Raw genomic sequence first — 72,089 nt, forward strand, 5'->3', positions numbered from 1 at the left:
CTTTTCTGTGTGACTTATTTCACTTAGAATCGTCGTACCTAAATCCACTCATCATGCTGCTACTAGCCTTATGACATTGATTTCATGGCTGAGTGATATTCCATTGTATATAAGGACCACAACTCCTTTATCCATTTTTCTCTTTCCTGGGATATTGAAGGTGGAATGAAGTGGAGGTCCTTGTCAACAGGGCAGCCCTAAACTTTGGGGTGCTTGTGTCTTGCTGATTTTTAATTTTCCCAATGTATACCCCCATGAGTGGAAGTGCCCTATGCTCACTAAGCTGTGTTGTTTAGATGTTTCAGGACACACCGTACACTTCTCCAGAGTGGCTGTTGGCAATTTACATCCCGCCCATCAGTGTAGCAAGGCTCCCATTTCTCCATGGCCTGTCCTGCATTTCTGGTTTTGACACTTTTTTCAGCATGGCCCTTTTGACCGATGGGAAGCGAGTCTTCTTTGTAGCGCTGATTTGCCTTTCCAGGTTGCTTGGTTGGCCAAAAAGTGCGTATGCGTTTTTTCCTGAATATATTCAGGAAAAAACGCATACGCCCTTTTTGGCCAAGGGCATCATTGTCAACGTTTTGCCGCTTTTCATGTGCTTTAAAGGCGATTCGAATCTACCTCCTGAAATCTGTTTCCTGCAATTCTGCCTTGATTTCAAATCCTCTTCTTTGCCTTCCCTCAATATATTTGTGGACGAGAGTTATCATTTATAACTCTGCAGGTTTGTGAATTGCAGTGCCCTGAAGCTCCATTTTACAACTCGCTTTTTAGGGAGCTGGCCGCCAAAGCGCAGGATGGCTTCAGGCCCTGTTCTGGTTCCGGGGGGCAGGCTGAGCCTGTGGTTAATTCTTCTTCCTGATGGGAAAATAGAGTGACCTGTGCCTGTCCCTATACCAAGAGCTAGTCTCTCATTGGTTCCAAGTCTTCCCGTTCATCCTCAGGACAAATTGCAATCTGTACGGAACAGGAGGTTAAAGGTGCTGATGCTCCAAGTAGGGAGATTGCTAGTAAAGTGGCTGGAATGGCAAACCCGAGCACAAGGAGATGAGAAATGAGGTGCGTTTTAGAAACCTTTCCCCATCACACGGTGTACCATCTTCTGGGTTTCTCATACATGTTTTCGATGTAGCAAGTTGCCCTTGAACCTGGAGATTTGGGACCCATGCGATGGGTACCACGCAGTATTACTTTAAAGGGTCTGCGTTTGCTCACCCAACCTCACCAAACCTCTCAGCCCCAAGAGTGTCCACCCTTATGTCTCATCCAGCTGTGGGTCTAGATATGGTCAATCCAGGTTGCATCACAGCCGCTGAACGCATTGTGTAAGAATTTCGCTCTCTTTCACTGTCTTTGTTTCATGGGTTTTTCAAAGTAATTTATTTTTATAATGGGGTTTAGCTGCTTTTCACTGCTGTGTTTATGCCGCTTTACACCCACTTGACACACTAACAGAGAGATATCAATACATAGGTTTTAAGATTATTACTAGTCAGATATATTCTTGTGCGGTGAATAGGGCGTGTTGAGTCCAGTTCTCTGAGCAAGGAGTAGGTCTTGTCTATTACATATTGGGTTTATGGAACGGTATCTGAGCTAATTTGAAACCCTTGTTTTATGTATCACCCCACCTCACATTTCCCGTTAAGCAGCCATAGTGTGTTTTCTGCATGTGTGACTCCGTTCTGTTTTGTAATTCAGTTCAAGTGTAACGGTTTTTACATTCCCTCTATCAGTGATACCTTATGAGAAGTGTCCTTTTCTGTGTGACTTATTTCACTTAGAATCGTCGTACCTAAATCCACTCATCATGCTGCTACTAGCCTTATGACATTGATTTCATGGCTGAGTGATATTCCATTGTATATAAGGACCACAACTCCTTTATCCATTTTTCTCTTTCCTGGGATATTGAAGGTGGAATGAAGTGGAGGTCCTTGTCAACAGAGCAGCCCTAAACTTTGGGGTGCTTGTGTCTTGCTGATTTTTAATTTTCCCAATGTATACCCCCATGAGTGGAAGTGCCCTATGCTCTCTAAGCTGTGTTTTTTAGATGTTTCAGGACACACCGTACTCTTCTCCAGAGTGGCTGTTGGCAATTTACATCCCGCCCATCAGTGTAGCAAGGCTCCCATTTCTCCATGGCCTGTCCTGCATTTCTGGTTTTGACACTTTTTTCAGCATGGCCCTTTTGACCGATGCGAAGCGAGACTTCTTTGTAGCACTGATTTGCCTTTCCAGGTTGCTTGGTTGGCCAAAAAGGGCGTATGCGTTTTTTCCTGAATATATTCAGGAAAAAACGCATACGCCCTTTTTGGCCAAGGGCATCATTGTCAACGTTTTGCCGCTTTTCATGTGCTTTAAAGGCGATTCGAATCTACCTCCTGAAATCTGTTTCCTGCAATTCTGCCTTGATTTCAAATCCTCTTCTTTGCCTTCCCTCAATATATTTGTGGACGAGAGTTATCATTTATAACTCTGCAGGTTTGTGAATTGCAGTTCCCTGAACCTCCATTTTACAACTCGCCTTTTTGGGAGATGGCCGCAAAAGCGCAGGATGGCTTCAGGCCCTGTTCTGGTTCCGGGGGGCAGGATGAGCCTGTGGTTAATTCTTCTTCCTGATGGGAAAATAGAGTGACCTCTGCATGTCCCAACACCAAGAGCTAGTCTCTCATTGGTTCCATGTCTTCCCGTTCATCCTCAGGACAAATTGCAACCTGTACGGAACAGGAGGTTAAAGGTGCTGATGCTCCAAGTAGGGAGATTGCTAGTAAAGTGGCTGGAATGGCGAACCCGAGCACAAGGAGATGAGAAATGAGGTGCGTTTTAGAAACCTTTCCCCATCACACGGTGTACCATCTTCTGGGTTTCTCATGCATGTTTTCGATGTAGCAAGATGCCCTTGAACCTGGAGATTTGGGACCCATGCGATGGGTACCACGCAGTATTACTTTAAAGGGTCTGCGTTTGCTCACCCAACCTCACCAAACCTCTCAGCCCCAAGAGTGTCCACCCTTATGTCTCATCCAGCTGTGGGTCTAGATATGGTCAATCCAGGTTGCATCACAGCCCCTGAACGCATTGTGTAAGAATTTCGCTCTCTTTCACTGTCTTTGTTTCATGGGTTTTTCGAAGTAATTTATTTTTATAATGGGGTTTAGCTGCTTTTCATTGCTGTGTTTATGCCGCTTTACACCCACTTGACACACTAACAGAGAGATATCAATACATAGGTTTTAAGATTATTACTAGTCAGATATATTCTTGTGCGGTGAATAGGGCGTGTTGAGTCCAGTTCTCTGAGCAAGGAGTAGGTCTTGTCTATTACATATTGGTTTTATGGAACGGTATCTGAGCTAATTTGAAACCCTTGTTTTATGTATCACCCCACCTCACATTTCCCGTTAAGCAGCCATAGTGTGTTTTCTGCATGTGTGACTCCGTTCTGTTTTGTAATTCAGTTCAAGTGTAACGGTTTTTACATTCCCTCTATCAGTGATACCTTATGAGAAGTGTCCTTTTCTGTGTGACTTATTTCACTTAGAATCGTCGTACCTAAATCCACTCATCATGCTGCTACTAGCCTTATGACATTGATTTCATGGCTGAGTGATATTCCATTGTATATAAGGACCACAACTCCTTTATCCATTTTTCTCTTTCCTGGGATATTGAAGGTGGAATGAAGTGGAGGTCCTTGTCAACAGGGCAGCCCTAAACTTTGGGGTGCTTGTGTCTTGCTGATTTTTAATTTTCCCAATGTATACCCCCATGAGTGGAAGTGCCCTATGCTCACTAAGCTGTGTTGTTTAGATGTTTCAGGACACACCGTACACTTCTCCAGAGTGGCTGTTGGCAATTTACATCCCGCCCATCAGTGTAGCAAGGCTCCCATTTCTCCATGGCCTGTCCTGCATTTCTGGTTTTGACACTTTTTTCAGCATGGCCCTTTTGACCGATGGGAAGCGAGTCTTCTTTGTAGCGCTGATTTGCCTTTCCAGGTTGCTTGGTTGGCCAAAAAGGGCGTATGCGTTTTTTCCTGAATATATTCAGGAAAAAACGCATACGCCCTTTTTGGCCAAGGGCATCATTGTCAACGTTTTGCCGCTTTTCATGTGCTTTAAAGGCGATTCGAATCTACCTCCTGAAATCTGTTTCCTGCAATTCTGCCTTGATTTCAAATCCTCTTCTTTGCCTTCCCTCAATATATTTGTGGACGAGAGTTATCATTTATAACTCTGCAGGTTTGTGAATTGCAGTGCCCTGAAGCTCCATTTTACAACTCGCTTTTTAGGGAGCTGGCCGCCAAAGCGCAGGATGGCTTCAGGCCCTGTTCTGGTTCCGGGGGGCAGGCTGAGCCTGTGGTTAATTCTTCTTCCTGATGGGAAAATAGAGTGACCTGTGCCTGTCCCTATACCAAGAGCTAGTCTCTCATTGGTTCCAAGTCTTCCCGTTCATCCTCAGGACAAATTGCAATCTGTACGGAACAGGAGGTTAAAGGTGCTGATGCTCCAAGTAGGGAGATTGCTAGTAAAGTGGCTGGAATGGCAAACCCGAGCACAAGGAGATGAGAAATGAGGTGCGTTTTAGAAACCTTTCCCCATCACACGGTGTACCATCTTCTGGGTTTCTCATACATGTTTTCGATGTAGCAAGATGCCCTTGAACCTGGAGATTTGGGACCCATGCGATGGGTACCACGCAGTATTACTTTAAAGGGTCTGCGTTTGCTCACCCAACCTCACCAAACCTCTCAGCCACAAGAGTGTCCACCCTTATGTCTCATCCAGCTGTGGGTCTAGATATGGTCAATCCAGGTTGCATCACAACCCCTGAACGCATTGTGTAAGAATTTCGCTCTCTTTCACTGTCTTTGTTTCATGGGTTTTTCAAAGTAATTTATTTTTATAATGGGGTTTAGCTGCTTTTCACTGCTGTGTTTATGCCGCTTTACACCCACTTGACACACTAACAGAGAGATATCAATACATAGGTTTTAAGATTATTACTAGTCAGATATATTCTTGTGCGGTGAATAGGGCGTGTTGAGTCCAGTTCTCTGAGCAAGGAGTAGGTCTTGTCTATTACATATTGGTTTTATGGAACGGTATCTGAGCTAATTTGAAACCCTTGTTTTATGTATCACCCCACCTCACCTTTCCCGTTAAGCAGCCATAGTGTGTTTTCTGCATGTGTGACTCTGTTCTGTTTTGTAATTCAGTTCAAGTGTAACGGTTTTTACATTCCCTCTATAAGTGATACATTATGAGAAGTGTCCTTTTCTGTGTGACTTTTTTCACTTAGAATCGTCATACCTAAATCCACTCATCATGCTGCTACTAGCCTTATGACATTGATTTCATGGCTGAGTGATATTCCATTGTATATAAGGACCACAACTTCTTTATCCATTTTTCTCTTTCCTGGGATATTGAAGGTGGAATGAAGTGGAGGTCCTTGTCAAGAGAGCAGCCCTAAACTTTGGGGTGCTTGTGTCTTGCTGATTTTTAATTTTCCCAATGTATACCCCCATGAGTGGAAGTGCCCTATGCTCTCTAAGCTTTGCTTTTTAGACGTTTCAGGACTCACCGTACACTTCTCCAGAGTGGCTGTTGGCAATTTACATCCCGCCCATCAGTGTAGCAAGGCTCCCATTTCTCCATGGCCTGTCCTGCATTTCTGGTTTTGACACATTTTTCAGCATGGCCCTTTTGACCGATGGGAAGCGAGTCTTCTTTGTAGCGCTGATTTGCCTTTCCAGGTTGCTTGGTTGGCCAAAAAGGGCGTATGCGTTTTTTCCTGAATATATTCAGGAAAAAACGCATACGCCCTTTTTGGCCAAGGGCATCATTGTCAACGTTTTGCCGCTTTTCATGTGCTTTAAAGGCGATTCGAATCTACCTCCTGAAATCTGTTTCCTGCAATTCTGCCTTGATTTCAAATCCTCTTCTTTGCCTTCCCTCAATATATTTGTGGACGAGAGTTATCATTTATAACTCTGCAGGTTTGTGAATTGCAGTGCCCTGAAGCTCCATTTTACAACTCGCTTTTTAGGGAGCTGGCCGCCAAAGCGCAGGATGGCTTCAGGCCCTGTTCTGGTTCCGGGGGGCAGGCTGAGCCTGTGGTTAATTCTTCTTCCTGATGGGAAAATAGAGTGACCTGTGCCTGTCCCTATACCAAGAGCTAGTCTCTCATTGGTTCCAAGTCTTCCCGTTCATCCTCAGGACAAATTGCAATCTGTACGGAACAGGAGGTTAAAGGTGCTGATGCTCCAAGTAGGGAGATTGCTAGTAAAGTGGCTGGAATGGCAAACCCGAGCACAAGGAGATGAGAAATGAGGTGCGTTTTAGAAACCTTTCCCCATCACACGGTGTACCATCTTCTGGGTTTCTCATACATGTTTTCGATGTAGCAAGTTGCCCTTGAACCTGGAGATTTGGGACCCATGCGATGGGTACCACGCAGTATTACTTTAAAGGGTCTGCGTTTGCTCACCCAACCTCACCAAACCTCTCAGCCCCAAGAGTGTCCACCCTTATGTCTCATCCAGCTGTGGGTCTAGATATGGTCAATCCAGGTTGCATCACAGCCGCTAAACGCATTGTGTAAGAATTTCGCTCTCTTTCACTGTCTTTGTTTCATGGGTTTTTCAAAGTAATTTATTTTTATAATGGGGTTTAGCTGCTTTTCACTGCTGTGTTTATGCCGCTTTACACCCACTTGACACACTAACAGAGAGATATCAATACATAGGTTTTAAGATTATTACTAGTCAGATATATTCTTGTGCGGTGAATAGGGCGTGTTGAGTCCAGTTCTCTGAGCAAGTAGTAGGTCTTGTCTATTACATATTGGTTTTATGGAACGGTATCTGAGCTAATTTGAAACCCTTGTTTTATGTATCACCCCACCTCACCTTTCCCGTTAAGCAGCCATAGTGTGTTTTCTGCATGTGTGACTCTGTTCTGTTTTTTAATTCAGTTCAAGTGTAACGGTTTTTACATTCCCTCTATCAGTGATACCTTATGAGAAGTGTCCTTTTCTGTGTGACTTATTTCACTTAGAATCGTCGTACCTAAATCCACTCATCATGCTGCTACTAGCCTTATGACATTGATTTCATGGCTGAGTGATATTCCATTGTATATAAGGACCACAACTCCTTTATCCATTTTTCTCTTTCCTGGGATATTGAAGGTGGAATGAAGTGGAGGTCCTTGTCAACAGAGCAGCCCTAAACTTTGGGGTGCTTGTGTCTTGCTGATTTTTAATTTTCCCAATGTATACCCCCATGAGTGGAAGTGCCCTATGCTCTCTAAGCTGTGTTTTTTAGATGTTTCAGGACACACCGTACTCTTCTCCAGAGTGGCTGTTGGCAATTTACATCCCGCCCATCAGTGTAGCAAGGCTCCCATTTCTCCATGGCCTGTCCTGCATTTCTGGTTTTGACACTTTTTTCAGCATGGCCCTTTTGACCGATGCGAAGCGAGACTTCTTTGTAGCACTGATTTGCCTTTCCAGGTTGCTTGGTTGGCCAAAAAGGGCGTATGCGTTTTTTCCTGAATATATTCAGGAAAAAACGCATACGCCCTTTTTGGCCAAGGGCATCATTGTCAACGTTTTGCCGCTTTTCATGTGCTTTAAAGGCGATTCGAATCTACCTCCTGAAATCTGTTTCCTGCAATTCTGCCTTGATTTCAAATCCTCTTCTTTGCCTTCCCTCAATATATTTGTGGACGAGAGTTATCATTTATAACTCTGCAGGTTTGTGAATTGCAGTTCCCTGAACCTCCATTTTACAACTCGCCTTTTTGGGAGATGGCCGCAAAAGCGCAGGATGGCTTCAGGCCCTGTTCTGGTTCCGGGGGGCAGGATGAGCCTGTGGTTAATTCTTCTTCCTGATGGGAAAATAGAGTGACCTCTGCATGTCCCAACACCAAGAGCTAGTCTCTCATTGGTTCCATGTCTTCCCGTTCATCCTCAGGACAAATTGCAATCTGTACGGAACAGGAGGTTAAAGGTGCTGATGCTCCAAGTAGGGAGATTGCTAGTAAAGTGGCTGGAATGGCGAACCCGAGCACAAGGAGATGAGAAATGAGGTGCGTTTTAGAAACCTTTCCCCATCACACGGTGTACCATCTTCTGGGTTTCTCATGCATGTTTTCGATGTAGCAAGATGCCCTTGAACCTGGAGATTTGGGACCCATGCGATGGGTACCACGCAGTATTACTTTAAAGGGTCTGCGTTTGCTCACCCAACCTCACCAAACCTCTCAGCCCCAAGAGTGTCCACCCTTATGTCTCATCCAGCTGTGGGTCTAGATATGGTCAATCCAGGTTGCATCACAGCCCCTGAACGCATTGTGTAAGAATTTCGCTCTCTTTCACTGTCTTTGTTTCATGGGTTTTTCGAAGTAATTTATTTTTATAATGGGGTTTAGCTGCTTTTCATTGCTGTGTTTATGCCGCTTTACACCCACTTGACACACTAACAGAGAGATATCAATACATAGGTTTTAAGATTATTACTAGTCAGATATATTCTTGTGCGGTGAATAGGGCGTGTTGAGTCCAGTTCTCTGAGCAAGGAGTAGGTCTTGTCTATTACATATTGGTTTTATGGAACGGTATCTGAGCTAATTTGAAACCCTTGTTTTATGTATCACCCCACCTCACATTTCCCGTTAAGCAGCCATAGTGTGTTTTCTGCATGTGTGACTCCGTTCTGTTTTGTAATTCAGTTCAAGTGTAACGGTTTTTACATTCCCTCTATCAGTGATACCTTATGAGAAGTGTCCTTTTCTGTGTGACTTATTTCACTTAGAATCGTCGTACCTAAATCCACTCATCATGCTGCTACTAGCCTTATGACATTGATTTCATGGCTGAGTGATATTCCATTGTATATAAGGACCACAACTCCTTTATCCATTTTTCTCTTTCCTGGGATATTGAAGGTGGAATGAAGTGGAGGTCCTTGTCAACAGGGCAGCCCTAAACTTTGGGGTGCTTGTGTCTTGCTGATTTTTAATTTTCCCAATGTATACCCCCATGAGTGGAAGTGCCCTATGCTCACTAAGCTGTGTTGTTTAGATGTTTCAGGACACACCGTACACTTCTCCAGAGTGGCTGTTGGCAATTTACATCCCGCCCATCAGTGTAGCAAGGCTCCCATTTCTCCATGGCCTGTCCTGCATTTCTGGTTTTGACACTTTTTTCAGCATGGCCCTTTTGACCGATGGGAAGCGAGTCTTCTTTGTAGCGCTGATTTGCCTTTCCAGGTTGCTTGGTTGGCCAAAAAGGGCGTATGCGTTTTTTCCTGAATATATTCAGGAAAAAACGCATACGCCCTTTTTGGCCAAGGGCATCATTGTCAACGTTTTGCCGCTTTTCATGTGCTTTAAAGGCGATTCGAATCTACCTCCTGAAATCTGTTTCCTGCAATTCTGCCTTGATTTCAAATCCTCTTCTTTGCCTTCCCTCAATATATTTGTGGACGAGAGTTATCATTTATAACTCTGCAGGTTTGTGAATTGCAGTGCCCTGAAGCTCCATTTTACAACTCGCTTTTTAGGGAGCTGGCCGCCAAAGCGCAGGATGGCTTCAGGCCCTGTTCTGGTTCCGGGGGGCAGGCTGAGCCTGTGGTTAATTCTTCTTCCTGATGGGAAAATAGAGTGACCTGTGCCTGTCCCTATACCAAGAGCTAGTCTCTCATTGGTTCCAAGTCTTCCCGTTCATCCTCAGGACAAATTGCAATCTGTACGGAACAGGAGGTTAAAGGTGCTGATGCTCCAAGTAGGGAGATTGCTAGTAAAGTGGCTGGAATGGCAAACCCGAGCACAAGGAGATGAGAAATGAGGTGCGTTTTAGAAACCTTTCCCCATCACACGGTGTACCATCTTCTGGGTTTCTCATACATGTTTTCGATGTAGCAAGATGCCCTTGAACCTGGAGATTTGGGACCCATGCGATGGGTACCACGCAGTATTACTTTAAAGGGTCTGCGTTTGCTCACCCAACCTCACCAAACCTCTCAGCCACAAGAGTGTCCACCCTTATGTCTCATCCAGCTGTGGGTCTAGATATGGTCAATCCAGGTTGCATCACAGCCCCTGAACGCATTGTGTAAGAATTTCGCTCTCTTTCACTGTCTTTGTTTCATGGGTTTTTCAAAGTAATTTATTTTTATAATGGGGTTTAGCTGCTTTTCACTGCTGTGTTTATGCCGCTTTACACCCACTTGACACACTAAGAGAGAGATATCAATACATAGGTTTTAAGATTATTACTAGTCAGATATATTCTTGTGCGGTGAATAGGGCGTGTTGAGTCCAGTTCTCTGAGCAAGGAGTAGGTGTTGTCTATTACATATTGGTTTTATGGAACGGTATCTGAGCTAATTTGAAACCCTTGTTTTATGTATCACCCCACCTCACCTTTCCCGTTAAGCAGCCATAGTGTGTTTTCTGCATGTGTGACTCTGTTCTGTTTTGTAATTCAGTTCAAGTGTAACGGTTTTTACATACCCTCTATAAGTGATACATTATGAGAAGTGTCCTTTTCTGTGTGACTTATTTCACTTAGAATCGTCATACCTAAATCCACTCATCATGCTGCTACTAGCCTTATGACATTGATTTCATGGCTGAGTGATATTCCATTGTATATAAGGACCACAACTTCTTTATCCATTTTTCTCTTTCCTGGGATATTGAAGGTGGAATGAAGTGGAGGTCCTTGTCAAGAGAGCAGCCCTAAACTTTGGGGTGCTTGTGTCTTGCTGATTTTTAATTTTCCCAATGTATACCCCCATGAGTGGAAGTGCCCTATGCTCTCTAAGCTTTGCTTTTTAGACGTTTCAGGACTCACCGTACACTTCTCCAGAGTGGCTGTTGGCAATTTACATCCCGCCCATCAGTGTAGCAAGGCTCCCATTTCTCCATGGCCTGTCCTGCATTTCTGGTTTTGACACTTTTTTCAGCATGGCCCTTTTAACCGATGGGAAGCGAGTCTTCTTTGTAACGCTGATTTGCCTTTCCAGGTTGCTTGGTTGGCCAAAAAGGGCGTATGCGTTTTTTCCTGAATATATTCAGGAAAAAACGCATACGCCCTTTTTGGCCAAGGGCATCATTGTCAACGTTTTGCCGCTTTTCATGTGCTTTAAAGGCGATTCGAATCTACCTCCTGAAATCTGTTTCCTGCAATTCTGCCTTGATTTCAAATCCTCTTCTTTGCCTTCCCTCAATATATTTGTGGACGAGAGTTATCATTTATAACTCTGCAGGTTTGTGAATTGCAGTGCCCTGAAGCTCCATTTTACAACTCGCTTTTTAGGGAGCTGGCCGCCAAAGCGCAGGATGGCTTCAGGCCCTGTTCTGGTTCCGGGGGGCAGGCTGAGCCTGTGGTTAATTCTTCTTCCTGATGGGAAAATAGAGTGACCTGTGCCTGTCCCTATACCAAGAGCTAGTCTCTCATTGGTTCCAAGTCTTCCCGTTCATCCTCAGGACAAATTGCAATCTGTACGGAACAGGAGGTTAAAGGTGCTGATGCTCCAAGTAGGGAGATTGCTAGTAAAGTGGCTGGAATGGCAAACCCGAGCACAAGGAGATGAGAAATGAGGTGCGTTTTAGAAACCTTTCCCCATCACACGGTGTACCATCTTCTGGGTTTCTCATACATGTTTTCGATGTAGCAAGATGCCCTTGAACCTGGAGATTTGGGACCCATGCGATGGGTACCACGCAGTATTACTTTAAAGGGTCTGCGTTTGCTCACCCAACCTCACCAAACCTCTCAGCCACAAGAGTGTCCACCCTTATGTCTCATCCAGCTGTGGGTCTAGATATGGTCAATCCAGGTTGCATCACAGCCCCTGAACGCATTGTGTAAGAATTTCGCTCTCTTTCACTGTCTTTGTTTCATGGGTTTTTCAAAGTAATTTATTTTTATAATGGGGTTTAGCTGCTTTTCACTGCTGTGTTTATGCCGCTTTACACCCACTTGACACACTAAGAGAGAGATATCAATACATAGGTTTTAAGATTATTACTAGTCAGATATATTCTTGTGCGGTGAATAGGGCGTGTTGAGTCCAGTTCTCTGAGCAAGGAGTAGGTCTTGTCTATTACATATTGGTTTTATGGAACGGTATCTGAGCTAATTTGAAACCCTTGTTTTATGTATCACCCCACCTCACCTTTCCCGTTAAGCAGCCATAGTGTGTTTTCTGCATGTGTGACTCTGTTCTGTTTTGTAATTCAGTTCAAGTGTAACGGTTTTTACATTCCCTCTATAAGTGATACATTATGAGAAGTGTCCTTTTCTGTGTGACTTATTTCACTTAGAATCGTCATACCTAAATCCACTCATCATGCTGCTACTAGCCTTATGACATTGATTTCATGGCTGAGTGATATTCCATTGTATATAAGGACCACAACTTCTTTATCCATTTTTCTCTTTCCTGGGATATTGAAGGTGGAATGAAGTGGAGGTCCTTGTCAAGAGAGCAGCCCTAAACTTTGGGGTGCTTGTGTCTTGCTGATTTTTAATTTTCCCAATGTATACCCCCATGAGTGGAAGTGCCCTATGCTCTCTAAGCTTTGCTTTTTAGACGTTTCAGGACTCACCGTACACTTCTCCAGAGTGGCTGTTGGCAATTTACATCCCACCCATCAGTGTAGCACGGCTCCCATTTCTCCATGGCCTTTCCTGTATTTCTGGTTTTGACACTTTTTTCAGCATGGCCCTTTTAACCGATGGGAAGCGAGACTTCTTTGTAGCGCTGATTTGCCTTTCCAGGTTGCTTGGTTGGCCAAAAAGGGCGTATGCGTTTTTTCCTGAATATATTCAGGAAAAAGCGCATACGCCCTTTTTGGCCAAGGGCATCATTGTCAACGTTTTGCCGCTTTTCATGTGCTTTAAAGGCGATTCGAATCTACCTCCTGAAATCTGTTTCCTGCAATTCTGCCTTGATTTCAAATCCTCTTCTTTGCCTTCCCTCAATATATTTGTGGACGAGAGTTATCATTTATAACTCTGCAGGTTTGTGAATTTCAGTGCCCTGAAGCTCCATTTTACAACTCGCTTTTTAGGGAGCTGGCCGCAAAAGCGCAGGATGGCTTCAGGCCCTGTTCTGGTTCCGGGGGGCAGGCTGAGCCTGTGGTTAATTCTTCTTCCTGATGGGAAAATAGAGTGACCTGTGCCTGTCCCTAAACCAGGAGCTAGTCTCTCATTGGTTCCAAGTCTTCCCGTTCATCCTCAGGACAAATTGCAACCTGTACGGAACAGGAGGTTAAAGGTGCTGATGCTCCAAGTAGGGAGATTGCTAGTAAAGTGGCTGGAATGGCGAACCCGAGCACAAGGAGATGAGAAATGAGGTGCGTTTCAGAAACCTTTCCCCATCACACGGTGTACCATCTTCTGGGTTTCTCATGCATGTTTTCGATGTAGCAAGTTGCCCTTGAACCTGGAGATTTGGGACCCATGCGATGGGTACCACGCAGTATTACTTTAAAGGGTCTGCGTTTGCTCACCCAACCTCACCAAACCTCTCACCCCCAAGAGTGTCCACCCTTATGTCTCATCCAGCTGTGGGTCTAGATATGGTCAATCCAGGTTGCATCACAGCCCCTGAACGCATTGTGTAAGAATTTTGCTCTCTTTCACTGTCTTTGTTTCATGGGTTTTTCAAAGTAATTTATTTTTATAATGGGGTTTAGCTGCTTTTCACTGCTGTGTTTATGCCGCTTTACACCCACTTGACACACTAACAGAGAGATATCAATACATAGGTTTTAAGATTATTACTAGTCAGATATATTCTTGTGCGGTGAATAGGGCGTGTTGAGTCCAGTTCTCTGAGCAAGGAGTAGGTCTTGTCTATTACATATTGGGTTTATGGAACGGTATCTGAGCTAATTTGAAACCCTTGTTTTATGTATCACCCCACCTCACCTTTCCCGTTAAGCAGCCATAGTGTGTTTTCTGCATGTGTGACTCCGTTCTGTTTTGTAATTCAGTTCAAGTGTAACGGTTTTTACATTCCCTCTATCAGTGATACCTTATGAGAAGTGTCCTTTTCTGTGTGACTTATTTCAGTTAGAATCGTCGTACCTAAATCCACTCATCATGTTGCTACTAGCCTTATGACATTGATTTCATAGCTGAGTGATATTCCATTGTACATAAGGACCACAACTCCTTTATCCATTTTTCTCTTTCCTGGGATATTGAAGGTGGAATGAAGTGGAGGTCCTTGTCAAGAGAGCAGCCCTAAACTTTGGGGTGCTTGTGTCTTGCTGATTTTTTCATTTTCCCAATTTATACCCCCATGAGTGGAAGTGCCCTATGCTCTCTAAGCTGTGTATTTTAGATATTTCAGGACACACCGTAGTCTTCTCCAGAGTGGCTGTTGGCAATTTACATCCCGCCCATCAGTGTAGCAAGGCTCCCATTTCTCCATGGCCTGTCCTGCATTTCTGGTTTTGACACTTTTTTCAGCATGGCCCTTTTAACCGATGGGAAGCGAGTCTTCTTTGTAACGCTGATTTGCCTTTCCAGGTTGCTTGGTTGGCCAAAAAGGGCGTATGCGTTTTTTCCTGAATATATTCAGGAAAAAACGCATACGCCCTTTTTGGCCAAGGGCATCATTGTCAACGTTTTGCCGCTTTTCATGTGCTTTAAAGGCGATTCGAATCTACCTCCTGAAATCTGTTTCCTGCAATTCTGCCTTGATTTCAAATCCTCTTCTTTGCCTTCCCTCAATATATTTGTGGACGAGAGTTATCATTTATAACTCTGCAGGTTTGTGAATTGCAGTGCCCTGAAGCTCCATTTTACAACTCGCTTTTTAGGGAGCTGGCCGCCAAAGCGCAGGATGGCTTCAGGCCCTGTTCTGGTTCCGGGGGGCAGGCTGAGCCTGTGGTTAATTCTTCTTCCTGATGGGAAAATAGAGTGACCTGTGCCTGTCCCTACACCAAGAGCTAGTCTCTCATTGGTTTCAAGTCTTCCCGTTCATCCTCAGGACAAATTGCAACCTGTACGGAACAGGAGGTTAAAGGTGCTGATGCTCCAAGTAGGGAGATTGCTAGTAAAGTGGCTGGAATGGCGAACCCGAGCACAAGGAGATGAGAAATGAGGTGCGTTTTAGAAACCTTTCCCCATCACACGGTGTACCATCTTCTGGGTTTCTCATGCCTGTTTTCGATGTAGCAAGTTGCCCTTGAACCTGGAGATTTGGGACCCATGCGATGGGTACCACGCAGTATTACTTTAAAGGGTCTGCGTTTGCTCACCCAACCTCACCAAACCTCTCACCCCCAAGAGTGTCCACCCTTATGTCTCATCCAGCTGTGGGTCTAGATATGGTCAATCCAGGTTGCATCACAGCCCCTGAACGCATTGTGTAAGAATTTCGCTCTCTTTCACTGTCTTTGTTTCATGGGTTTTTCAAAGTAATTTATTTTTATAATGGGGTTTAGCTGCTTTTCACTGCTGTGTTTATGCCACTTTACACCCACTTGACACACTAACAGAGAGATATCAATACATAGGTTTTAAGATTATTACTAGTCAGATATATTCTTGTGCGGTGAATAGGGCGTGTTGAGTCCAGTTCTCTGAGCAAGGAGTAGGTCTTGTCTATTACATATTGGGTTTATGGAACGGTATCTGAGCTAATTTGAAACCCTTGTTTTATGTATCACCCCACCTCACCTTTCCCGTTAAGCAGCCATAGTGTGTTTTCTGCATGTGTGACTCTGTTCTGTTTTGTAATTCAGTTCAAGTGTAACGGTTTTTACATTCCCTCTATAAGTGATACATTATGAGAAGTGTCCTTTTCTGTGTGACTTATTTCACTTAGAATCGTCGTACCTAAATCCACTCATCATGCTGCTACTAGCCTTATGACATTGATTTCATGGCTGAGTGATATTCCATTGTATATAAGGACCACAACTTCTTTATCCATTTTTCTCTTTCCTGGGATATTGAAGGTGGAATGAAGTGGAGGTCCTTGTCAACAGAGCAGCCCTAAACTTTGGGGTGCTTGTGTCTTGCTGATTTTTAATTTTCCCAATGTATACCCCCATGAGTGGAAGTGCCCTATGCTCTCTAAGCTGTGTTTTTTAGATGTTTCAGGACACACCGTACTCTTCTCCAGAGTGGCTGTTGGCAATTTACATCCCGCCCATCAGTGTAGCAAGGCTCCCATTTCTCCATGGCCTGTCCTGCATTTCTGGTTTTGACACTTTTTTCAGCATGGCCCTTTTGACCGATGCGAAGCGAGACTTCTTTGTAGCACTGATTTGCCTTTCCAGGTTGCTTGGTTGGCCAAAAAGGGCGTATGCGTTTTTTCCTGAATATATTCAGGAAAAAACGCATACGCCCTTTTTGGCCAAGGGCATCATTGTCAACGTTTTGCCGCTTTTCATGTGCTTTAAAGGCGATTCGAATCTACCTCCTGAAATCTGTTTCCTGCAATTCTGCCTTGATTTCAAATCCTCTTCTTTGCCTTCCCTCAATATATTTGTGGACGAGAGTTATCATTTATAACTCTGCAGGTTTGTGAATTGCAGTGCCCTGAACCTCCATTTTACAACTCGCCTTTTTGGGAGATGGCCGCAAAAGCGCAGGATGGCTTCAGGCCCTGTTCTGGTTCCGGGGGGCAGGATGAGCCTGTGGTTAATTCTTCTTCCTGATGGGAAAATAGAGTGACCTCTGCATGTCCCAACACCAAGAGCTAGTCTCTCATTGGTTCCATGTCTTCCCGTTCATCCTCAGGACAAATTGCAACCTGTACGGAACAGGAGATTAAAGGTGCTGATGCTCCAAGTAGGGAGATTGCTAGTAAAGTGGCTGGAATGGCGAACCCGAGCACAAGGAGATGAGAAATGAGGTGCGTTTTAGAAACCTTTCCCCATCACACGGTGTACCATCTTCTGGGTTTCTCATGCATGTTTTCGATGTAGCAAGATGCCCTTGAACCTGGAGATTTGGGACCCATGCGATGGGTACCACGCAGTATTACTTTAAAGGGTCTGCGTTTGCTCACCCAACCTCACCAAACCTCTCAGCCCCAAGAGTGTCCACCCTTATGTCTCATCCAGCTGTGGGTCTAGATATGGTCAATCCAGGTTGCATCACAGCCCCTGAACGCATTGTGTAAGAATTTCGCTCTCTTTCACTGTCTTTGTTTCATGGGTTTTTCAAAGTAATTTATTTTTATAATGGGGTTTAGCTGCTTTTCATTGCTGTGTTTATGCCGCTTTACACCCACTTGACACACTAACAGAGAGATATCAATACATAGGTTTTAAGATTATTACTAGTCAGATATATTCTTGTGCGGTGAATAGGGCGTGTTGAGTCCAGTTCTCTGAGCAAGGAGTAGGTCTTGTCTATTACATATTGGGTTTATGGAACGGTATCTGAGCTAATTTGAAACCCTTGTTTTATGTATCACCCCACCTCACATTTCCCGTTAAGCAGCCATAGTGTGTTTTCTGCATGTGTGACTCCGTTCTGTTTTGTAATTCAGTTCAAGTGTAACGGTTTTTACATTCCCTCTATCAGTGATACCTTATGAGAAGTGTCCTTTTCTGTGTGACTTATTTCACTTAGAATCGTCGTACCTAAATCCACTCATCATGCTGCTACTAGCCTTATGACATTGATTTCATGGCTGAGTGATATTCCATTGTATATAAGGACCACAACTCCTTTATCCATTTTTCTCTTTCCTGGGATATTGAAGGTGGAATGAAGTGGAGGTCCTTGTCAACAGGGCAGCCCTAAACTTTGGGGTGCTTGTGTCTTGCTGATTTTTAATTTTCCCAATTTATACCCCCATGAGTGGAAGTGCCCTATGCTCACTAAGCTGTGTTGTTTAGATGTTTCAGGACACACCGTACACTTCTCCAGAGTGGCTGTTGGCAATTTACATCCCGCCCATCAGTGTAGCAAGGCTCCCATTTCTCCATGGCCTGTCCTGCATTTCTGGTTTTGACACTTTTTTCAGCATGGCCCTTTTGACCGATGGGAAGCGAGACTTCTTTGTAGCGCTGATTTGCCTTTCCAGGTTGCTTGGTTGGCCAAAAAGGGCGTATGCGTTTTTTCCTGAATATATTCAGGAAAAAACGCATACGCCCTTTTTGGCCAAGGGCATCATTGTCAACGTTTTGCCGCTTTTCATGTGCTTTAAAGGCGATTCGAATCTACCTCCTGAAATCTGTTTCCTGCAATTCTGCCTTGATTTCAAATCCTCTTCTTTGCCTTCCCTCAATATATTTGTGGACGAGAGTTATCATTTATAACTCTGCAGGTTTGTGAATTGCAGTGCCCTGAAGCTCCATTTTACAACTCGCTTTTTAGGGAGCTGGCCGCCAAAGCGCAGGATGGCTTCAGGCCCTGTTCTGGTTCCGGGGGGCAGGCTGAGCCTGTGGTTAATTCTTCTTCCTGATGGGAAAATAGAGTGACCTGTGCCTGTCCCTATACCAAGAGCTAGTCTCTCATTGGTTCCAAGTCTTCCCGTTCATCCTCAGGACAAATTGCAATCTGTACGGAACAGGAGGTTAAAGGTGCTGATGCTCCAAGTAGGGAGATTGCTAGTAAAGTGGCTGGAATGGCAAACCCGAGCACAAGGAGATGAGAAATGAGGTGCGTTTTAGAAACCTTTCCCCATCACACGGTGTACCATCTTCTGGGTTTCTCATACATGTTTTCGATGTAGCAAGATGCCCTTGAACCTGGAGATTTGGGACCCATGCGATGGGTACCACGCAGTATTACTTTAAAGGGTCTGCGTTTGCTCACCCAACCTCACCAAACCTCTCAGCCACAAGAGTGTCCACCCTTATGTCTCATCCAGCTGTGGGTCTAGATATGGTCAATCCAGGTTGCATCACAGCCCCTGAACGCATTGTGTAAGAATTTCGCTCTCTTTCACTGTCTTTGTTTCATGGGTTTTTCGAAGTAATTTATTTTTATAATGGGGTTTAGCTGCTTTTCACTGCTGTGTTTATGCCCCTTTACACCCACTTGACACACTAAGAGAGAGATATCAATACATAGGTTTTAAGATTATTACTAGTCAGATATATTCTTGTGCGGTGAATAGGGCGTGTTGAGTCCAGTTCTCTGAGCAAGGAGTAGGTCTTGTCTATTACATATTGGTTTTATGGAACGGTATCTGAGCTAATTTGAAACCCTTGTTTTATGTATCACCCCACCTCACCTTTCCCGTTAAGCAGCCATAGTGTGTTTTCTGCATGTGTGACTCTGTTCTGTTTTGTAATTCAGTTCAAGTGTAACGGTTTTTACATTCCCTCTATAAGTGATACATTATGAGAAGTGTCCTTTTCTGTGTGACTTATTTCACTTAGAATCGTCATACCTAAATCCACTCATCATGCTGCTACTAGCCTTATGACATTGATTTCATGGCTGAGTGATATTCCATTGTATATAAGGACCACAACTTCTTTATCCATTTTTCTCTTTCCTGGGATATTGAAGGTGGAATGAAGTGGAGGTCCTTGTCAAGAGAGCAGCCCTAAACTTTGGGGTGCTTGTGTCTTGCTGATTTTTAATTTCCCCAATGTATACCCCCATGAGTGGAAGTGCCCTATGCTCTCTAAGCTTTGCTTTTTAGACGTTTCAGGACTCACCGTACACTTCTCCAGAGTGGCTGTTGGCAATTTACATCCCACCCATCAGTGTAGCACGGCTCCCATTTCTCCATGGCCTTTCCTGTATTTCTGGTTTTGACACTTTTTTCAGCATGGCCCTTTTAACCGATGGGAAGCGAGACTTCTTTGTAGCGCTGATTTGCCTTTCCAGGTTGCTTGGTTGGCCAAAAAGGGCGTATGCGTTTTTTCCTGAATATATTCAGGAAAAAACGCATACGCCCTTTTTGGCCAAGGGCATCATTGTCAACGTTTTGCCGCTTTTCACATGCTTTAAAGGCGATTCGAATCTACCTCCTGAAATCTGTTTCCTGCAATTCTGCCTTGATTTCAAATCCTCTTCTTTGCCTTCCCTCAATATATTTGTGGACGAGAGTTATCATTTATAACTCTGCAGGTTTGTGAATTTCAGTGCCCTGAAGCTCCATTTTACAACTCGCTTTTTAGGGAGCTGGCCGCAAAAGCGCAGGATGGCTTCAGGCCCTGTTTTGGTTCCGGGGGGCAGGCTGAGCCTGTGGTTAATTCTTCTTCCTGATGGGAAAATAGAGTGACCTGTGCCTGTCCCTAAACCAGGAGCTAGTCTCTCATTGGTTCCAAGTCTTCCCGTTCATCCTCAGGACAAATTGCAACCTGTACGGAACAGGAGGTTAAAGGTGCTGATGCTCCAAGTAGGGAGATTGCTAGTAAAGTGGCTGGAATGGCGAACCCGAGCACAAGGAGATGAGAAATGAGGTGCGTTTTAGAAACCTTTCCCCATCACACGGTGTACCATCTTCTGGGTTTCTCATGCATGTTTTCGATGTAGCAAGTTGCCCTTGAACCTGGAGATTTGGGACCCATGCGATGGGTACCACGCAGTATTACTTTAAAGGGTCTGCGTTTGCTCACCCAACCTCACCAAACCTCTCACCCCCAAGAGTGTCCACCCTTATGTCTCATCCAGCTGTGGGTCTAGATATGGTCAATCCAGGTTGCATCACAGCCCCTGAACGCATTGTGTAAGAATTTCGCTCTCTTTCACTGTCTTTGTTTCATGGGTTTTTCAAAGTAATTTATTTTTATAATGGGGTTTAGCTGCTTTTCACTGCTGTGTTTATGCCGCTTTACACCCACTTGACACACTAACAGAGAGATATCAATACATAGGTTTTAAGATTATTACTAGTCAGATATATTCTTGTGCGGTGAATAGGGCGTGTTGAGTCCAGTTCTCTGAGCAAGGAGTAGGTCTTGTCTATTACATATTGGGTTTATGGAACGGTATCTGAGCTAATTTGAAACCCTTGTTTTATGTATCACCCCACCTCACCTTTCCCGTTAAGCAGCCATAGTGTGTTTTCTGCATGTGTGACTCCGTTCTGTTTTGTAATTCAGTTCAAGTGTAACGGTGTTTACATTCCCTCTATCAGTGATACCTTATGAGAAGTGTCCTTTTCTGTGTGACTTATTTCAGTTAGAATCGTCGTACCTAAATCCACTCATCATGTTGCTACTAGCCTTATGACATTGATTTCATGGCTGAGTGATATTCCATTGTACATAAGGACCACAACTCCTTTATCCATTTTTCTCTTTCCTGGGATATTGAAGGTGGAATGAAGTGGAGGTCCTTGTCAACAGAGCAGCCCTAAACTTTGGGGTGCTTGTGTCTTGCTGATTTTTTCATTTTCCCAATTTATACCCCCATGAGTGGAAGTGCCCTATGCTCTCTAAGCTGTGTATTTTAGATATTTCAGGACACACCGTAGTCTTCTCCAGAGTGGCTGTTGGCAATTTACATCCCGCCCATCAGTGTAGCAAGGCTCCCATTTCTCCATGGCCTGTCCTGCATTTCTGGTTTTGACACTTTTTTCAGCATGGCCCTTTTAACCGATGGGAAGCGAGTCTTCTTTGTAACGCTGATTTGCCTTTCCAGGTTGCTTGGTTGGCCAAAAAGGGCGTATGCGTTTTTTCCTGAATATATTCAGGAAAAAACGCATACGCCCTTTTTGGCCAAGGGCATCATTGTCAACGTTTTGCCGCTTTTCATGTGCTTTAAAGGCGATTCGAATCTACCTCCTGAAATCTGTTTCCTGCAATTCTGCCTTGATTTCAAATCCTCTTCTTTGCCTTCCCTCAATATATTTGTGGACGAGAGTTATCATTTATAACTCTGCAGGTTTGTGAATTGCAGTGCCCTGAAGCTCCATTTTACAACTCGCTTTTTAGGGAGCTGGCCGCCAAAGCGCAGGATGGCTTCAGGCCCTGTTCTGGTTCCGGGGGGCAGGCTGAGCCTGTGGTTAATTCTTCTTCCTGATGGGAAAATAGAGTGACCTGTGCCTGTCCCTACACCAAGAGCTAGTCTCTCATTGGTTTCAAGTCTTCCCGTTCATCCTCAGGACAAATTGCAACCTGTACGGAACAGGAGGTTAAAGGTGCTGATGCTCCAAGTAGGGAGATTGCTAGTAAAGTGGCTGGAATGGCGAACCCGAGCACAAGGAGATGAGAAATGAGGTGCGTTTTAGAAACCTTTCCCCATCACACGGTGTACCATCTTCTGGGTTTCTCATGCATGTTTTCGATGTAGCAAGTTGCCCTTGAAGCTGGAGATTTGGGACCCATGCGATGGGTACCACGCTGTATTACTTTAAAGGGTCTGCGTTTGCTCACCCAACCTCACCAAACCTCTCACCCCCAAGAGTGTCCACCCTTATGTCTCATCCAGCTGTGGGTCTAGATATGGTCAATCCAGGTTGCATCACAGCCCCTGAACGCATTGTGTAAGAATTTCGCTCTCTTTCACTGTCTTTGTTTCATGGGTTTTTCAAAGTAATTTATTTTTATAATGGGGTTTAGCTGCTTTTCACTGCTGTGTTTATGCCGCTTTACACCCACTTGACACACTAACAGAGAGATATCAATACATAGGTTTTAAGATTATTACTAGTCAGATATATTCTTGTGCGGTGAATAGGGCGTGTTGAGTCCAGTTCTCTGAGCAAGGAGTAGGTCTTGTCTATTACATATTGGGTTTATGGAACGGTATCTGAGCTAATTTGAAACCCTTGTTTTATGTATCACCCCACCTCACCTTTCCCGTTAAGCAGCCATAGTGTGTTTTCTGCATGTGTGACTCCGTTCTGTTTTGTAATTCAGTTCAAGTGTAACGGTTTTTACATTCCCTCTATCAGTGATACCTTATGAGAAGTGTCCTTTTCTGTGTGACTTATTTCAGTTAGAATCGTCGTACCTAAATCCACTCATCATGTTGCTACTAGCCTTATGACATTGATTTCATGGCTGAGTGATATTCCATTGTACATAAGGACCACAACTTCTTTATCCATTTTTCTCTTTCCTGGGATATTGAAGGTGGAATGAAGTGGAGGTCCTTGTCAACAGAGCAGCCCTAAACTTTGGGGTGCTTGTGTCTTGCTGATTTTTAATTTTCCCAATGTATACCCCCATGAGTGGAAGTGCCATATGCTCTCTAAGCTGTGTTTTTTAGATGTTTCAGGACACACCGTACTCTTCTCCAGAGTGGCTGTTGGCAATTTACATCCCGCCCATCAGTGTAGCAAGGCTCCCATTTCTCCATGGCCTGTCCTGCATTTCTGGTTTTGACACTTTTTTCAGCATGGCCCTTTTGACCGATGCGAAGCGAGACTTCTTTGTAGCACTGATTTGCCTTTCCAGGTTGCTTGGTTGGCCAAAAAGGGCGTATGCGTTTTTTCCTGAATATATTCAGGAAAAAACGCATACGCCCTTTTTGGCCAAGGGCATCATTGTCAACGTTTTGCCGCTTTTCATGTGCTTTAAAGGCGATTCGAATCTACCTCCTGAAATCTGTTTCCTGCAATTCTGCCTTGATTTCAAATCCTCTTCTTTGCCTTCCCTCAATATATTTGTGGACGAGAGTTATCATTTATAACTCTGCAGGTTTGTGAATTGCAGTGCCCTGAACCTTCATTTTACAACTCGCCTTTTTGGGAGATGGCCGCAAAAGCGCAGGATGGCTTCAGGCCCTGTTCTGGTTCCGGGGGGCAGGCTGAGCCTGTGGTTAATTCTTCTTCCTGATGGGAAAATAGAGTGACCTCTGCATGTCCCAACACCAAGAGCTAGTCTCTCATTGGTTCCATGTCTTCCCGTTCATCCTCAGGACAAATTGCAACCTGTACGGAACAGGAGGTTAAAGTGCTGATGCTCCAAGTAGGGAGATTGCTAGTAAAGTGGCTGGAATGGCGAACCCGAGCACAAGGAGATGAGAAATGAGGTGCGTTTTAGAAACCTTTCCCCATCACACGGTGTACCATCTTCTGGGTTTCTCATGCATGTTTTCGATGTAGCAAGATGCCCTTGAACCTGGAGATTTGGGACCCATGCGATGGGTACCACGCAGTATTACTTTAAAGGGTCTGCGTTTGCTCACCCAACCTCACCAAACCTCTCAGCCCCAAGAGTGTCCACCCTTATGTCTCATCCAGCTGTGGGTCTAGATATGGTCAATCCAGGTTGCATCACAGCCCCTGAACGCATTGTGTAAGAATTTCGCTCTCTTTCACTGTCTTTGTTTCATGGGTTTTTCAAAGTAATTTATTTTTATAATGGGGTTTAGCTGCTTTTCATTGCTGTGTTTATGCCGCTTTACACCCACTTGACACACTAACAGAGAGATATCAATACATAGGTTTTAAGATTATTACTACTCAGATATATTCTTGTGCGGTGAAGAGGGCGTGTTGAGTCCAGTTCTCTGAGCAAGGAGTAGGTCTTGTCTATTACATATTGGGTTTATGGAACGGTATCTGAGCTAATTTGAAACCCTTGTTTTATGTATCACCCCACCTCACATTTCCCGTTAAGCAGCCATAGTGTGTTTTCTGCATGTGTGACTCCGTTCTGTTTTGTAATTCAGTTCAAGTGTAACGGTTTTTACATTCCCTCTATCAGTGATACCTTATGAGAAGTGTCCTTTTCTGTGTGACTTATTTCACTTAGAATCGTCGTACCTAAATCCACTCATCATGTTGCTACTAGCCTTATGACATTGATTTCATGGCTGAGTGATATTCCATTGTACATAAGGACCACAACTCCTTTATCCATTTTTCTCTTTCCTGGGATATTGAAGGTGGAATGAAGTGGAGGTCCTTGTCAACAGAGCAGCCCTAAACTTTGGGGTGCTTGTGTCTTGCTGATTTTTTCATTTTCCCAATTTATACCCCCATGAGTGGAAGTGCCCTATGCTCTCTAAGCTGTGTATTTTAGATATTTCAGGACACACCGTAGTCTTCTCCAGAGTGGCTGTTGGCAATTTACATCCCGCCCATCAGTGTAGCAAGGCTCCCATTTCTCCATGGCCTGTCCTGCATTTCTGGTTTTGACACTTTTTTCAGCATGGCCCTTTTAACCGATGGGAAGCGAGTCTTCTTTGTAGCGCTGATTTGCCTTTCCAGGTTGCTTGGTTGGCCAAAAAGGGCGTATGCGTTTTTTCCTGAATATATTCAGGAAAAAACGCATACGCCCTTTTTGGCCAAGGGCATCATTGTCAACGTTTTGCCGCTTTTCATGTGCTTTAAAGGCGATTCGAATCTACCTCCTGAAATCTGTTTCCTGCAATTCTGCCTTGATTTCAAATCCTCTTCTTTGCCTTCCCTCAATATATTTGTGGACGAGAGTTATCATTTATAACTCTGCAGGTTTGTGAATTGCAGTGCCCTGAAGCTCCATTTTACAACTCGCTTTTTAGGGAGCTGGCCGCCAAAGCGCAGGATGGCTTCAGGCCCTGTTCTGCTTCCGGGGGGCAGGCTGAGCCTGTGGTTAATTCTTCTTCCTGATGGGAAAATAGAGTGACCTCTGCATGTCCCAACACCAAGAGCTAGTCTCTCATTGGTTCCATGTCTTCCCGTTCATCCTCAGGACAAATTGCAACCTGTACGGAACAGGAGGTTAAAGTGCTGATGCTCCAAGTAGGGAGATTGCTAGTAAAGTGGCTGGAATGGCGAACCCGAGCACAAGGAGATGAGAAATGAGGTGCGTTTTAGAAACCTTTCCCCATCACACAGTGTACCATCTTCTGGGTTTCTCATGCATGTTTTCGATGTAGCAAGATGCCCTTGAACCTGGAGATTTGGGACCCATGCGATGGGTACCACGCAGTATTACTTTAAAGGGTCTGCGTTTGCTCACCCAACCTCACCAAACCTCTCAGCCCCAAGAGTGTCCACCCTTATGTCTCATCCAGCTGTGGGTCTAGATATGGTCAATCCAGGTTGCATCACAGCCCCTGAACGCATTGTGTAAGAATTTCGCTCTCTTTCACTGTCTTTGTTTCATGGGTTTTTCAAAGTAATTTATTTTTATAATGGGGTTTAGCTGCTTTTCCCTGCTGTGTTTATGCCGCTTTACACCCACTTGACACACTAACAGAGAGATATCAATACATAGGTTTTAAGATTATTACTACTCAGATATATTCTTGTGCGGTGAATAGGGCGTGTTGAGTCCAGTTCTCTGAGCAAGGAGTAGGTCTTGTCTATTACATATTGGGTTTATGGAACGGTATCTGAGCTAATTTGAAACCCTTGTTTTATGTATCACCCCACCTCACATTTCCCGTTAAGCAGCCATAGTGTGTTTTCTGCATGTGTGACTCCGTTCTGGTTTGTAATTCAGTTCAAGTGTAACGGTTTTTACATTCCCTCTATCAGTGATACCTTATGAGAAGTGTCCTTTTCTGTGTGACTTATTTCACTTAGAATCGTCGTACCTAAATCCACTCATCATGCTGCTACTAGCCTTATGACATTGATTTCATGGCTGAGTGATATTCCATTGTATATAAGGACCACAACTCCTTTATCCATTTTTCTCTTTCCTGGGATATTGAAGGTGGAATGAAGTGGAGGTCCTTGTCAACAGGGCAGCCCTAAACTTTGGGGTGCTTGTGTCTTGCTGATTTTTAATTTTCCCAATGTATACCCCCATGAGTGGAAGTGCCCTATGCTCACTAAGCTGTGTTTTTTAATTGTTTCAGGACACACCGTACACTTCTCCAGAGTGGCTGTTGGCAATTTACATCCCGCCCATCAGTGTAGCAAGGCTCCCATTTCTCCATGGCCTGTCCTGCATTTCTGGTTTTGACACTTTTTTCAGCATGGCCCTTTTAACCGATGGGAAGCGAGTCTTCTTTGTAGCGCTGATTTGCCTTTCCAGGTTGCTTGGTTGGCCAAAAAGGGCGTATGCGTTTTTTCCTGAATATATTCAGGAAAAAACGCATACGCCCTTTTTGGCCAAGGGCATCATTGTCAACGTTTTGCCGCTTTTCATGTGCTTTAAAGGCGATTCGAATCTACCTCCTGAAATCTGTTTCCTGCAATTCTGCCTTGATTTCAAATCCTCTTCTTTGCCTTCCCTCAATATATTTGTGGACGAGAGTTATCATTTATAACTCTGCAGGTTTGTGAATTTCAGTGCCCTGAAGCTCCATTTTACAACTCGCTTTTTAGGGAGCTGGCCGCAAAAGCGCAGGATGGCTTCAGGCCCTGTTTTGGTTCCGGGGGGCAGGCTGAGCCTGTGGTTAATTCTTCTTCCTGATGGGAAAATAGAGTGACCTGTGCCTGTCCCTACACCAGGAGCTAGTCTCTCATTGGTTCCAAGTCTTCCCGTTCATCCTCAGGACAAATTGCAACCTGTACGGAACAGGAGGTTAAAGGTGCTGATGCTCCAAGTAGGGAGATTGCTAGTAAAGTGGCTGGAATGGCGAACCCGAGCACAAGGAGATGAGAAATGAGGTGCGTTTTAGAAACCTTTCCCCATCACACGGTGTACCATCTTCTGGGTTTCTCATGCATGTTTTCGATGTAGCAAGTTGCCCTTGAAGCTGGAGATTTGGGACCCATGCGATGGGTACCACGCTGTATTACTTTAAAGGGTCTGCGTTTGCTCACCCAACCTCACCAAACCTCTCACCCCCAAGAGTGTCCACCCTTATGTCTCATCCAGCTGTGGGTCTAGATATGGTCAATCCAGGTTGCATCACAGCCCCTGAACGCATTGTGTAAGAATTTCGCTCTCTTTCACTGTCTTTGTTTCATGGGTTTTTCAAAGTAATTTATTTTTATAATGGGGTTTAGCTGCTTTTCACTGCTGTGTTTATGCCGCTTTACACCCACTTGACACACTAACAGAGAGATATCAATACATAGGTTTTAAGATTATTACTAGTCAGATATATTCTTGTGCGGTGAATAGGGCGTGTTGAGTCCAGTTCTCTGAGCAAGGAGTAGGTCTTGTCTATTACATATTGGGTTTATGGAACGGTATCTGAGCTAATTTGAAACCCTTGTTTTATGTATCACCCCACCTCACCTTTCCCGTTAAGCAGCCATAGTGTGTTTTCTGCATGTGTGACTCCGTTCTGTTTTGTAATTCAGTTCAAGTGTAACGGTTTTTACATTCCCTCTATCAGTGATACCTTATGAGAAGTGTCCTTTTCTGTGTGACTTATTTCAGTTAGAATCGTCGTACCTAAATCCACTCATCATGTTGCTACTAGCCTTATGACATTGATTTCATGGCTGAGTGATATTCCATTGTACATAAGGACCACAACTCCTTTATCCATTTTTCTCTTTCCTGGGATATTGAAGGTGGAATGAAGTGGAGGTCCTTGTCAACAGAGCAGCCCTAAACTTTGGGGTGCTTGTGTCTTGCTGATTTTTTCATTTTCCCAATTTATACCCCCATGAGTGGAAGTGCCCTATGCTCTCTAAGCTGTGTATTTTAGATATTTCAGGACACACCGTAGTCTTCTCCAGAGTGGCTGTTGGCAATTTACATCCCGCCCATCAGTGTAGCAAGGCTCCCATTTCTCCATGGCCTGTCCTGCATTTCTGGTTTTGACACTTTTTTCAGCATGGCCCTTTTAACCGATGGGAAGCGAGTCTTCTTTGTAGCGCTGATTTGCCTTTCCAGGTTGCTTGGTTGGCCAAAAAGGGCGTATGCGTTTTTTCCTGAATATATTCAGGAAAAAACGCATACGCCCTTTTTGGCCAAGGGCATCATTGTCAACGTTTTGCCGCTTTTCATGTGCTTTAAAGGCGATTCGAATCTACCTCCTGAAATCTGTTTCTTGCAATTCTGCCTTGATTTCAAATCCTCTTCTTTGCCTTCCCTCAATATATTTGTGGACGAGAGTTATCATTTATAACTCTGCAGGTTTGTGAATTGCAGTGCCCTGAAGCTCCATTTTACAACTCGCTTTTTAGGGAGCTGGCCGCCAAAGCGCAGGATGGCTTCAGGCCCTGTTCTGGTTCCGGGGGGCAGGCTGAGCCTGTGGTTAATTCTTCTTCCTGATGGGAAAATAGAGTGACCTGTGCCTGTCCCTACACCAAGAGCTAGTCTCTCATTGGTTCCAAGTCTTCCCGTTCATCCTCAGGACAAATTGCAACCTGTACGGAACAGGAGGTTAAAGGTGCTGATGCTCCAAGTAGGGAGATTGCTAGTAAAGTGGCTGGAATGGCGAACCCGAGCACAAGGAGATGAGAAATGAGGTGCGTTTTAGAAACCTTTCCCCATCACACGGTGTACCATCTTCTGGGTTTCTCATGCATGTTTTCGATGTAGCAAGTTGCCCTTGAACCTGGAGATTTGGGACCCATGCGATGGGTACCACGCAGTATTACTTTAAAGGGTCTGCGTTTGCTCACCCAACCTCACCAAACCTCTCACCCCCAAGAGTGTCCACCCTTATGTCTCATCCAGCTGTGGGTCTAGATATGGTCAATCCAGGTTGCATCACAGCCCCTGAACGCATTGTGTAAGAATTTCGCTCTCTTTCACTGTCTTTGTTTCATGGGTTTTTCAAAGTAATTTATTTTTATAATGGGGTTTAGCTGCTTTTCACTGCTGTGTTTATGCCGCTTTACACCCACTTGACACACTAAGAGAGAGATATCAATACATAGGTTTTAAGATTATTACTAGTCAGATATATTCTTGTGCGGTGAATAGGGCGTGTTGAGTCCAGTTCTCTGAGCAAGGAGTAGGTCTTGTCTATTACATATTGGGTTTATGGAACGGTATCTGAGCTAATTTGAAACCCTTGTTTTATGTATCACCCCACCTCACCTTTCCCGTTAAGCAGCCATAGTGTGTTTTCTGCATGTGTGACTCCGTTCTGTTTTGTAATACAGTTCAAGTGTAACGGTTTTTACATTCCCTCCATAAGTGATACATTATGAGAAGTGTCCTTTTCTGTGTGACTTATTTCACTTAGAATCGTCGTACCTAAATCCACTCATCATGCTGCTACTAGCCTTATGACATTGATTTCATGGCTGAGTGATATTCCATTGTATATAAGGACCACAACTTCTTTATCCATTTTTCTCTTTCCTGGGATATTGAAGGTGGAATGAAGTGGAGGTCCTTGTCAACAGAGCAGCCCTAAACTTTGGGGTGCTTGTGTCTTGCTGATTTTTAATTTTCCCAATGTATACCCCCATGAGTGGAAGTGCCCTATGCTCTCTAAGCTGTGTTTTTTAGATGTTTCAGGACACACCGTACTCTTCTCCAGAGTGGCTGTTGGCAATTTACATCCCGCCCATCAGTGTAGCAAGGCTCCCATTTCTCCATGGCCTGTCCTGCATTTCTGGTTTTGACACTTTTTTCAGCATGGCCCTTTTGACCGATGCGAAGCGACACTTCTTTGTAGCACTGATTTGCCTTTCCAGGTTGCTTGGTTGGCCAAAAAGGGCGTATGCGTTTTTTCCTGAATATATTCAGGAAAAAACGCATACGCCCTTTTTGGCCAAGGGCATCATTGTCAACGTTTTGCCGCTTTTCATGTGCTTTAAAGGCGATTCGAATCTACCTCCTGAAATCTGTTTCCTGCAATTCTGCCTTGATTTCAAATCCTCTTCTTTGCCTTCCCTCAATATATTTGTGGACGAGAGTTATCATTTATAACTCTGCAGGTTTGTGAATTGCAGTGCCCTGAACCTTCATTTTACAACTCGCCTTTTTGGGAGATGGCCGCAAAAGCGCAGGATGGCTTCAGGCCCTGTTCTGGTTCCGGGGGGCAGGCTGAGCCTGTGGTTAATTCTTCTTCCTGATGGGAAAATAGAGTGACCTCTGCATGTCCCAACACCAAGAGCTAGTCTCTCATTGGTTCCATGTCTTCCCGTTCATCCTCAGGACAAATTGCAACCTGTACGGAACAGGAGGTTAAAGGTGCTGATGCTCCAAGTAGGGAGATTGCTAGTAAAGTGGCTGGAATGGCGAACCCGAGCACAAGGAGATGAGAAATGAGGTGCGTTTTAGAAACCTTTCCCCATCACACGGTGTACCATCTTCTGGGTTTCTCATGCATGTTTTCGATGTAGCAAGATGCCCTTGAACCTGGAGATTTGGGACCCATGCGATGGGTACCACGCAGTATTACTTTAAAGGGTCTGCGTTTGCTCACCCAACCTCACCAAACCTCTCAGCCCCAAGAGTGTCCACCCTTATGTCTCATCCAGCTGTGGGTCTAGATATGGTCAATCCAGGTTGCATCACAGCCCCTGAACGCATTGTGTAAGAATTTCGCTCTCTTTCACTGTCTTTGTTTCATGGGTTTTTCAAAGTAATTTATTTTTATAATGGGGTTTAGCTGCTTTTCACTGCTGTGTTTATGCCGCTTTACACCCACTTGACACACTAACAGAGAGATATCAATACATAGGTTTTAAGATTATTACTACTCAGATATATTCTTGTGCGGTGAATAGGGCGTGTTGAGTCCAGTTCTCTGAGCAAGGAGTAGGTCTTGTCTATTACATATTGGGTTTATGGAACGGTATCTGAGCTAATTTGAAACCCTTGTTTTATGTATCACCCCACCTCACATTTCCCGTTAAGCAGCCATAGTGTGTTTTCTGCATGTGTGACTCCGTTCTGTTTTGTAATTCAGTTCAAGTGTAACGGTTTTTACATTCCCTCTATCAGTGATACCTTATGAGAAGTGTCCTTTTCTGTGTGACTTATTTCACTTAGAATCGTCGTACCTAAATCCACTCATCATGCTGCTACTAGCCTTATGACATTGATTTCATGGCTGAGTGATATTCCATTGTATATAAGGACCACAACTCCTTTATCCATTTTTCTCTTTCCTGGGATATTGAAGGTGGAATGAAGTGGAGGTCCTTGTCAACAGGGCAGCCCTAAACTTTGGGGTGCTTGTGTCTTGCTGATTTTTAATTTTCCCAATGTATACCCCCATGAGTGGAAGTGCCCTATGCTCACTATGCTGTGTTTTTTAATTGTTTCAGGACACACCGTACACTTCTCCAGAGTGGCTGTTGGCAATTTACATCCCGCCCATCAGTGTAGCAAGGCTCCCATTTCTCCATGGCCTGTCCTGCATTTCTGGTTTTGACACTTTTTTCAGCATGGCCCTTTTAACCGATGGGAAGCGAGTCTTCTTTGTAGCGCTGATTTGCCTTTCCAGGTTGCTTGGTTGGCCAAAAAGGGCGTATGCGTTTTTTCCTGAATATATTCAGGAAAAAACGCATACGCCCTTTTTGGCCAAGGGCATCATTGTCAACGTTTTGCCGCTTTTCATGTGCTTTAAAGGCGATTCGAATCTACCTCCTGAAATCTGTTTCCTGCAATTCTGCCTTGATTTCAAATCCTCTTCTTTGCCTTCCCTCAATATATTTGTGGACGAGAGTTATCATTTATAACTCTGCAGGTTTGTGAATTTCAGTGCCCTGAAGCTCCATTTTACAACTCGCTTTTTAGGGAGCTGGCCGCAAAAGCGCAGGATGGCTTCAGGCCCTGTTTTGGTTCCGGGGGGCAGGCTGAGCCTGTGGTTAATTCTTCTTCCTGATGGGAAAATAGAGTGACCTGTGCCTGTCCCTACACCAGGAGCTAGTCTCTCATTGGTTCCAAGTCTTCCCGTTCATCCTCAGGACAAATTGCAACCTGTACGGAACAGGAGGTTAAAGGTGCTGATGCTCCAAGTAGGGAGATTGCTAGTAAAGTGGCTGGAATGGCGAACCCGAGCACAAGGAGATGAGAAATGAGGTGCGTTTTAGAAACCTTTCCCCATCACACGGTGTACCATCTTCTGGGTTTCTCATGCATGTTTTCGATGTAGCAAGATGCCCTTGAACCTGGAGATTTGGGACCCATGCGATGGGTACCACGCAGTATTACTTTAATGGGTCTGCGTTTGCTCACCCAACCTCACCAAACCTCTCAGCCCCAAGAGTGTCCACCCTTATGTCTCATCCAGCTGTGGGTCTAGATATGGTCAATCCAGGTTGCATCACAGCCCCTGAACGCATTGTGTAAGAATTTCGCTCTCTTTCACTGTCTTTGTTTCATGGGTTTTTCAAAGTAATTTATTTTTATAATGGGGTTTAGCTGCTTTTCACTGCTGTGTTTATGCCGCTTTACACCCACTTGACACACTAACAGAGAGATATCAATACATAGGTTTTAAGATTATTACTAGTCAGATATATTCTTGTGTGGTGAATAGGGCGTGTTGAGTCCAGTTCTCTGAGCAAGGAGTAGGTCTTGTCTATTACATATTGGGTTTATGGAACGGTATCTGAGCTAATTTGAAACCCTTGTTTTATGTATCACCCCACCTCACCTTTCCCGTTAAGCAGCCATAGTGTGTTTTCTGCATGTGTGACTCCGTTCTGTTTTGTAATTCAGTTCAAGTGTAACGGTTTTTACATTCCCTCTATCAGTGATACCTTATGAGAAGTGTCCTTTTCTGTGTGACTTATTTCACTTAGAATCGTTGTACCTAAATCCACTCATGATGCTGCTACTAGCCTTATGACATTGATTTCATGGCTGAGTGATATTCCATTGTACATAAGGACCACAACTCCTTTATCCATTTTTCTCTTTCCTGGGATATTGAAGGTGGAATGAAGTGGAGGTCCTTGTCAAGAGAGCAGGCCTAAACTTTGGGGTGCTTGTGTCTTGCTGATTTTTCATTTTGCCAATTTATACCCCCATGAGTGGAAGTGCCCTATGCTCTCTAAGCTGTGTTTTTTAGATGTTTCAGGACACACCGTACACTTCTCCAGAGTGGCTGTTGGCAATTTACATCCCGCCCATCAGTGTAGCAAGGCTCCCATTTCTCCATGGCCTGTCCTGCATTTCTGGTTTTGAGACTTTTTTCAGCATGGCCCTTTTGACCGATGGGTAGCGAGTCTTCTTTGTAGCACTGATTTGCCTTTCCAGGTTGCTTGGTTGGCCAAAAAGGGCGTAGGTGTTTTTTCCTGAATATATTCAGGAAAAAACGCATACGCCCTTTTTGGCCAAGGGCATCATTGTCAACGTTTTGCCGCTTTTCATGTGCTTTAAAGGCGATTCGAATCTACCTCCTGAAATCTGTTTCCTGCAATTCTGCCTTGATTTCAAATCCTCTTCTTTGCCTTCCCTCAATATATTTGTGGACGATAGTTATCATTTATAACTCTGCAGGTTTGTGAATTGCAGTGCCCTGAAGCTCCATTTTACAACTCGCTTTTTAGGGAGCTGGCCGCCAAAGCGCAGGATGGCTTCAGGCCCTGTTCTGGTTCCGGGGGGCAGGCTGAGCCTGTGGTTAATTCTTCTTCCTGATGGGAAAATAGAGTGACCTGTGCCTGTCCCTACACCAAGAGCTAGTCTCTCATTGGTTCCAAGTCTTCCCGTTCATCCTCAGGACAAATTGCAACCTGTACGGAACAGGAGGTTAAAGGTGCTGATGCTCCAAGTAGGGAGATTGCTAGTAAAGTGGCTGGAATGGCGAACCCGAGCACAAGGAGATGAGAAATGAGGTGCGTTTTAGAAACCTTTCCCCATCACACGGTGTACCATCTTCTGGGTTTCTCATGCATGTTTTCGATGTAGCAAGATGCCCTTGAACCTGGAGATTTGGGACCCATGCGATGGGTACCACGCAGTATTACTTTAAAGGGTCTGCGTTTGCTCACCCAGCCTCACCAAACCTCTCAGCCCCAAGAGTGTCCACCCTTATGTCTCATCCAGCTGTGGGTCTAGATATGGTCAATCCAGGTTGCATCACAGCCCCTGAACGCATTGTGTAAGAATTTCGCTCTCTTTCACTGTCTTTGTTTCATGGGTTTTTCAAAGTAATTTATTTTTATAATGGGGTTTAGCTGCTTTTCACTGCTGTGTTTATGCCGCTTTACACCCACTTGACACACTAACAGAGAGATATCAATACATAGGTTTTAAGATTATTACTAGTCAGATATATTCTTGTGCGGTGAATAGGGCGTGTTGAGTCCAGTTCTCTGAGCAAGGAGTAGGTCTTGTCTATTACATATTGGTTTTATGGAACGGTATCTGAGCTAATTTGAAACCCTTGTTTTATGTATCACCCCACCTCACCTTTCCCGTTAAGCAGCCATAGTGTGTTTTCTGCATGTGTGACTCTGTTCTGTTTTGTAATTCAGTTCAAGTGTAACGGTTTTTACATTCCCTCTATAAGTGATACATTATGAGAAGTGTCCTTTTCTGTGTGACTTATTTCACTTAGAATCGTCGTACCTAAATCCACTCATCATGCTGCTACTAGCCTTATGACATTGATTTCATGGCTGAGTGATATTCCATTGTATATAAGGACCACAACTTCTTTATCCATTTTTCTCTTTCCTGGGATATTGAAGGTGGAATGAAGTGGAGGTCCTTGTCAACAGAGCAGCCCTAAACTTTGGGGTGCTTGTGTCTTGCTGATTTTTAATTTTCCCAATGTATACCCCCATGAGTGGAAGTGCCCTATGCTCTCTAAGCTGTGTTTTTTAGATGTTTCAGGACACACCGTACTCTTCTCCAGAGTGGCTGTTGGCAATTTACATCCCGCCCATCAGTGTAGCAAGGCTCCCATTTCTCCATGGCCTGTCCTGCATTTATGATTTTGACACTTTTTTCAGCATGGCCCTTTTGACCGATGCGAAGCGAGACTTCTTTGTAGCACTGATTTGCCTTTCCAGGTTGCTTGGTTGGCCAAAAAGGGCGTATGCGTTTTTTCCTGAATATATTCAGGAAAAAACGCATACGCCCTTTTTGGCCAAGGGCATCATTGTCAACGTTTTGCCGCTTTTCATGTGCTTTAAAGGCGATTCGAATCTACCTCCTGAAATCTGTTTCCTGCAATTCTGCCTTGATTTCAAATCCTCTTCTTTGCCTTCCCTCAATATATTTGTGGACGAGAGTTATCATTTATAACTCTGCAGGTTTGTGAATTGCAGTGCCCTGAACCTCCATTTTACAACTCGCCTTTTTGGGAGATGGCCGCAAAAGCGCAGGATGGCTTCAGGCCCTGTTCTGGTTCCGGGGGGCAGGATGAGCCTGTGGTTAATTCTTCTTCCTGATGGGAAAATAGAGTGACCTCTGCATGTCCCAACACCAAGAGCTAGTCTCTCATTGGTTCCATGTCTTCCCGTTCATCCTCAGGACAAATTGCAACCTGTACGGAACAGGAGGTTAAAGTGCTGATGCTCCAAGTAGGGAGATTGCTAGTAAAGTGGCTGGAATGGCGAACCCGAGCACAAGGAGATGAGAAATGAGGTGCGTTTTAGAAACCTTTCCCCATCACACGGTGTACCATCTTCTGGGTTTCTCATGCATGTTTTCGATGTAGCAAGATGCCCTTGAACCTGGAGATTTGGGACCCATGCGATGGGTACCACGCAGTATTACTTTAATGGGTCTGCGTTTGCTCACCCAACCTCACCAAACCTCTCAGCCCCAAGAGTGTCCACCCTTATGTCTCATCCAGCTGTGGGTCTAGATATGGTCAATCCAGGTTGCATCACAGCCCCTGAACGCATTGTGTAAGAATTTCGCTCTCTTTCACTGTCTTTGTTTCATGGGTTTTTCAAAGTAATTTATTTTTATAATGGGGTTTAGCTGCTTTTCACTGCTGTGTTTATGCCGCTTTACACCCACTTGACACACTAACAGAGAGATATCAATACATAGGTTTTAAGATTATTACTAGTCAGATATATTCTTGTGCGGTGAATAGGGCGTGTTGAGTCCAGTTCTCTGAGCAAGGAGTAGGTCTTGTCTATTACATATTGGGTTTATGGAACGGTATCTGAGCTAATTTGAAACCCTTGTTTTATGTATCACCCCACCTCACCTTTCCCGTTAAGCAGCCATAGTGTGTTTTCTGCATGTGTGACTCCGTTCTGTTTTGTAATTCAGTTCAAGTGTAACGGTTTTTACATTCCCTCTATCAGTGATACCTTATGAGAAGTGTCCTTTTCTGTGTGACTTATTTCACTTAGAATCGTCGTACCTAAATCCACTCATGATGCTGCTACTAGCCTTATGACATTGATTTCATGTCTGAGTGATATTCCATTGTACATAAGGACCACAACTCCTTTATCCATTTTTCTCTTTCCTGGGATATTGAAGGTGGAATGAAGTGGAGGTCCTTGTCAAGAGAGCAGGCCTAAACTTTGGGGTGCTTGTGTCTTGCTGATTTTTCATTTTGCCAATTTATACCCCCATGAGTGGAAGTGCCCTATGCTCTCTAAGCTGTGTTTTTTAGATGTTTCAGGACACACCGTACACTTCTCCAGAGTGGCTGTTGGCAATTTACATCCCGCCCATCAGTGTAGCAAGGCTCCCATTTCTCCATGGCCTGTCCTGCATTTCTGGTTTTGAGACTTTTTTCAGCATGGCCCTTTTGACCGATGGGTAGCGAGTCTTCTTTGTAGCACTGATTTGCCTTTCCAGGTTGCTTGGTTGGCCAAAAAGGGCGTATGCGTTTTTTCCTGAATATATTCAGGAAAAAACGCATACGCCCTTTTTGTCCAAGGGCATCATTGTCAACGTTTTGCCGCTTTTCATGTGCTTTAAAGGCGATTCGAATCTACCTCCTGAAATCTGTTTCCTGCAATTCTGCCTTGATTTCAAATCCTCTTCTTTGCCTTCCCTCAATATATTTGTGGACGAGAGTTATCATTTATAACTCTGCAGGTTTGTGAATTGCAGTGCCCTGAAGCTCCATTTTACAACTCGCTTTTTAGGGAGCTGGCCGCCAAAGCGCAGGATGGCTTCAGGCCCTGTTCTGGTTCCGGGGGGCAGGCTGAGCCTGTGGTTAATTCTTCTTCCTGATGGGAAAATAGAGTGACCTGTGCCTGTCCCTACACCAAGAGCTAGTCTCTCATTGGTTCCAAGTCTTCCCGTTCATCCTCAGGACAAATTGCAACCTGTACGGAACAGGAGGTTAAAGGTGCTGATGCTCCAAGTAGGGAGATTGCTAGTAAAGTGGCTGGAATGGCGAACCCGAGCACAAGGAGATGAGAAATGAGGTGCGTTTTAGAAACCTTTCCCCATCACACGGTGTACCATCTTCTGGGTTTCTCATGCATGTTTTCGATGTAGCAAGATGCCCTTGAACCTGGAGATTTGGGACCCATGCGATGGGTACCACGCAGTATTACTTTAAAGGGTCTGCGTTTGCTCACCCAACCTCACCAAACCTCTCAGCCCCAAGAGTGTCCACCCTTATGTCTCATCCAGCTGTGGGTCTAGATATGGTCAATCCAGGTTGCATCACAGCCCCTGAACGCATTGTGTAAGAATTTCGCTCTCTTTCACTGTCTTTGTTTCATGGGTTTTTCAAAGTAATTTATTTTTATAATGGGGTTTAGCTGCTTTTCACTGCTGTGTTTATGCCGCTTTACACCCACTTGACACACTAACAGAGAGATATCAATACATAGGTTTTAAGATTATTACTAGTCAGATATATTCTTGTGCGGTGAATAGGGCGTGTTGAGTCCAGTTCTCTGAGCAAGGAGTAGGTCTTGTCTATTACATATTGGGTTTATGGAACGGTATCTGAGCTAATTTGAAACCCTTGTTTTATGTATCACCCCACCTCACCTTTCCCGTTAAGCAGCCATAGTGTGTTTTCTGCATGTGTGACTCTGTTCTGTTTTGTAATTCAGTTCAAGTGTAACGGTTTTTACATTCCCTCTATAAGTGATACATTATGAGAAGTGTCCTTTTCTGTGTGACTTATTTCACTTAGAATCGTCGTACCTAAATCCACTCATCATGCTGCTACTAGCCTTATGACATTGATTTCATGGCTGAGTGATATTCCATTGTATATAAGGACCACAACTTCTTTATCCATTTTTCTCTTTCCTGGGATATTGAAGGTGGAATGAAGTGGAGGTCCTTGTCAACAGAGCAGCCCTAAACTTTGGGGTGCTTGTGTCTTGCTGATTTTTAATTTTCCCAATGTATACCCCCATGAGTGGAAGTGCCCTATGCTCTCTAAGCTGTGTTTTTTAGATGTTTCAGGACACACCGTACTCTTCTCCAGAGTGGCTGTTGGCAATTTACATCCCGCCCATCAGTGTAGCAAGGCTCCCATTTCTCCATGGCCTGTCCTGCATTTCTGGTTTTGACACTTTTTTCAGCATGGCCCTTTTGACCGATGCGAAGCGAGACTTCTTTGTAGCACTGATTTGCCTTTCCAGGTTGCTTGGTTGGCCAAAAAGGGCGTATGCGTTTTTTCCTGAATATATTCAGGAAAAAACGCATACGCCCTTTTTGGCCAAGGGCATCATTGTCAACGTTTTGCCGCTTTTCATGTGCTTTAAAGGCGATTCGAATGTACCTCCTGAAATCTGTTTCCTGCAATTCTGCCTTGATTTCAAATCCTCTTCTTTGCCTTCCCTCAATATATTTGTGGACGAGAGTTATCATTTATAACTCTGCAGGTTTGTGAATTGCAGTGCCCTGAACCTCCATTTTACAACTCGCCTTTTTGGGAGATGGCCGCAAAAGCGCAGGATGGCTTCAGGCCCTGTTCTGGTTCCGGGGGGCAGGATGAGCCTGTGGTTAATTCTTCTTCCTGATGGGAAAATAGAGTGACCTCTGCATGTCCCAACACCAAGAGCTAGTCTCTCATTGGTTCCATGTCTTCCCGTTCATCCTCAGGACAAATTGCAACCTGTACGGAACAGGAGGTTAAAGTGCTGATGCTCCAAGTAGGGAGATTGCTAGTAAAGTGGCTGGAATGGCGAACCCGAGCACAAGGAGATGAGAAATGAGGTGCGTTTTAGAAACCTTTCCCCATCACACGGTGTACCATCTTCTGGGTTTCTCATGCATGTTTTCGATGTAGCAAGATGCCCTTGAACCTGGAGATTTGGGACCGATGCGATGGGTACCACGCAGTATTACTTTAAAGGGTCTGCGTTTGCTCACCCAACCTCACCAAACCTCTCAGCCCCAAGAGTGTCCACCCTTATGTCTCATCCAGCTGTGGGTCTAGATATGGTCAATCCAGGTTGCATCACAGCCCCTGAACGCATTGTGTAAGAATTTCGCTCTCTTTCACTGTCTTTGTTTCATGGGTTTTTCAAAGTAATTTATTTTTATAATGGGGTTTAGCTGCTTTTCATTGCTGTGTTTATGCCGCTTTACACCCACTTGACACACTAACAGAGAGATATCAATACATAGGTTTTAAGATTATTACTACTCAGATATATTCTTGTGCGGTGAATAGGGCGTGTTGAGTCCAGTTCTCTGAGCAAGGAGTAGGTCTTGTCTATTACATATTGGGTTTATGGAACGGTATCTGAGCTAATTTGAAACCCTTGTTTTATGTATCACCCCACCTCACATTTCCCGTTAAGCAGCCATAGTGTGTTTTCTGCATGTGTGACTCCGTTCTGTTTTGTAATTCAGTTCAAGTGTAACGGTTTTTACATTCCCTCTATCAGTGATACCTTATGAGAAGTGTCCTTTTCTGTGTGACTTATTTCACTTAGAATCGTCGTACCTAAATCCACTCATCATGCTGCTACTAGCCTTATGACATTGATTTCATGGCTGAGTGATATTCCATTGTATATAAGGACCACAACTCCTTTATCCATTTTTCTCTTTCCTGGGATATTGAAGGTGGAATGAAGTGGAGGTCCTTGTCAACAGGGCAGCCCTAAACTTTGGGGTGCTTGTGTCTTGCTGATTTTTAATTTTCCCAATGTATACCCCCATGAGTGGAAGTGCCCTATGCTCTCTAAGCTGTGTTTTTTAGATGTTTCAGGACACACCGTACTCTTCTCCAGAGTGGCTGTTGGCAATTTACATCCCGCCCATCAGTGTAGCAAGGCTCCCATTTCTCCATGGCCTGTCCTGCATTTCTGGTTTTGACACTTTTTTCAGCATGGCCCTTTTGACCGATGCGAAGCGAGACTTCTTTGTAGCACTGATTTGCCTTTCCAGGTTGCTTGGTTGGCCAAAAAGGGCGTATGCGTTTTTTCCTGAATATATTCAGGAAAAAACACATACGCCCTTTTTGGCCAAGGGCATCATTGTCAACGTTTTGCCGCTTTTCATGTGCTTTAAAGGCGATTCGAATCTACCTCCTGAAATCTGTTTCCTGCAATTCTGCCTTGATTTCAAATCCTCTTCTTTGCCTTCCCTCAATATATTTGTGGACGAGAGTTATCATTTATAACTCTGCAGGTTTGTGAATTGCAGTGCCCTGAACCTTCATTTTACAACTCGCCTTTTTGGGAGATGGCCGCAAAAGCGCAGGATGGCTTCAGGCCCTGTTTTGGTTCCGGGGGGCAGGATGAGCCTGTGGTTAATTCTTCTTCCTGATGGGAAAATAGAGTGACCTCTGCATGTCCCAACACCAAGAGCTAGTCTCTCATTGGTTCCATGTCTTCCCGTTCATCCTCAGGACAAATTGCAACCTGTACGGAACAGGAGGTTAAAGTGCTGATGCTCCAAGTAGGGAGATTGCTAGTAAAGTGGCTGGAATGGCGAACCCGAGCACAAGGAGATGAGAAATGAGGTGCGTTTTAGAAACCTTTCCCCATCACACGGTGTACCATCTTCTGGGTTTCTCATGCATGTTTTCGATGTAGCAAGATGCCCTTGAACCTGGAGATTTGGGACCCATGCGATGGGTACCACGCAGTATTACTTTAAAGGGTCTGCGTTTGCTCACCCAACCTCACCAAACCTCTCAGCCCCAAGAGTGTCCACCCTTATGTCTCCTCCAGCTGTGGGTCTAGATATGGTCAATCCAGGTTGCATCACAGCCCCTGAACGCATTGTGTAAGAATTTCGCTCTCTTTCACTGTCTTTGTTTCATGGGTTTTTCAAAGTAATTTATTTTTATAATGGGGTTTAGCTGCTTTTCATTGCTGTGTTTATGCCACTTTACACCCACTTGACACACTAACAGAGAGATATCAATACATAGGTTTTAAGATTATTACTACTCAGATATATTCTTGTGCGGTGAATAGGGCGTGTTGAGTCCAGTTCTCTGAGCAAGGAGTAGGTCTTGTCTATTACATATTGGGTTTATGGAACGGTATCTGAGCTAATTTGAAACCCTTGTTTTATGTATCACCCCACCTCACATTTCCCGTTAAGCAGCCATAGTGTGTTTTCTGCATGTGTGACTCCGTTCTGTTTTGTAATTCAGTTCAAGTGTAACGGTTTTTACATTCCCTCTATCAGTGATACCTTATGAGAAGTGTCCTTTTCTGTGTGACTTATTTCACTTAGAATCGTCGTACCTAAATCCACTCATCATGCTGCTACTAGCCTTATGACATTGATTTCATGGCTGAGTGATATTCCATTGTATATAAGGACCACAACTCCTTTATCCATTTTTCTCTTTCCTGGGATATTGAAGGTGGAATGAAGTGGAGGTCCTTGTCAACAGGGCAGCCCTAAACTTTGGGGTGCTTGTGTCTTGCTGATTTTTAATTTTCCCAATTTATACCCCCATGAGTGGAAGTGCCCTATGCTCACTAAGCTGTGTTTTTTAATTGTTTCAGGACACACCGTACACTTCTCCAGAGTGGCTGTTGGCAATTTACATCCCGCCCATCAGTGTAGCAAGGCTCCCATTTCTCCATGGCCTGTCCTGCATTTCTGGTTTTGACACTTTTTTCAGCATGGCCCTTTTAACCGATGGGAAGCGAGTCTTCTTTGTAGCGCTGATTTGCCTTTCCAGGTTGCTTGGTTGGCCAAAAAGGGCGTATGCGTTTTTTCCTGAATATATTCAGGAAAAAACGCATACGCCCTTTTTGGCCAAGGGCATCATTGTCAACGTTTTGCCGCTTTTCATGTGCTTTAAAGGCGATTCGAATCTACCTCCTGAAATCTGTTTCCTGCAATTCTGCCTTGATTTCAAATCCTCTTCTTTGCCTTCCCTCAATATATTTGTGGACGAGAGTTATCATTTATAACTCTGCAGGTTTGTGAATTTCAGTGCCCTGAAGCTCCATTTTACAACTCGCTTTTTAGGGAGCTGGCCGCAAAAGCGCAGGATGGCTTCAGGCCCTGTTTTGGTTCCGGGGGGCAGGCTGAGCCTGTGGTTAATTCTTCTTCCTGATGGTAAAATAGAGTGACCTGTGCCTGTCCCTACACCAGGAGCTAGTCTCTCATTGGTTCCAAGTCTTCCCGTTCATCCTCAGGACAAATTGCAACCTGTACGGAACAGGAGGTTAAAGGTGCTGATGCTCCAAGTAGGGAGATTGCTAGTAAAGTGGCTGGAGTGGCGAACCCGAGCACAAGGAGATGAGAAATGAGGTGCGTTTTAGAAACCTTTCCCCATCACACGGTGTACCATCTTCTGTGTTTCTCATGCATGTTTTCGATGTAGCAAGATGACCTTGAACCTGGAGATTTGGGACCCATGCGATGGGTACCACGCAGTATTACTTTAAAGGGTCTGCGTTTGCTCACCCAACCTCACCAAACCTCTCAGCCCCAAGAGTGTCCAACCTTTTGTCTCATCCAGCTGTGAGTCTAGATATGGTCAATCCAGGTTGCATCACAGCCCCTGAACGCATTGTGTAAGAATTTCGCTCTCTTTCACTGTCTTTGTTTCATGGGTTTTTCAAAGTAATTTATTTTTATAATGGGGTTTAGCTGCTTTTCACTGCTGTGTTTATGCCGCTTTACACCCACTTGACACACTAACAGAGAGATATCAATACATAGGTTTTAAGATTATTACTAGTCAGATATATTCTTGTGCGGTGAATAGGGCGTGTTGAGTCCAGTTCTCTGAGCAAGGAGTAGGTCTTGTCTATTACATATTGGGTTTATGGAACGGTATCTGAGCTAATTTGAAACCCTTGTTTTATGTATCACCCCACCTCACCTTTCCCGTTAAGCAGCCATAGTGTGTTTTCTGCATGTGTGACTCCGTTCTGTTTTGTAATTCAGTTCAAGTGTAACGGTTTTTACATTCCCTCTATCAGTGATACCTTATGAGAAGTGTCCTTTTCTGTGTGACTTATTTCACTTAGAATCGTCGTACCTAAATCCACTCATCATGCTGCTACTAGCCTTATGACATTGATTTCATGGCTGAGTGATATTCCATTGTACATAAGGACCACAACTCCTTTATCCATTTTTCTCTTTCCTGGGATATTGAAGGTGGAATGAAGTGGAGGTCCTTGTCAAGAGAGCAGGCCTAAACTTTGGGGTGCTTGTGTCTTGCTGATTTTTAATTCTCCCAATGTATACCCCCATGAGTGGAAGTGCCCTATGCTCTCTAAGCTGTGTTTTTTTGATGTTTCAGGACACACCGTACTCTTCTCCAGAGTGGCTGTTGGCAATTTACATCCCGCCCATCAGTGTAGCAAGGCTCCCATTTCTCCATGGCCTGTCCTGCATTTCTGGTTTTGACACTCTTTTCAGCATGGCCCTTTTGACCGATGGGAAGCGAGACTTCTTTGTAGCACTGATTTGCCTTTCCAGGTTGCTTGGTTGGCCAAAAAGGGCGTATGCGTTTTTTCCTGAATATATTCAGGAAAAAACGCATACGCCCTTTTTGGCCAAGGGCATCATTGTCAACGTTTTGCCGCTTTTCATGTGCTTTAAAGGCGATTCGAATCTACCTCCTGAAATCTGTTTCCTGCAATTCTGCCTTGATTTCAAATCCTCTTCTTTGCCTTCCCTCAATATATTTGTGGACGAGAGTTATCATTTATAACTCTGCAGGTTTGTGAATTGCAGTGCCCTGAACCTCCATTTTACAACTCGCCTTTTTGGGAGATGGCCGCAAAAGCGCAGGATGGCTTCAGGCCCTGTTCTGGTTCCGGGGGGCAGGCTGAGCCTGTGGTTAATTCTTCTTCCTGATGGGAAAATAGAGTGACCTCTGCATGTCCCAACACCAAGAGCTAGTCTCTCATTGGTTCCATGTCTTCCCGTTCATCCTCAGGACAAATTGCAACCTGTACGGAACAGGAGGTTAAAGGTGCTGATGCTCCAAGTAGGGAGATTGCTAGTAAAGTGGCTGGAATGGCGAACCCGAACACAAGGAGATGAGAAATGAGGTGCGTTTTAGAAACCTTTCCCCATCACACGGTGTACCATCTTCTGGGTTTCTCATGCATGTTTTCGATGTAGCAAGATGCCCTTGAACCTGGAGATTTGGGACCCATGCGATGGGTACCACGCAGTATTACTTTAAAGGGTCTGCGTTTGCTCACCCAACCTCACCAAACCTCTCAGCCCCAAGAGTGTCCACCCTTATGTCTCATCCAGCTGTGGGTCTAGATATGGTCAATCCAGGTTGCATCACAGCCCCTGAACGCATTGTGTAAGAATTTCGCTCTCTTTCACTGTCTTTGTTTCATGGGTTTTTCGAAGTAATTTATTTTTATAATGGGGTTTAGCTGCTTTTCACTGCTGTGTTTATGCCACTTTACACCCACTTGACACACTAAGAGAGAGATATCAATACATAGGTTTTAAGATTATTACTAGTCAGATATATTCTTGTGCGGTGAATAGGGCGTGTTGAGTCCAGTTCTCTGAGCAAGGAGTAGGTCTTGTCTATTACATATTGGTTTTATGGAACGGTATCTGAGCTAATTTGAAACCCTTGTTTTATGTATCACCCCACCTCACCTTTCCCGTTAAGCAGCCATAGTGTGTTTTCTGCATGTGTGACTCTGTTTTGTTTTGTAATTCAGTTCAAGTGTAACGGTTTTTACATTCCCTCTATAAGTGATACATTATGAGAAGTGTCCTTTTCTGTGTGACTTATTTCACTTAGAATCGTCATACCTAAATCCACTCATCATGCTGCTACTAGCCTTATGACATTGATTTCATGGCTGAGTGATATTCCATTGTATATAAGGACCACAACTTCTTTATCCATTTTTCTCTTTCCTGGGATATTGAAGGTGGAATGAAGTGGAGGTCCTTGTCAAGAGAGCAGCCCTAAACTTTGGGGTGCTTGTGTCTTGCTGATTTTTAATTTTCCCAATGTATACCCCCATGAGTGGAAGTGCCCTATGCTCTCTAAGCTTTGCTTTTTAGACGTTTCAGGACTCACCGTACACTTCTCCAGAGTGGCTGTTGGCAATTTACATCCCACCCATCAGTGTAGCACGGCTCCCATTTCTCCATGGCCTTTCCTGTATTTCTGGTTTTGACACTTTTTTCAGCATGGCCCTTTTAACCGATGGGAAGCGAGACTTCTTTGTAGCCCTGATTTGCCTTTCCAGGTTGCTTGGTTGGCCAAAAAGGGCGTATGCGTTTTTTCCTGAATATATTCAGGAAAAAACGCATACGCCCTTTTTGGCCAAGGGCATCATTGTCAACGTTTTGCCGCTTTTCATGTGCTTTAAAGGCGATTCGAATCTACCTCCTGAAATCTGTTTCCTGCAATTCTGCCTTGATTTCAAATCCTCTTCTTTGCCTTCCCTCAATATATTTGTGGACGAGAGTTATCATTTATAACTCTGCAGGTTTGTGAATTTCAGTGCCCTGAAGCTCCATTTTACAACTCGCTTTTTAGGGAGCTGGCCGCAAAATCGCAGGATGGCTTCAGGCCCTGTTTTGGTTCCGGGGGGCAGGCTGAGCCTGTGGTTAATTCTTCTTCCTGATGGGAAAATCGAGTGACCTGTGCCTGTCCCTACACCAGGAGCTAGTCTCTCATTGGTTCCAAGTCTTCCCGTTCATCCTCAGGACAAATTGCAACCTGTACGGAACAGGAGGTTAAAGGTGCTGATGCTCCAAGTAGGGAGATTGCTAGTAAAGTGGCTGGAATGGCGAACCCGAGCACAAGGAGATGAGAAATGAGGTGCGTTTTAGAAACCTTTCCCCATCACACGGTGTACCATCTTCTGGGTTTCTCATGCATGTTTTCGATGTAGCAAGATGCCCTTGAACCTGGAGATTTGGGACCCATGCGATGGGTACCACGCAGTATTACTTTAATGGGTCTGCGTTTGCTCACCCAACCTCACCAAACCTCTCAGCCCCAAGAGTGTCCACCCTTATGTCTCATCCAGCTGTGGGTCTAGATATGGTCAATCCAGGTTGCATCACAGCCCCTGAACGCATTGTGTAAGAATTTCGCTCTCTTTCACTGTCTTTGTTTCATGGGTTTTTCAAAGTAATTTATTTTTATAATGGGGTTTAGCTGCTTTTCATTGCTGTGTTTATGCCGCTTAACACCCACTTTACACACTAACAGAGAGATATCAATACATAGATTTTAAGATTATTACTAGTCAGATATATTCTTGTGCGGTGAATAGGGCGTGTTGAGTCCAGTTCTCTGAGCAAGGAGTAGGTCTTGTCTATTACATATTGGGTTTATGGAACGGTATCTGAGCTAATTTGAAACCCTTGTTTTATGTATCACCCCACCTCACCTTTCCCGTTAAGCAGCCATAGTGTGTTTTCTGCATGTGTGACTCCGTTCTGTTTTGTAATTCAGTTCAAGTGTAACGGTTTTTACATTCCCTCTATCAGTGATACCTTATGAGAAGTGTCCTTTTCTGTGTGACTTATTTCACTTAGAATCGTCCTACCTAAATCCACTCATCATGCTGCTACTAGCCTTATGACATTGATTTCATGGCTGAGTGATATTCCATTGTACATAAGGACCACAACTCCTTTATCCATTTTTCTCTTTCCTGGGATATTGAAGGTGGAATGAAGTGGAGGTCCTTGTCAACAGAGCAGCCCTAAACTTTGGGGTGCTTGTGTCTTGCTGATTTTTCATTTTCCCAATTTATACCCCCATGAGTGGAAGTGCCCTATGCTCTCTAAGCTGTGTTGTTTAGATATTTCAGGACACACCATAGTCTTCTCCAGAGTGGCTGTTGGCAATTTACATCCCGCCCATCAGTGTAGCAAGGCTCCCATTTCTCCATGGCCTGTCCTGCATTTCTGGTTTTGACACTTTTTTCAGCATGGCCCTTTTAACCGATGGGAAGCGAGTCTTCTTTGTAGCGCTGATTTGCCTTTCCAGGTTGCTTGGTTGGCCAAAAAGGGCGTATGCGTTTTTTCCTGAATATATTCAGGAAAAAACGCATACGCCCTTTTTGGCCAAGGGCATCATTGTCAACGTTTTGCCGCTTTTCATGTGCTTTAAAGGCGATTCGAATCTACCTCCTGAAATCTGTTTCCTGCAATTCTGCCTTGATTTCAAATCCTCTTCTTTGCCTTCCCTCAATATATTTGTGGACGAGAGTTATCATTTATAACTCTGCAGGTTTGTGAATTGCAGTGCCCTGAAGCTCCATTTTACAACTCGCTTTTTAGGGAGCTGGCCGCCAAAGCGCAGGATGGCTTCAGGCCCTGTTTTGGTTCCGGGGGGCAGGCTGAGCCTGTGGTTAATTCTTCTTCCTGATGGGAAAATAGAGTGACCTGTGCCTGTCCCTACACCAAGAGCTAGTCTCTCATTGGTTCCAAGTCTTCCCGTTCATCCTCAGGACAAATTGCAACCTGTACGGAACAGGATGTTAAAGGTGCTGATGCTCCAAGTAGGGAGATTGCAGGTAAAGTGGCTGGAGTGGCGAACCCGAGCACAAGGAGATGAGAAATGAGGTGCGTTTTAGAAACCTTTCCCCATCACACGGTGTACCATCTTCTGTGTTTCTCATGCATGTTTTCGATGTAGCAAGATGCCCTTGAACCTGGAGATTTGGGACCCATGCGATGGGTACCACGCAGTATTACTTTAAAGGGTCTGCGTTTGCTCACCCAACCTCACCAAACCTCTCAGCCACAAGAGTGTCCACCCTTATGTCTCATCCAGCTGTGGGTCTAGATATGGTCAATCCAGGTTGCATCACAGCCCCTGAACGCATTGTGTAAGAATTTCGCTCTCTTTCACTGTCTTTGTTTCATGGGTTTTTCGAAGTAATTTATTTTTATAATGGGGTTTAGCTGCTTTTCACTGCTGTGTTTATGCCACTTTACACCCACTTGACACACTAAGAGAGAGATATCAATACATAGGTTTTAAGATTATTACTAGTCAGATATATTCTTGTGCGGTGAATAGGGCGTGTTGAGTCCAGTTCTCTGAGCAAGGAGTAGGTCTTGTCTATTACATATTGGTTTTATGGAACGGTATCTGAGCTAATTTGAAACCCTTGTTTTATGTATCACCCCACCTCACCTTTCCCGTTAAGCAGCCATAGTGTGTTTTCTGCATGTGTGACTCTGTTTTGTTTTGTAATTCAGTTCAAGTGTAACGGTTTTTACATTCCCTCTATAAGTGATACATTATGAGAAGTGTCCTTTTCTGTGTGACTTATTTCACTTAGAATCGTCATACCTAAATCCACTCATCATGCTGCTACTAGCCTTATGACATTGATTTCATGGCTGAGTGATATTCCATTGTATATAAGGACCACAACTTCTTTATCCATTTGTCTCTTTCCTGGGATATTGAAGGTGGAATGAAGTGGAGGTCCTTGTCAAGAGAGCAGCCCTAAACTTTGGGGTGCTTGTGTCTTGCTGATTTTTAATTTTCCCAATGTATACCCCCATGAGTGGAAGTGCCCTATGCTCTCTAAGCTTTGCTTTTTAGACGTTTCAGGACTCACCGTACACTTCTCCAGAGTGGCTGTTGGCAATTTACATCCCACCCATCAGTGTAGCACGGCTCCCATTTCTCCATGGCCTTTCCTGTATTTCTGGTTTTGACACTTTTTTCAGCATGGCCCTTTTAACCGATGGGAAGCGAGACTTCTTTGTAGCGCTGATTTGCCTTTCCAGGTTGCTTGGTTGGCCAAAAAGGGCGTATGCGTTTTTTCCTGAATATATTCAGGAAAAAACGCATACGCCCTTTTTGGCCAAGGGCATCATTGTCAACGTTTTGCCGCTTTTCATGTGTTTTAAAGGCGATTCGAATCTACCTCCTGAAATCTGTTTCCTGCAATTCTGCCTTGATTTCAAATCCTCTTCTTTGCCTTCCCTCAATATATTTGTGGACGAGAGTTATCATTTATAACTCTGCAGGTTTGTGAATTTCAGTCCCCTGAAGCTCCATTTTACAACTCGCTTTTTAGGGAGCTGGCCGCAAAATCGCAGGATGGCTTCAGGCCCTGTTTTGGTTCCGGGGGGCAGGCTGAGCCTGTGGTTAATTCTTCTTCCTGATGGGAAAATAGAGTGACCTGTGCCTGTCCCTACACCAGGAGCTAGTCTCTCATTGGTTCCAAGTCTTCCCGTTCATCCTCAGGACAAATTGCAACCTGTACGGAACAGGAGGTTAAAGGTGCTGATGCTCCAAGTAGGGAGATTGCTAGTAAAGTGGCTGGAATGGCGAACCCGAGCACAAGGAGATGAGAAATGAGGTGCGTTTTAGAAACCTTTCCCCAGCACACGGTGTACCATCTTCTGGGTTTCTCATGCATGTTTTCGATGTAGCAAGATGCCCTTGAACCTGGAGATTTGGGACCCATGCGATGGGTACCACGCAGTATTACTTTAATGGGTCTGCGTTTGCTCACCCAACCTCACCAAACCTCTCAGCCCCAAGAGTGTCCACCCTTATGTCTCATCCAGCTGTGGGTCTAGATATGGTCAATCCAGGTTGCATCACAGCCCCTGAACGCATTGTGTAAGAATTTCGCTCTCTTTCACTGTCTTTGTTTCATGGGTTTTTCAAAGTAATTTATTTTTATAATGGGGTTTAGCTGCTTTTCATTGCTGTGTTTATGCCGCTTAACACCCACTTGACACACTAACAGAGAGATATCAATACATAGGTTTTAAGATTATTACTAGTCAGATATATTCTTGTGCGGTGAATAGGGCGTGTTGAGTCCAGTTCTCTGAGCAAGGAGTAGGTCTTGTCTATTACATATTGGGTTTATGGAACGGTATCTGAGCTAATTTGAAACCCTTGTTTTATGTATCACCCCACCTCACCTTTCCCGTTAAGCAGCCATAGTGTGTTTTCTGCATGTGTGACTCCGTTCTGTTTTGTAATTCAGTTCAAGTGTAACGGTTTTTACATTCCCTCTATCAGTGATACCTTATGAGAAGTGTCCTTTTCTGTGTGACTTATTTCACTTAGAATCGTCGTACCTAAATCCACTCATCATGCTGCTACTAGCCTTATGACATTGATTTCATGGCTGAGTGATATTCCATTGTACATAAGGACCACAACTCCTTTATCCATTTTTCTCTTTCCTGGGATATTGAAGGTGGAATGAAGTGGAGGTCCTTGTCAACAGAGCAGCCCTAAACTTTGGGGTGCTTGTGTCTTGCTGATTTTTCATTTTCCCAATTTATACCCCCATGAGTGGAAGTGCCCTATGCTCTCTAAGCTGTGTTTTTTAGATATTTCAGGACACACCGTAGTCTTCTCCAGAGTGGCTGTTGGCAATTTACATCCCGCCCATCAGTGTAGCAAGGCTCCCATTTCTCCATGGCCTGTCCTGCATTTCTGCTTTTGACACTTTTTTCAGCATGGCCCTTTTAACCGATGGGAAGCGAGTCTTCTTTGTAGCGCTGATTTGCCTTTCCAGGTTGCTTGGTTGGCCAAAAAGGGCGTATGCGTTTTTTCCTGAATATATTCAGGAAAAAACGCATACGCCCTTTTTGGCCAAGGGCATCATTGTCAACGTTTTGCCGCTTTTCATGTGCTTTAAAGGCGATTCGAATCTACCTCCTGAAATCTGTTTCCTGCAATTCTGCCTTGATTTCAAATCCTCTTCTTTGCCTTCCCTCAATATATTTGTGGACGAGAGTTATCATTTATAACTCTGCAGGTTTGTGAATTGCAGTGCCCTGAAGCTCCATTTTACAACTCGCTTTTTAGGGAGCTGGCCGCCAAAGCGCAGGATGGCTTCAGGCCCTGTTCTGGTTCCGGGGGGCAGGCTGAGCCTGTGGTTAATTCTTCTTCCTGATGGGAAAATAGAGTGACCTGTGCCTGTCCCTACACCAAGAGCTAGTCTCTCATTGGTTCCAAGTCTTCCCGTTCATCCTCAGGACAAATTGCAACCTGTACGGAACAGGAGGTTAAAGGTGCTGATGCTCCAAGTAGGGAGATTGCTAGTAAAGTGGCTGGAATGGCGAACCCGAGCACAAGGAGATGAGAAATGAGGTGCGTTTTAGAAACCTTTCCCCATCACACGGTGTACCATCTTCAGGGTTTCTCATGCATGTTTTCGATGTAGGAAGATGCCCTTGAACCTGGAGATTTGGGACCCATGCGATGGGTACCACGCAGTATTACTTTAAAGGGTCTGCGTTTGCTCACCCAACCTCACCAAACCTCTCAGCCCCAAGAGTGTCCACCCTTATGTCTCATCCAGCTGTGGGTCTAGATTTGGTCAATCCAGGTTGCATCACAGCCCCTGAACGCATTGTGTAATAATTTCGCTCTCTTTCACTGTCTTTGTTTCATGGGTTTTTCAAAGTAATTTATTTTTATAATGGGGTTTAGCTGCTTTTCACTGCTGTGTTTATGCTGCTTTACACCCACTTGACACACTAACAGAGAGATATCAATACATAGGTTTTAAGATTATTACTAGTCAGATATATTCTTGTGCGGTGAATAGGGCGTGTTGAGTCCAGTTCTCTGAGCAAGGAGTAGGTCTTGTCTATTACATATTGGGTTTATGGAACGGTATCTGAGCTAATTTGAAACCCTTGTTTTATGTATCACCCCACCTCACCTTTCCCGTTAAGCAGCCATAGTGTGTTTTCTGCATGTGTGACTCTGTTCTGTTTTGTAATTCAGTTCAAGTGTAACGGTTTTTACATTCCCTCTATAAGTGATACATTATGAGAAGTGTCCTTTTCTGTGTGACTTATTTCACTTAGAATCGTCGTACCTAAATCCACTCATCATGCTGCTACTAGCCTTATGACATTGATTTCATGGCTGAGTGATATTCCATTGTATATAAGGACCACAACTCCTTTATCCATTTTTCTCTTTCCTGGGATATTGAAGGTGGAATGAAGTGGAGGTCCTTGTCAACAGGGCAGCCCTAAACTTTGGGGTGCTTGTGTCTTGCTGATTTTTCATTTTCCCAATTTATACCCCCATGAGTGGAAGTGCCCTATGCTCACTAAGCTGTGTTGTTTAGATGTTTAAGGACACACCGTACACTTCTCCAGAGTGGCTGTTGGCAATTTACATCCCGCCCATCAGTGTAGCAAGGCTCCCATTTCTCCATGGCCTGTCCTGCATTTCTGGTTTTGACACTTTTTTCAGCATGGCCCTTTTGACCGATGGGAAGCGAGTCTTCTTTGTAGCGCTGATTTGCCTTTCCAGGTTGCTTGGTTGGCCAAAAAGGGCGTATGCGTTTTTTCCTGAATATATTCAGGAAAAAACGCATACGCCCTTTTGGCCAAGGGCATCATTGTCAACGTTTTGCCGCTTTTCATGTGCTTTAAAGGCGATTCGAATCTACCTCCTGAAATCTGTTTCCTGCAATTCTGCCTTGATTTCAAATCCTCTTCTTTGCCTTCCCTCAATATATTTGTGGACGAGAGTTATCATTTATAACTCTGCAGGTTTGTGAATTGCAGTGCCCTGAAGCTCCATTTTACAACTCGCTTTTTAGGGAGCTGGCCGCCAAAGCGCAGGATGGCTTCAGGCCCTGTTCTGGTTCCGGGGGGCAGGCTGAGCCTGTGGTTAATTCTTCTTCCTGATGGGAAAATAGAGTGACCTGTGCCTGTCCCTACACCAAGAGCTAGTCTCTCATTGGTTCCAAGTCTTCCCGTTCATCCTCAGGACAAATTGCAACCTGTACGGAACAGGAGGTTAAAGGTGCTGATGCTCCAAGTAGGGAGATTGCTAGTAAAGTGGCTGGAATGGCGAACCCGAGCACAAGGAGATGAGAAATGAGGTGCGTTTTAGAAACCTTTCCCCATCACACGGTGTACCATCTTCTGTGTTTCTCATGCATGTTTTCGATGTAGCAAGATGACCTTGAACCTGGAAATGTGGGACCCATGCGATGGGTACCACGCAGTATTACTTTCAAGGGTCTGCGTTTGCTCACCCAACCTCACCAAACCTCTCAGCCCCAAGAGTGTCCACCCTTATGTCTCATCCAGCTGTGGGTCTAGATATGGTCAATCCAGGTTGCATCACAGCCCCTGAACGCATTGTGTAAGAATTTCGCTCTCTTTCACTGTCTTTGTTTCATGGGTTTTTCGAAGTAATTTATTTTTATAATGGGGTTTAGCTGCTTTTCACTGCTGTGTTTATGCCACTTTACACCCACTTGACACACTAACAGAGAGATATCAATACATAGGTTTTAAGATTATTACTAGTCAGATATATTCTTGTGCAGTGAATAGGGCGTGTTGAGTCCAGTTCTCTGAGCAAGGAGTAGGTCTTGTCTATTACATATTGGGTTTATGGAACGGTATCTGAGCTAATTTGAAACCCTTGTTTTATGTATCACCCCACCTCACCTTTCCCGTTAAGCAGCCATAGTGTGTTTTCTGCATGTGTGACTCTGTTCTGTTTTGTAATTCAGTTCAAGTGTAACGGTTTTTACATTCCCTCTATAAGTGATACATTATGAGAAGTGTCCTTTTCTGTGTGACTTATTTCACTTAGAATCGTCGTACCTAAATCCACTCATCATGCTGCTACTAGCCTTATGACATTGATTTCATGGCTGAGTGATATTCCATTGTATATAAGGACCACAACTTCTTTATCCATTTTTCTCTTTCCTGGGATATTGAAGGTGGAATGAAGTGGAGGTCCTTGTCAAGAGAGCAGCCCTAAACTTTGGGGTGCTTGTGTCTTGCTGATTTTTAATTTTCCCAATGTATACCCCCATGAGTGGAAGTGCACTATGCTCTCTAAGCTTTGCTTTTTAGACGTTTCAGGACTCACAGTACACTTCTCCAGAGTGGCTGTTGGCAATTTACATCCCACCCATCAGTGTAGCACGGCTCCCATTTCTCCATGGCCTTTCCTGTATTTCTGGTTTTGACACTTTTTTCAGCATGGCCCTTTTAACCGATGGGAAGCGAGACTTCTTTGTAGCGCTGATTTGCCTTTCCAGGTTGCTTGGTTGGCCAAAAAGGGCGTATGCGTTTTTTCCTGAATATATTCAGGAAAAAACGCATACGCCCTTTTTGGCCAAGGGCATCATTGTCAACGTTTTGCCGCTTTTCATGTGCTTTAAAGGCGATTCGAATCTACCTCCTGAAATCTGTTTCCTGCAATTCTGCCTTGATTTCAAATCCTCTTCTTTGCCTTCCCTCAATATATTTGTGGACGAGAGTTATCATTTATAACTCTGCAGGTTTGTGAATTTCAGTGCCCTGAAGCTCCATTTTACAACTCGCTTTTTAGGGAGCTGGCCGCCAAAGCGCAGGATGGCTTCAGGCCCTGTTCTGGTTCCGGGGGGCAGGCTGAGCCTGTGGTTAATTCTTCTTCCTGATGGGAAAATAGAGTGACCTGTGCCTGTCCCTACACCAGGAGCTAGTCTCTCATTGGTTCCAAATCTTCCCGTTCATCCTCAGGACAAATTGCAACCTGTACGGAACAGGAGGTTAAAGGTGCTGATGCTCCAAGTAGGGAGATTGCTAGTAAAGCGGCTGGAATGGCGAACCCGAGCACAAGGAGATGAGAAATGAGGTGCGTTTTAGAAACCTTTCCCCATCACACGGTGTACCATCTTCTGGGTTTCTCATGCATGTTTTCGATGTAGCAAGATGCCCTTGAACCTGGAGATTTGGGACCCATGCGATGGGTACCACGCAGTATTACTTTAATGGGTCTGCGTTTGCTCACCCAACCTCACCAAACCTCTCAGCCCCAAGAGTGTCCACCCTTATGTCTCATCCAGCTGTGGGTCTAGATATGGTCAATCCAGGTTGCATCACAGCCCCTGAACGCATTGTGTAAGAATTTCGCTCTCTTTCACTGTCTTTGTTTCATGGGTTTTTCAAAGTAATTTATTTTTATAATGGCGTTTAGCTGCTTTTCACTGCTGTGTTTATGCCGCTTTACACCCACTTGACACACTAACAGAGAGATATCAATACATAGGTTTTAAGATTATTACTAGTCAGATATATTCTTGTGCGGTGAATAGGGCGTGTTGAGTCCAGTTCTCTGAGCAAGGAGTAGGTCTTGTCTATTACATATTGGGTTTATGGAACGGTATCTGAGCTAATTTGAAACCCTTGTTTTATGTATCACCCCACCTCACCTTTCCCGTTAAGCAGCCATAGTGTGTTTTCTGCATGTGTGACTCCGTTCTGTTTTGTAATTCAGTTCAAGTGTAACGGTTTTTACATTCCCTCTATCAGTGATACCTTATGAGAAGTGTCCTTTTCTGTGTGACTTATTTCACTTAGAATCGTCGTACCTAAATCCACTCATCATGCTGCTACTAGCCTTATGACATTGATTTCATGGCTGAGTGATATTCCATTGTACATAAGGACCACAACTCCTTTATCCATTTTTCTCTTTCCTGGGATATTGAAGGTGGAATGAAGTGGAGGTCCTTGTCAACAGAGCAGCCCTAAACTTTGGGGTGCTTGTGTCTTGCTGATTTTTCATTTTCCCAATTTATACCCCCATGAGTGGAAGTGCCCTATGCTCTCTAAGCTGTGTTTTTTAGATATTTCAGGACACACCGTAGTCTTCTCCAGAGTGGCTGTTGGCAATTTACATCCCGCCCATCAGTGTAGCAAGGCTCCCATTTCTCCATGGCCTGTCCTGCATTTCTGCTTTTGACACTTTTTTCAGCATGGCCCTTTTAACCGATGGGAAGCGAGTCTTCTTTGTAGCGCTGATTTGCCTTTCCAGGTTGCTTGGTTGGCCAAAAAGGGCGTATGCGTTTTTTCCTGAATATATTCAGGAAAAAACGCATACGCCCTTTTTGGCCAAGGGCATCATTGTCAACGTTTTGCCGCTTTTCATGTGCTTTAAAGGCGATTCGAATCTACCTCCTGAAATCTGTTTCCTGCAATTCTGCCTTGATTTCAAATCCTCTTCTTTGCCTTCCCTCAATATATTTGTGGACGAGAGTTATCATTTATAACTCTGCAGGTTTGTGAATTGCAGTGCCCTGAAGCTCCATTTTACAACTCGCTTTTTAGGGAGCTGGCCGGCAAAGCGCAGGATGGCTTCAGGCCCTGTTCTGGTTCCGGGGGGCAGGCTGAGCCTGTGGTTAATTCTTCTTCCTGATGGGAAAATAGAGTGACCTCTGCATGTCCCAACACCAAGAGCTAGTCTCTCATTGGTTCCATGTCTTCCCGTTCATCCTCAGGACAAATTGCAACCTGTACGGAACAGGAGGTTAAAGGTGCTGATGCTCCAAGTAGGGAGATTGCTAGTAAAGTGGCTGGAATGGCGAACCCGAGCACAAGGAGATGAGAAATGAGGTGCGTTTTAGAAACCTTTCCCCATCACACGGTGTACCATCTTCTGGGTTTCTCATGCATGTTTTCGATGTAGCAAGATGCCCTTGAACCTGGAGATTTGGGACCCATGCGATGGGTACCACGCAGTATTACTTTAAAGGGTCTGCGTTTGCTCACCCAACCTCACCAAACCTCTCAGCCACAAGAGTGTCCACCCTTATGTCTCATCCAGCTGTGGGTCTAGATATGGTCAATCCAGGTTGCATCACAGCCCCTGAACGCATTGTGTAAGAATTTCGCTCTCTTTCACTGTCTTTGTTTCATGGGTTTTTCAAAGTAATTTATTTTTATAATGGGGTTTAGCTGCTTTTCATTGCTGTGTTTATGCCGCTTTACACCCACTTGACACACTAACAGAGAGATATCAATACATAGGTTTTAAGATTATTACTAGTCAGATATATTCTTGTGCGGTGAATAGGGCGTGTTGAGTCCAGTTCTCTGAGCAAGGAGTAGGTCTTGTCTATTACATATTGGGTTTATGGAACGGTATCTGAGCTAACTTGAAACCCTTGTTTTATGTATCACCCCACCTCACCTTTCCCGTTAAGCAGCCATAGTGTGTTTTCTTCATGTGTGACTCCGTTCTGTTTTGTAATTCAGTTCAAGTGTAACGGTTTTTACATTCCCTCTATCAGTGATACCTTATGAGAAGTGTCCTTTTCTGTGTGACTTATTTCACTTAGAATCGTCGTACCTAAATCCACTCATCATACTGCTACTAGCCTTATGACATTGATTTCATGGCTGAGTGATATTCCATTGTATATAAGGACCACAACTCCTTTATCCATTTTTCTCTTTCCTGGGATATTGAAGGTGGAATGAAGTGGAGGTCCTTGTCAACAGGGCAGCCCTAAACTTTGGGGTGCTTGTGTCTTGCTGATTTTTAATTTTCCCAATTTATACCCCCATGAGTGGAAGTGCCCTATGCTCACTAAGCTGTGTTGTTTAGATGTTTAAGGACACACCGTACACTTCTCCAGAGTGGCTGTTGGCAATTTACATCCCGCCCATCAGTGTAGCAAGGCTCCCATTTCTCCATGGCCTGTCCTGCATTTCTGGTTTTGACACTTTTTTCAGCATGGCCCTTTTGACCGATGGGAAGCGAGTCTTCTTTGTAGCGCTGATTTGCCTTTCCAGGTTGCTTGGTTGGCCAAAAAGGGCGTATGCGTTTTTTCCTGAATATATTCAGGAAAAAACGCATACGCCCTTTTTGGCCAAGGGCATCATTGTCAACGTTTTGCCGCTTTTCATGTGCTTTAAAGGCGATTCGAATCTACCTCCTGAAATCTGTTTCCTGCAATTCTGCCTTGATTTCAAATCCTCTTCTTTGCCTTCCCTCAATATATTTGTGGACGAGAGTTATCATTTATAACTCTGCAGGTTTGTGAATTGCAGTGCCCTGAAGCTCCATTTTACAACTCGCTTTTTAGGGAGCTGGCCGCCAAAGCGCATGTTGGCTTCAGGCCCTGTTCTGGTTCCGGGGGGCAGGCTGAGCCTGTGGTTAATTCTTCTTCCTGATGGGAAAATAGAGTGACCTGTGCCTGTCCCTACACCAAGATCTAGTCTCTCATTGGTTCCACGTCTTCCCGTTCACCCTCAGGAGAAATTGCAACCTGTACGGAACAGGAGGTTAAAGGTGCTGATGCTCCAAGTAGGGAGATTGCTAGTAAAGCGGCTGGAATAGCGAACCCGGGCACAAGGAGATGAGAAATGAGGTGCGTTTAAGAAACCTTTCCCCATCACACGGTGTACCATCTTCTGGGTTTCTCATGCATGTTTTCGATGTAGGAAGATGCCCTTGAACCTGGAGATTTGGGGCCCATTGGATGGCCACCACTCACTATTATTTTAAAGGGTCTGCGTTTGCTCACCCAACCTCACCAAACCTCTCAGCCCCAAGAGTGTCCACCCTTATGTCTCATCCAGCTGTGGGTCTAGATATGGTCAATCCAGGTTGCATCACAGCCCCTGAACGCATTGTGTAAGAATTTCGCTCTCTTTCACTGTCTTTGTTTCATGGGTTTTTCAAAGTAATTTATTTTTATAATGGGGTTTAGCTGCTTTTCACTGCTGTGTTTATGCCGCTTTACACCCACTTGACACACTAACAGAGAGATATCAATACATAGGTTTTAAGATTATTACTAGTCAGATATATTCTTGTGCGGTGAATAGGGCGTGTTGAGTCCAGTTCTCTGAGCAAGGAGTAGGTCTTGTCTATTACATATTGGGTTTATGGAACGGTATCTGAGCTAATTTGAAACCCTTGTTTTATGTATCACCCCACCTCACCTTTCCCGTTAAGCAGCCATAGTGTGTTTTCTGCATGTGTGACTCTGTTCTGTTTTGTAATTCAGTTCAAGTGTAACGGTTTTTACATTCCCTCTATAAGTGATACATTATGAGAAGTGTCCTTTTCTGTGTGACTTATTTCACTTAGAATCGTCGTACCTAAATCCACTCATCATGCTGCTACTAGCCTTATGACATTGATTTCATGGCTGAGTGATATTCCATTGTATATAAGGACCACAACTTCTTTATCCATTTTTCTCTTTCCTGGGATATTGAAGGTGGAATGAAGTGGAGGTCCTTGTAAAGAGAGCAGCCGTAAACTTTGCGGTGCTTGTGTCTTGCTGATTTTTAATTTTCCCAATGTATACCCCCATGAGTGGAAGTGCCCTATGCTCTCTAAGCTTTGCTTTTTAGACGTTTCAGGACTCTCCGTACACTTCTCCAGAGTGGCTGTTGGCAATTTACATCCCGCCCATCAGTGTAGCACGGCTCCCATTTCTCCATGGCCTTTCCTGCATTTCTGGTTTTGAGACTTTTTTCAGCATGGCCATTTTGACCAATGGGTAGCGAGACTTCTTTTTAGCGGTGATTTGCCTTTCCAGGTTGCTTGGTTGGCCAAAAAGGGCGTATGCGTTTTTTCCTGAATATATTCAGGAAAAAACGCATACGCCCTTTTTGGCCAAGGGCATCATTGTCAACGTTTTGCCGCTTGTCATGTGCTTTAAAGGCGATTCGAATCTACCTCCTGAAATCTGTTTCCTGCAATTCTGCCTTGATTTCAAATCCTCTTCTTTGCCTTCCCTCAATATATTTGTGGACGAGAGTTATCATTTATAACTCTGCAGGTTTGTGAATTGCAGTGCCCTGAACCTCCATTTTACAACTCGCCTTTTTGGGAGATGGCCGCAAAAGCGCAGGGTGGCTTCAGGCCCTGTTCTGGTTCCGGGGGGCAGGATGAGCCTGTGGTTAATTCTTCTTCCTGATGGGAAAATAGAGTGACCTCTGCATGTCCCAACACCAAGAGCTAGTCTCTCATTGGTTCCATGTCTTCCCGTTCATCCTCAGGACAAATTGCAACCTGTACGGAACAGGAGGTTAAAGGTGCTGATGCTCCAAGTAGGGAGATTGCTAGTAAAGCGGCTGGAATAGCGAACCCGGGCACAAGGAGATGAGAAATGAGGTGCGTTTTAGAAACCTTTCCCCATCACACGGTGTACCATCTTCAAGGTTTCTCATGCATGTTTTCGATGTAGGAAGATGCCCTTGAACCTGGAGATTTGGGGCCCATTGGATGGCCACCACTCACTATTATTTTAAAGGGTCTGCGTTTGCTCACCCAACCTCACCAAAACTCTCAGCCCCAAGAGTGTCCACCCTTATGTCTCATCCAGCTGTGGGTCTAGATATGGTCAATCCAGGTTGCATCACAGCCCCTGAACGCATTGTGTAAGAAATTCGCTCTCTTTCACTGTCTTTGTTTCATGGGTTTTTCAAAGTAATTTATTTTTATAATGGGGTTTAGCTGCTTTTCACTGCTGTGTTTATGCCGCTTTACACCCACTTGACACACTAACAGAGAGATATCAACACATAGGTTTTAAGATTATTACTAGTCAGATATATTCTTGTGCGGTGAATAGGGCGTGTTGAGTCCAGTTCTCTGAGCAAGGAGTAGGTCTTGTCTATTACATATTGGGTTTATGGAACGGTATCTGAGCTAATTTGAAACCCTTGTTTTATGTATCACCCCACCTCACCTTTCCCGTTAAGCAGCCATAGTGTGTTTTCTGCATGTGTGACTCTGTTCTGTTTTGTAATTCAGTTCAAGTGTAACGGTTTTTACATTCCCTCTATAAGTGATACATTATGAGAAGTGTCCTTTTCTGTGTGACTTATTTCACTTAGAATCGTCGTACCTAAATCCACTCATCATGCTGCTACTAGCCTTATGACATTGATTTCATGGCTGAGTGATATTCCATTGTATATAAGGACCACAACTTCTTTATCCATTTTTCTCTTTCCTGGGATATTGAAGGTGGAATGAAGTGGAGGTCCTTGTCAAGAGAGCAGCACTAATCTTTGCGGTGCTTGTGTCTTGCTGATTTTTCATTTTCCCAATGTATACCCCCATGAGTGGAAGTGCCCTATGCTCTCTAAGCTTTGCTTTTTAGACGTTTCAGGACTCTCCGTACACTTCTCCAGAGTGGCTGTTGGCAATTTACATCCCGCCCATCAGTGTAGCACGGCTCCCATTTCTCCATGGCCTGTCCTGCATTTCTGGTTTTGACACTTTTTTCAGCATGGCCCTTTTGACCGATGGGAAGCGAGTCTTCTTTGTAGCGCTGATTTGCCTTTCCAGGTTGCTTGGTTGGCCAAAAAGGGCGTATGCGTTTTTTCCTGAATATATTCAGGAAAAAACGCATACGCCCTTTTTGGCCAAGGGCATCATTGTCAACGTTTTGCCGCTTTTCATGTGCTTTAAAGGCGATTCGAATCTACCTCCTGAAATCTGTTTCCTGCAATTCTGCCTTGATTTCAAATCCTCTTCTTTGCCTTCCCTCAATATATTTGTGGACGAGAGTTATCATTTATAACTCTGCAGATTTGTGAATTGCAGTGCCCTGAAGCTCCATTTTACAACTCGCTTTTTAGGGAGCTGGCCGCCAAAGCGCAGGATGGCTTCAGGCCCTGTTCTGGTTCCGGGGGGCAGGCTGAGCCTGTGGTTAATTCTTCTTCCTGATGGGAAAATAGAGTGACCTGTGCCTGTCCCTACACCAGGAGCTAGTCTCTCATTGGTTCCAAGTCTTCCCGTTCATCCTCAGGACAAATTGCAACCTGTACGGAACAGGAAGTTAAAGGTGCTGATGCTCCAAGTAGGGAGATTGCTAGTAAAGTGGGTGGAATGTCGACCCCGAGCACAAAGAGATGAGAAATGCGGTGCGTTTTAGAAACCTTTCCCCATCACACGGTGTACCATCTTCTGGGTTTCTCATGCATGTTTTCGATGTAGCAAGATGCCCTTGAACCTGGAGATTTGGGACCCATGCGATGGGTACCACGCAGTATTACTTTAATGGGTCTGCGTTTGCTCACCCAACCTCACCAAACCTCTCAGCCCCAAGAGTGTCCACCCTTATGTCTCATCCAGCTGTGGGTCTAGATATGGTCAATCCAGGTTGCATCACAGCCCGTGAACGCATTGTGTAAAATTTCGCTCTCTTTCACTGTCTTTGTTTCATGGGTTTTTCAAAGTAATTTATTTTTATAATGGGGTTTAGCTGCTTTTCACTGCTGTGTTTATGCCGCTTTACACCCACTTGACACACTAACAGAGAGATATCAATACATAGGTTTTAAGATTATTACTAGTCAGATATATTCTTGTGCGGTGAATAGGGCGTGTTGAGTCCAGTTCTCTGAGCAAGGAGTAGGTCTTGTCTATTACATATTGGGTTTATGGAACGGTATCTGAGCTAATTTGAAACCCTTGTTTTATGTATCACCCCACCTCACCTTTCCCGTTAAGCAGCCATAGTGTGTTTTCTGCATGTGTGACTCCGTTCTGTTTTGTAATTCAGTTCAAGTGTAACGGTTTTTACATTCCCTCTATCAGTGATACCTTATGAGAAGTGTCCTTTTCTGTGTGACTTATTTCACTTAGAATCGTCGTACCTAAATCCACTCATCATGCTGCTACTAGCCTTATGACATTGATTTCATGGCTGAGTGATATTCCATTGTACATAAGGACCACAACTTCTTTATCCATTTTTCTCTTTCCTGGGATATTGAAGGTGGAATGAAGTGGAGGTCCTTGTCAACAGAGCAGCCCTAATCTTTGGGGTGCTTGTGTCTTGCTGATTTTTCATTTTCCCAATTTATACCCCCATGAGTGGAAGTGCCCTATGCTCTCTAAGCTATGTTTTTTAGATATTTCAGGACACACCGTAGTCTTCTCCAGAGTGGCTGTTGGCAATTTACATCCCGCCCATCAGTGTAGCAAGGCTCCCATTTCTCCATGGCCTGTCCTGCATTTCTGGTTTTGACACTTTTTTCAGCATGGCCCTTTTAACCGATGGGAAGCGAGTCTTCTTTGTAGCGCTGATTTGCCTTTCCAGGTTGCTTGGTTGGCCAAAAAGGGCGTATGCGTTTTTTCCTGAATATATTCAGGAAAAAACGCATACGCCCTTTTTGGCCAAGGGCATCATTGTCAACGTTTTGCCGCTTTTCATGTGCTTTAAAGGCGATTCGAATCTACCTCCTGAAATCTGTTTCCTGCAATTCTGCCTTGATTTCAAATCCTCTTCTTTGCCTTCCCTCAATATATTTGTGGACGAGAGTTATCATTTATAACTCTGCAGGTTTGTGAATTGCAGTGCCCTGAAGCTCCATTTTACAACTCGCTTTTTAGGGAGCTGGCCGCCAAAGCGCAGGATGGCTTCAGGCCCTGTTCTGGTTCCGGGGGGCAGGCTGAGCCTGTGGTTAATTCTTCTTCCTGATGGGAAAATAGAGTGACCTGTGCCTGTCCCTACACCAAGAGCTAGTCTCTCATTGGTTCCAAGTCTTCCCGTTCATCCTCAGGACAAATTGCAACCTGTACGGAACAGGAGGTTAAAGGTGCTGATGCTCCATGTAGGGAGATTGCTAGTAAAGTGGCTGGAATGGCGAACCCGAGCACAAGGAGATGAGAAATGAGGTGCGTTTTAGAAACCTTTCCCCATCACACGGTGTACCATCTTCTGGGTTTCTCATGCATGTTTTCGATGTAGGAAGATGCCTTGAACCTGGAGATTTGGGACCCATGCGATGGGTACCACGCAGTATTACTTTAAAGGGTCTGCGTTTGCTCACCCAACCTCACCAAACCTCTCAGCCCCAAGAGTGTCCACCCTTATGTCTCATCCAGCTGTGGGTCTAGATATGGTCAATCCAGGTTGCATCACAGCCCCTGAATGCATTGTGTAAGAATTTCGCTCTCTTTCACTGTCTTTGTTTCATGGGTTTTTCAAAGTAATTTATTTTTATAGTGGGGTTTAGCTGCTTTTCACTGCTGTGTTTATGCCGCTTTACACCCAATTGACACACTAACAGAGAGATATCAATACATAGGTTTTAAGATTATTACTAGTCAGATATATTCTTGTGCGGTGAATAGGGCGTGTTGAGTCCAGTTCTCTGAGCAAGGAGTAGATCTTGTCTATTATATATTGGGTTTATGGAACGGTATCTGAGCTAATTTGAAACCCTTGTTTTATGTATCACCCCACCTCACCTTTCCCGTTAAGCAGCCATAGTGTGTTTTCTGCATGTGTGACTCCGTTCTGTTTTGTAATTCAGTTCAAGTGTAACGGTTTTTACATTCCCTCTATCAGTGATACCTTATGAGAAGTGTCCTTTTCTGTGTGACTTATTTCACTTAGAATCGTCGTACCTAAATCCACTCATCATGCTGCTACTAGCCTTATGACATTGATTTCATGGCTGAGTGATATTCCATTGTATATAAGGACCACAACTTCTTTATCCATTTTTCTCTTTCCTGGGATATTGAAGGTGGAATGAAGTGGAGGTCCTTGTCAAGAGAGCAGCCCTAAACTTTGGGGTGCTTGTGTCTTGCTGATTTTTAATTTTCCCAATGTATACCCCCATGAGTGGAAGTGCCCTATGCTCTCTAAGCTTTGCTTTTTAGATGTTTCAGGACACACCGTACTCTTCTCCAGAGTGGCTGTTGGCAATTTACATCCCGCCCATCAGTGTAGCAAGGCTCCCATTTCTCCATGGCCTGTCCTGCATTTCTGGTTTTGACACTTTTTTCAGCATGGCCCTTTTGACCGATGGGAAGCGAGACTTCTTTGTAGCACTGATTTGCCTTTCCAGGTTGCTTGGTTGGCCAAAAAGGGCGTATGCGTTTTTTCCTGAATATATTCAGGAAAAAACGCATACGCCCTTTTTGGCCAAGGGCATCATTGTCAACGTTTTGCCGCTTTTCATGTGCTTTAAAGGCGATTCGAATCTACCTCCTGAAATCTGTTTCCTGCAATTCTGCCTTGATTTCAAATCCTCTTCTTTGCCTTCCCTCAATATATTTGTGGACGAGAGTTATCATTTATAACTCTGCAGGTTTGTGAATTGCAGTGCCCTGAAGCTCCATTTTACAACTCGCTTTTTAGGGAGCTGGCCGCCAAAGCGCAGGATGGCTTCAGGCCCTGTTCTGGTTCCGGGGGGCAGGCTGAGCCTGTGGTTAATTCTTCTTCCTGATGGGAAAATAGAGTGACCTGTGCCTGTCCCTACACCAAGAGCTAGTCTCTCATTGGTTCCAAGTCTTCCCGTTCATCCTCAGGACAAATTGCAACCTGTACGGAACAGGAGGTTAAAGGTGCTGATGCTCCAAGTAGGGAGATTGCTAGTAAAGTGGCTGGAATGGCGAACCCGAGCACAAGGAGATTAGAAATGAGGTGCGTTTTAGAAACCATTCCCCATCACACGGTGTACCATCTTCTGGGTTTCTCATGCATGTTTTCGATGTAGGAAGATGCCCTTGAACCTGGAGATTTGGGACCCATGCGATGGGTACCACGCAGTATTACTTTAAAGGGTCTGCGTTTGCTCACCCAACCTCACCAAACCTCTCAGCCCCAAGAGTGTCCACCCTTATGTCTCATCCAGCTGTGGGTCTAGATATGGTCAATCCAGGTTGCATCACAGCCCCTGAATGCATTGTGTAAGAATTTCGCTCTCTTTCACTGTCTTTGTTTCATGGGTTTTTCAAAGTAATTTATTTTTATAGTGGGGTTTAGCTGCTTTTCACTGCTGTGTTTATGCCGCTTTACACCCAATTGACACACTAACAGAGAGATATCAATACATAGGTTTTAAGATTATTACTAGTCAGATATATTCTTGTGCGGTGAATAGGGCGTGTTGAGTCCAGTTCTCTGAGCAAGGAGTAGATCTTGTCTATTATATATTGGGTTTATGGAACGGTATCTGAGCTAATTTGAAACCCTTGTTTTATGTATCACCCCACCTCACCTTTCCCGTTAAGCAGCCATAGTGTGTTTTCTGCATGTGTGACTCCGTTCTGTTTTGTAATTCAGTTCAAGTGTAACGGTTTTTACATTCCCTCTATCAGTGATACCTTATGAGAAGTGTCCTTTTCTGTGTGACTTATTTCACTTAGAATCGTCATACCTAAATCCACTCATCATGCTGCTACTAGCCTTATGACATTGATTTCATGGCTGAGTGATATTCCATTGTATATAAGGACCACAACTCCTTTATCCATTTTTCTCTTTCCTGGGATATTGAAGGTGGAATGAAGTGGAGGTCCTTGTCAACAGGGCAGCCCTAAACTTTGGGGTGTTTGTGTCTTGCTGATTTTTAATTTTCCCAATTTATACCCCCATGAGTGGAAGTGCCCTATGCTCACTAAGCTGTGTTGTTTAGATGTTTCAGGACACACCGTACACTTCTCCAGAGTGGCTGTTGGCAATTTACATCCCGCCCATCAGTGTAGCAAGGCTCCCATTTCTCCATGGCCTGTCCTGCATTTCTGGTTTTGACACTTTTTTCAGCATGGCCCTTTTGACCGATGGGAAGCGAGTCTTCTTTGTAGCGCTGATTTGCCTTTCCAGGTTGCTTGGTTGGCCAAAAAGGGCGTATGCGTTTTTTCCTGAATATATTCAGGAAAAAACGCATACGCCCTTTTTGGCCAAGGGCATCATTGTCAACGTTTTGCCGCTTTTCATGTGCTTTAAAGGCGATTCGAATCTACCTCCTGAAATCTGTTTCCTGCAATTCTGCCTTGATTTCCAATCCTCTTCTTTGCCTTCCCTCAATATATTTGTGGACGAGAGTTATCATTTATAACTCTGCAGGTTTGTGAATTGCAGTGCCCTGAAGCTCCATTTTACAACTCGATTTTTAGGGAGCTGGCCGCCAAAGCGCAGGATGGCTTCAGGCCCTGTTCTGGTTCCGGGGGGCAGGCTGAGCCTGTGGTTAATTCTTCTTCCTGATGGGAAAATAGAGTGACCTGTGCCTGTCCCTACACCAAGAGCTAGTCTCTCATTGGTTCCAAGTCTTCCCGTTCATCCTCAGGACAAATTGCAATCTGTACGGAACAGGAGGTTAAAGGTGCTGATGCTCCAAGTAGGGAGATTGCTAGTAAAGTGGCTGGAATGGCGAACCCGAGCACAAGGAGATGAGAAATGAGGTGCGTTTTAGAAACCTTTCCCCATCACACGGTGTACCATCTTCTGGGTTTCTCATGCATGTTTTCGATGTAGCAAGATGCCCTTGAACCTGGAGATTTGGGACCCATGCGATGGGTACCACGCAGTATTACTTTAAAGGGTCTGCGTTTGCTCACCCAACCTCACCAAACCTCTCAGCCACAAGAGTGTCCACCCTTATGTCTCATCCAGCTGTGGGTCTAGATATGGTCAATCCAGGTTGCATCACAGCCCCTGAACGCATTGTGTAAGAATTTCGCTCTCTTTCACTGTCTTTGTTTCATGGGTTTTTCGAAGTAATTTATTTTTATAATGGGGTTTAGCTGCTTTTCACTGCTGTGTTTATGCCACTTTACACCCACTTGACACACTAACAGAGAGATATCAATACATAGGTTTTAAGATTATTACTAGTCAGATATATTCTTGTGCGGTGAATAGGGCGTGTTGAGTCCAGTTCTCTGAGCAAGGAGTAGGTCTTGTCTATTACATATTGGTTTTATGGAACTGTATCTGAGCTAATTTGAAACCCTTGTTTTATGTATCACCCCACCTCACCTTTCCCGTTAAGCAGCCATAGTGTGTTTTCTGCATGTGTGACTCTGTTCTGTTTTGTAATTCAGTTCAAGTGTAACGGTTTTTACATTCCCTCTATAAGTGATACATTATGAGAAGTGTCCTTTTCTGTGTGACTTATTTCACTTAGAATCGTCATACCTAAATCCCCTCATCATGCTGCTACTAGCCTTATGACATTGATTTCATGGCTGAGTGATATTCCATTGTATATAAGGACCACAACTTCTTTATCCATTTTTCTCTTTCCTGGGATATTGAAGGTGGAATGACGTGGAGGTCCTTGTCAAGAGAGCAGCCCTAAACTTTGGGGTGCTTGTGTCTTGCTGATTTTTAATTTTCCCAATGTATACCCCCATGAGTGTAAGTGCCCTATGCTCTCTAAGCTTTGCTTTTTAGACGTTTCAGGACTCACCGTACACTTCTCCAGAGTGGCTGTTGGCAATTTACATCCCACCCATCAGTGTAGCACGGCTCCCATTTCTCCATGGCCTTTCCTGTATTTCTGGTTTTGACACTTTTTTCAGCATGGCCCTTTTAACCGATGGGAAGCGAGACTTCTTTGTAGCGCTGATTTGCCTTTCCAGGTTGCTTGGTTGGTCAAAAAGGGCGTATGCGTTTTTTCCTGTATATATTCAGGAAAAAACGCATACGCCCTTTTTGGCCAAGGGCATCATTGTCAACGTTTTGCCGCTTTTCATGTGCTTTAAAGGCGATTCGAATCTACCTCCTGAAATCTGTTTCCTGCAATTCTGCCTTGATTTCAAATCCTCTTCTTTGCCTTCCCTCAATATATTTGTGGACGAGAGTTATCATTTATAACTCTGCAGGTTTGTGAATTTCAGTGCCCTGAAGCTCCATTTTACAACTCGCTTTTTAGGGAGCTGGCCGCAAAAGCGCAGGATGGCTTCAGGCCCTGTTTTGGTTCCGGGGGGCAGGCTGAGCCTGTGGTTAATTCTTCTTCCTGATGGGAAAATAGAGTGACCTGTGCCTGTCCCTACACCAAGAGCTAGTCTCTCATTGGTTCCAAGTCTTCCCGTTCATCCTCAGGACAAATTGCAACCTGTACGGAACAGGAGGTTAAAGGTGCTGATGCTCCAAGTAGGGAGATTGCTAGTAAAGTGGCTGGAATGGCGAACCCGAGCACAAGGAGATGAGAAATGAGGTGCGTTTGAGAAACCTTTCCCCATCACACGGTGTACCATCTTCTGGGTTTCTCATGCATGTTTTCGATGTAGCAAGATGCCCTTGAACCTGGAGATTTGGGACCCATGCGATGGGTACCACGCAGTATTACTTTAAAGGGTCTGCGTTTGCTCACCCAACCTCACCAAACCTCTCAGCCCCAAGAGTGTCCACCCTTATGTCTCATCCAGCTGTGGGTCTAGATATGGTCAATCCAGTTTGCATCACAGCCCCTGAACGCATTGTGTAAGAATTTCGCTCTCTTTCACTGTCTTTGTTTCATGGGTTTTTCAAAGTAATTTATTTTTATAATGGGGTTTAGCTGCTTTTCATTGCTGTGTTTATGCCGCTTAACACCCACTTGACACACTAACAGAGAGATATCAATACATAGGTTTTAAGATTATTACTAGTCAGATATATTCTTGTGCGGTGAATAGGGCGTGTTGAGTCCAGTTCTCTGAGCAAGGAGTAGGTCTTGTCTATTACATATTGGGTTTATGGAACGGTATCTGAGCTAATTTGAAACCCTTGTTTTATGTATCACCCCACCTCACCTTTCCCGTTAAGCAGCCATAGTGTGTTTTCTGCATGTGTGACTCCGTTCTGTTTTGTAATTCAGTTCAAGTGTAACGGTTTTTACATTCCCTCTATCAGTGATACCTTATGAGAAGTGTCCTTTTCTGTGTGACTTATTTCACTTAGAATCGTCGTACCTAAATCCACTCATCATGCTGCTACTAGCCTTATGACATTGATTTCATGGCTGAGTGATATTCCATTGTACATAAGGACCACAACTTCTTTATCCATTTTTCTCTTTCCTGGGATATTGAAGGTGGAATGACGTGGAGGTCCTTGTCAAGAGAGCAGCCCTAAACTTTGGGGTGCTTGTGTCTTGCTGATTTTTAATTTTCCCAATGTATACCCCCATGAGTGTAAGTGCCCTATGCTCTCTAAGCTTTGCTTTTTAGACGTTTCAGGACTCACCGTACACTTCTCCAGAGTGGATGTTGGCAATTTACATCCCGCCCATCAGTGTAGCAAGGCTCCCATTTCTCCATGGCCTGTCCTGCATTTCTGGTTTTGACACTTTTTTCAGCATGGCCCTTTTAACCGATGGGAAGCGAGTCTTCTTTGTAGCGCTGATTTGCCTTTCCAGGTTGCTTGGTTGGCCAAAAAGGGCGTATGCGTTTTTTCCTGAATATATTCAGGAAAAAACGCAAACGCCCTTTTTGGCCAAGGGCATCATTGTCAACGTTTTGCCGCTTTTCATGTGCTTTAAAGGCGATTCGAATCTACCTCCTGAAATCTGTTTCCTGCAATTCTGCCTTGATTTCATATCCTCTTCTTTGCCTTCCCTCAATATATTTGTGGACGAGAGTTATCATTTATAACTCTGCAGGTTTGTGAATTGCAGTGCCCTGAAGCTCCATTTTACAACTCGCTTTTTAGGGAGCTGGCCGCCAAAGCGCAGGATGGCTTCAGGCCCTGTTCTGGTTCCGGGGGGCAGGCTGAGCCTGTGGTTAATTCTTCTTCCTGATGGGAAAATAGAGTGACCTGTGCCTGTCCCTACACCAAGAGCTAGTCTCTCATTGGTTCCAAGTCTTCCCGTTCATCCTCAGGACAAATTGCAACCTGTACGGAACAGGAGGTTAAAGGTGCTGATGCTCCAAGTAGGGAGATTGCTAGTAAAGTGGCTGGAATGGCGAACCCGAGCACAAGGAGATGAGAAATGAGGTGCGTTTTAGAAACCTTTCCCCATCACACGGTGTACCATCTTCAGGGTTTCTCATGCATGTTTTCGATGTAGGAAGATGCCCTTGAACCTGGAGATTTGGGACCCATGCGATGGGTACCACGCAGTATTACTTTAAAGGGTCTGCGTTTGCTCACCCAACCTCACCAAACCTCTCAGCCCCAAGAGTGTCCACCCTTATGTCTCATCCAGCTGTGGGTCTAGATATGGTCAATCCAGGTTGCATCACAGCCCCTGAATGCATTGTGTAAGAATTTCGCTCTCTTTCACTGTCTTTGTTTCATGGGTTTTTCAAAGTAATTTATTTTTATACTGGGGTTTAGCTGATTTTCACTGCTGTGTTTATGCCGCTTTACACCCAATTGACACACTAACAGAGAGATATCAATACATAGGTTTTAAAATTATTACTAGTCAGATATATTCTTGTGCGGTGAATAGGGCGTGTTGAGTCCAGTTCTCTGAGCAAGGAGTAGATCTTGTCTATTACATATTGGGTTTATGGAACGGTATCTGAGCTAATTTGAAACCCTTGTTTTATGTATCACCCCACCTCACCTTTCCCGTTAAGCAGCCATAGTGTGTTTTCTGCATGTGTGACTCCGTTCTGTT

The sequence above is a fragment of the Balaenoptera ricei genome (assembly GCF_028023285.1).
Source record: "Balaenoptera ricei isolate mBalRic1 chromosome 4 unlocalized genomic scaffold, mBalRic1.hap2 SUPER_4_unloc_14, whole genome shotgun sequence".
NCBI classification, from domain to species: domain Eukaryota; kingdom Metazoa; phylum Chordata; class Mammalia; order Artiodactyla; family Balaenopteridae; genus Balaenoptera; species Balaenoptera ricei.